This window comes from Phaseolus vulgaris, chromosome 7 (assembly GCF_051622355.1).
Source record: "Phaseolus vulgaris cultivar YP4 chromosome 7, ASM5162235v1, whole genome shotgun sequence".
Lineage (NCBI taxonomy): Eukaryota > Viridiplantae > Streptophyta > Magnoliopsida > Fabales > Fabaceae > Phaseolus > Phaseolus vulgaris.
Window position 1 is genome coordinate 14,931,281 of NC_143504.1, and position 72,089 is coordinate 15,003,369.

At 32.4% G+C, this 72,089-nt stretch overlaps 3 protein-coding genes and 2 pseudogenes across 3 annotated transcripts; 2 read left to right on the forward strand and 3 right to left on the reverse strand.

Moving 5' to 3' along the window:
* The first annotated feature begins 5,677 nt into the window (after positions 1-5,677).
* On the forward strand, positions 5,678-7,453 carry LOC137828837 (calmodulin-1). The gene is made up of 4 exons (XM_068635571.2): positions 5,678-5,875; positions 5,995-6,152; positions 6,323-6,403; positions 7,064-7,453. Exons 1-4 carry the CDS (start codon positions 5,794-5,796, stop codon positions 7,199-7,201), a joined length of 459 nt encoding a protein of 152 aa, XP_068491672.1. The 5' UTR covers positions 5,678-5,793; the 3' UTR covers positions 7,202-7,453.
* A 25,840-nt stretch (positions 7,454-33,293) lies between these two features.
* On the reverse strand, positions 33,294-33,953 carry LOC137829228 (uncharacterized). The gene has a single exon (XM_068636026.1). It carries the CDS (start codon positions 33,951-33,953, stop codon positions 33,294-33,296), a length of 660 nt encoding a protein of 219 aa, XP_068492127.1.
* Positions 33,954-34,989: 1,036 nt separating this feature from the next.
* On the forward strand, positions 34,990-35,095 carry LOC137830776 (small nucleolar RNA R71; annotated as a pseudogene).
* A 10,873-nt stretch (positions 35,096-45,968) lies between these two features.
* LOC137828748 (protein PSK SIMULATOR 1) lies at positions 45,969-48,384 on the reverse strand. Its single transcript, XM_068635437.2, has one exon. The coding sequence runs from the start codon at positions 47,701-47,703 to the stop codon at positions 46,264-46,266; it is 1,440 nt and encodes a 479-aa protein (XP_068491538.1). The 5' UTR covers positions 47,704-48,384; the 3' UTR covers positions 45,969-46,263.
* Positions 48,385-58,257: 9,873 nt separating this feature from the next.
* On the reverse strand, positions 58,258-59,566 carry LOC137829227 (U-box domain-containing protein 1 pseudogene; annotated as a pseudogene).
* Positions 59,567-72,089: the final 12,523 nt, after the last annotated feature.

Here is a 72,089-nt window from a genome sequence, read left to right on the forward strand (position 1 = left end):
CTATATGGATATGCCACATATCACATGAGTCATTGAGATGATAACATTAACATTATAGCAATAAAATGGCACCATGGCACAATAAAATAAGAATGCATCACCAGTATACCATATTGCATATGATAGTCTTAATGTGTTTATGAGATAGAAAATCCAAAATTCAGTGAGCGATTTGGTATAGATAAAACATATCATTGGACTAGAGATATGGAGAAAATGATCGATTTTATATAGTTCTCATAGGAGAAAAAAAAATACCATATATGGTATATATGTTAATTAATGATACTGAGTTTTGGTGGATGAACATGAGACAAATGTTAGGTGTTAAGGGTGATGTCCTACCACGATACACCATTAGATAGATATTCCTAAAGGAGTACCTTCCATATAACACTTGATATACTATAGAGTTGGATTTCAAGTATTTGACACATGACAATCTTTATGTACTATAGTATAATGCTACATTTAAACATCTAGCCAGATTTTATACCCAAGTCATTTATGAGACTTGGAGATGCGGGAAGTTTGAAAGGGATTGAGATAGAAGATAAAGTAGGTTATTATTCCTTTATTTAACATAGTTTGTACTTTAATTACAAAAAGCCAAGGTGGTTGGGGGACTATAAGCCAACAAATAGAGTGGTTTAGGGTTTAGGGTTTAACAATAAGAAAATTAGACCAATAGTTCTTTTAACAACAATAAGAAAATTAAAAAAAAAAGAAACAATATTATCGACCCCAATCATCTAGAGGGACTAGGTCGAGATATCAACACAAATTCTAAATGTTTCAGAAGTAGATGACCATATATGATTAGGGATTTCAGACAATCCACTTCCTAGTGGATATGATTTTAATGTCAAAAGTCAGTTCATTTGGATAAACATTGCAGATCATGATATGAATATACTTTTTTTTGGGTTCATTCAACATAAACCTTAAAGCATTGAGGAACGACCTAAAGTAATAGGTTGAGTTTTTACTATCAATGAAACTAAGGTTTTATAGTGTGACAATTTGGTATAAGTTATGTGCTTTATTGAAGTTTTGTCCTTACGAGTTTTATATGATTATAAATGTCAATTATTTTGTGTCCAATTTCAGTGTTGAGAAGTTGAGACTCCCTTTGAGAGCTACAATGGTGATTTATTGATATCTACACCCATATCAGATATGATGATTATGTCTTATCTGTATGCCTCTAAAGGGCTTGCATGTTTATCTTAAGGATTTTTTGGTTATCTACAATCACATTCTAATAGATTTTGGCTATATGCAATTGACATTTCCTACTTTTGAAAGGAAGATTATAGTTTCAACTCATAAGTTTTTGTAAGTACAAAATGTTATATGTTGCTAACTCAATTAGAGATAAAAGAGGATAGTTCGGTGAAAAATATGTAGGTTGTGCACGAGTATATGAATTATTTTCTAGATGATATTCCTAAGTTGCCACTTTAGAGGGAGATACATTTGTCGATTGATATGATTTTGGGTGTTCAATTAGTATTGATTGTCTCATACATGATGACATCAACTCAACTGGTAAAGTTGAAGAAATAGGTTGAAGATTTGTTAAAAAAGGATTCATTAGATCGAATATTTCTTCATGTGGAGCTCTAGTTTTATTAGTAAAGAAGAAATATCAATAATCAAGATTGTTCATTGATTATAAATAGTTGAATATTTATTATAAAAAATAAATATATTTTGTTCATGATTAATGATTTTCTTAGACCAACTTCATGGTGCAATGGTGTTCTCCAAGATTAACTTGAGTTTTGGATATCATCATGTCATAATGAAGGCTAAATACGTATAAAAGGAAACTTTAAAGACTAGGTATGGCCACTATGAATATGTAGTACTAGTCATACCTTTTGAAGTGACTAATGCTCCAACAGTATTTGTGGATTATATGAATAAGATTTTCAAACTATATTTAGATAAATTTATGATGGTGTAAAATGATAATATATCAATCTAATCTCATACTTAGGAGAAACATTAATCACATCTAAGGATAATGTTAGTTGTATGTCAAATTGTTAGAAGTGCGAATTCTAAATGCTAAATGAGCATGATGATTATCACCATATAATTTACAATAAGACACTAGGTGGTGTCGAGCTTGAGAGACTTTCATTATTTTTATAGGTTGGAAGTTGAGAAGTCTCCTTCATGGTATTTCAAATTGTTGAGTTATGATCTTACTTTGAGCTAACCTAACATCTTGAGATTGAAGTTCTAACATGTCTCTCTTTTTAGTAGGAGCTTTTTCATTTTGGATTTCATAATCATTAGATGTCTTGTTTTCTATCAACTCACAAGCTTCATTAGGTGTCTTTCATTCCATTTAATCATTCTACTAGGCAAAGCATCAAGCATCAATTTTTTATGGCTTCAATCAACCCCACTGAGAATCATCAAAACCATGGATAGAAATCATCCTAAGAAATCCCTTGTACCAATCCCAAACATGACTAAATGATTCATCAACATCTTGTCGAAAAAGAAAATATTTTTTGCTTCCTTTGATTGACCTTAGAATGAAGAAAGTACTTTTTCAAAACCTGGATACTAAATTATCCTAAACAATAAGGTTGTTTTCTAAAAATAAGTGCAATCATGTCTTCGAATTCCCTACTAATAAAAATGGGAAGAGACTTAGGCAAATGACATTATTTGGCACTTGGAGACTTTTCATAGTAAGACATAACTCCAAAATAGTAGTCAAAGAGGTGTAAGGATTTTCATGAGAAAGCCCATGAAACTGGTTGTTCAATATTAAGTGAATTAAAAGATCATTCATCTTCATATTTGTAGTATTTATCACCTGGATAAGAATACTATTGAAGTATAAAATACTAGAGTATTGAGATTAAAGATTGAAGCAAGCTTGATTGAAGTTGTTTTGATCCTCCCAATCACTTAGATTTGATGATGCATGTTTTAAAGATTTGATCTTGTGTTTGAGTTGTAATTTTGATGTTTATATATTGCAAATAAGTTTTCATCCTTTGATCTCGATTAGTTTTGATTAAATGTCTTTATGAAGTGTTTGAAACATTCCTTTAAATGAAAAGTTAATTTTAGTTTATTAAAAATATTTTTAATTAATTAATTATATTATTATGAATCTTGCTAGGTTTTTCTTCGTTTTAATTTATTAAAATCACTTGAACATTTTTAATAATAAATTGTGCATAATTTTAATAAATTAAAATCATTGAAAAGACACTTTCTGTTTTTCTTCGTTTTAATTTATTAAAATCACTTGAACATTTTTAATAATGAATTGTGCATTATTTTAATAAATTAAAATCATTGAGTAGACACTTTAAGTGACTTTAACTAGTTAAAATTTTATTTTAACTTACTAAAATGTGACAAAACTTCACAAAGTTTATTTTAATTGGTTAAAATATTTTTTAAATCACTAGAACTTATATATCTGCAAAATTATGTTTCATACTCTTTTTAAATAGACTCAACTCAAAGTTTAACAATGATGAACAAAATACTTTGAGTGAGCACTTTGCTTTTTAAAAATATTTTTTGGAGTTTTTTCTACAATAATCATGCAATCCAGATCATAAATTGACCGACTTACATTTGAAACATTCTGACTTTTTTTTATGGTTTGATCTTAAATTTGTCCAGGTGTTCTTCTTCCATATTTTTTTTCATTTGTAAGTTGTATTGTTCTCGAATAAGGTTGTTAAGAAATTTTTCTTGTTGTAGGTTTCACGAAGATTGTAAGAGATAATGTACAACATTTTGTAATTTGCTGTATTTCTTGTTTTTCTTGTAAAGTACTTGTAAAAATTGAAATTAGTGGATTGATTAAATAATTGGATGTATTTTTTTTTATGTTAACCAATATAATTCTATGTATTATTCTCTTTTCCTTATCTTTTACAGCTCATATCAACTATGTTGACATTGCATTATTATAGTTGTAAAAGATTAAATAATATCGAAAACAACATTTCTTGCCCTGAAAGTGATTTTGTTTAAAGTATTAATTGATTTAAAGTTAATATTTCATTATTTTTCATAAATTTTCTATACTTTTGGAAAGTTCAATTTGCCCTCTTATAAACCCAGTCTGTTTTTTTCTTAAAACAAAAGAGGAAGAGTGCATCAGTATTAATATTGCGAAGGCATGATGAAGAAGGGTCTCAAAATTTTAAAGTGAAAACAAGGCTTGAAGAATGAGGTGAGGTGTAGGATGATTTAATGCTTTATTATAATAGTTAGGTGAGTGGCCTTTTGCTGCTAAAATTTGGATGTGAAATACTAAATGTGAAAATTGTGATCTGTGGAACTAGTAAGGGTATACAAGTGATGTATCACGTAACATATATTGGCACATAAAGATATTAGTAAGAGTTAGAATGTAACAATAATGGTGTGAATGAGAAAGCAACATGATTGAAAATTGAGACAACCATTCCAAGCAAATAATTATATATGTATACACTTTTAAGATAAATTGGAAAGAACTTACATATGTTTTTTCATAAGGTATATGTCTTTTTGTCAATAAAAAAAGTAAATCTACATTTTTAATTAATATATATATATATATTTATTGTGAAAATTGATAAAAAATATCAATTAAAAAATAAGTCATTGAACAAAATGTAGAACTTATTAAAATTTATAATTTTTAATGATTTTTCAATCAACAAAATAATTTTTGAAAGAGTCTCACTATATCATATTCTTTCTCAACTTTATTTCATTGACCCAAATGAATATATATTGTTATATATAAACTGAATTTGTGATGCCGCGTTAAGTTGACCAAAAGGTGGAAACACCTCCTCCTCTGGTAAAGGAAATAAATAATGAAAAGATTGTTTTTTTAAACCAGCTAGCAAAAGTAATCTTTAACAAAATGTAAAACATAAAATGCACCAATGAATCATTGTTCTTCAAAAACCCGTGTTAATGAACAGTGAATCTTGGAGTGAAAGATTAAGAAAACAATTTCTCCCATCTCCAAAGTTTAGAAATGATATAATTTGAACAAAAAACAGACCAACACATTCTTCACACGTAGAACTCCTTTTTTTTTTTTTTCTCTTTTGAAAATAGTACATAAGAACGCGTATGTGTGTTTGTTTTCATTCTTAAACCGTGTTGACAGTGTCATCTCGACGCATTACCCATATTACAAGGATCACAGAAAAATAAAATGTGCATTAATGTCTATTTCATTTCTCTCTTATGGTGCAAGCAAACGAAGAAGCTTGGTCTTTGGGTGGGTGGTGAGAAATTGGAAATTGGAAATTGATGAGGAGGCAGAGTCTACACACCTCCCCATACTCCATACTCCATACCCTTTGAACTTTGAATTAAACCCTTTTATTTTGTCCCCTAAACACCAAACCCTTCCAGCTGTCAATATTTTCACTGCAATATATTAATCAAATAAATATCATTACTTATTATAAAATCATTCACTGCATTTAAATCATCCTGGCCCACCACCACCCCCACCCCCACCCCATTTATGCACTTACAATTACTCTCTGATTCTTATTTCCACCATAAAGCCACAAGTATAACAACAAAATGCACCCATTAAAACTTCATTTGACTAGGTAAATTAAACTTTTAAAACAAATCCTCCTAGACTAGCTAGCATCACTCAACTTCTACATATAGCCCAGCTAAGATTGAGCTATACTCAACAACACAACCCTCTCTCTCTTTCTCTCTTTACCTCTCTCTCTCTTTCTCTTTTCTGGTTGAAGTTCGAAAAACAAATACACCATGACTATGACAGATGTCTTGAGTGAAGAACAAATTGTTGATTTTAAGGAGGCCTTTGGGTTGTTTGACAAAGATGGAGATGGTAAGCAAAAGAATATCTTTTTTGTAGTCTATAATTTTCATAAAATGGTATCTGTTATTCAGTTGAATTCTTCTTTAGATTGATAGAATTTTCATATGAATTGTGTGCATCTTCTTTAGGCTGCATTACTGTGGAAGAACTGGCCACTGTCATTCGGTCATTGGATCAGAACCCTACAGAAGAAGAGCTTCAAGATATGATAAGCGAAGTCGATGCAGATGGGAATGGAACCATTGAATTTGACGAGTTCTTGAGCTTGATGGCCAAGAAAGTGAAAGTAAGTTAAGCTACTTTTGTTCCATTCATTCTTATCATACGTGTGCATACATAACATTTCAACAACTTCTAGTCTGTTGATGTTTGGTTTTGTGTCGCTAAAGCTTCATCTGCATTTAAACTTTACAATAACCGAAGACTAAGTTTGGTGTTGTGTTCTTTCTCTCTTAGGACACTGATGCAGAAGAGGAGCTCAAAGAGGCTTTCAAGGTTTTTGATAAAGATCAAAATGGCTATATATCAGCTAGTGAGGTATGCATTTATTTATTTATCTTTCTGTTTTATTAGTTTTCTTTCTTTGATGACAAGGACATTACAAATCTTCATTATAATTCACATAATAGATTTCTGAAAATTTTGATAAAGTGAAGGTTTCTGCTGAGCTGAACAATGTAGGTGGGCCAAGATCAGTTGCAAATTTAGTTTACAGCTCTTTTTCTTGAAAAGCGTTAAAGCTTTTGCCTTTCTTCTTTTTACCTTAATAATATAGAGAAAGTTTTCTAACTTTTTTTTCCCATCTTTTAAATATACAAGTTTAAGTTTTAATAATGAAAAAAAATGCAATTATATTCAGGAGTTAAAGCTCATGGCATGCTTTTACCCAACCCAATGACATCTTTTATCTCCCACATGTAAAATAATATAATTTTTAGTATTATCTAAACTTAGATATGCAAAATTTTGTAATTTATATATATGTAAAAACTAACAAGTAGGACAGTAGACCGTACTTCTGCATGCAATGAATATTAGTTGTTTGATTAGAAAATGCATCGGGGTCTGACATTTGAGTGTTGTAGAGAATCTTATTTCTTTGTCTCTCCCTCTAAGTATATAAGTATGTTATACACACATGTAGCTAGCTACTATGATAGTAGTAAAAACATTTACATTTGTTTCTGGGGTGTGCAGTTGAGACACGTAATGATCAACCTAGGAGAAAAACTAACTGATGAGGAAGTGGAGCAGATGATTAAAGAAGCAGATTTGGACGGTGATGGCCAAGTTAACTATGATGAATTTGTCAAGATGATGATGACCGTTCGATGAAGCACTCACCTAGTTGAATTGGACAAATTTATTATTCAAATTTCATTGGCTTCCAATCTTCCCTCTCAAGAAATAATGTGTTGTTATTATTGTTTGTTGTACTGTATTCTACTTGTACTTAGCAATGACCAAGTAGTAGAGTGCCCCCCCCCCCCCCCCCATTGGATTGGATCCATTCCAACTCAAAATTAAATTACTATTCTTGTAATTTTTGTTCAATATTTTCTATTAGATATGTATGACTTTTACCAAGTGACAGCTCTCAGAATTGGTAGTGTGTTGCATCATGGAGTTTGAGATTTCCTTACTCCTGTAGCATGATAGAAATTTTCTGAAACATAAGACTTGGAAAATGGACCTGCACATGTATTCAATGCTACATTAAAGATTGATTATCCTTTTGAATCAAGCTATATATGATTTTAGACAGAAAACATCATTCCTTGGATTTGACCACGAGTTCAAGACTTGTTAGAAATTCATTTTCAGTTTGTCATTTTTTTTATAGGCAAAAACAAAATCTGAGTTAGTATTTTATTGACTTCAAGGAATTGCAGACCTATTCTTCTTCATCTTTAAGTTGTTAGTCACAAACAAACAAAGCCAATTGGACCCTTAGTGGGTGACACAAAGTCAGGTTCTTACATATCCTTATTGATAGGACTAAGTAATAGGCTTACGACATCATATTTCAACAACCAGATAATGATGTATGGAGTCTACGAATAAGGAAATCTGATGCACTTACAAAATCAAAAACAAGCACTTCATTGACATGTTTAAGATTTCTAAACCAATACTTTAGGGGATATGGACTGTAATTTTTAATTGATTTTTCGTTAACGAAATCAAACATTATATAGTTAAGCAGGAACTGAGTTCATTATTCCAGAAAAACGAGTTTCACATATTTGGCTATGTATATGCCCTTGAAACGCCTCAAGGTCTTGTTTGAACGCATTTTATCACTTTGGCTACTTAATGTTAATTATCTGCCCGAATTGAAAATAAAAAATCTTGATTCTAAACTTGAATTATGTTTTAGAGACTCTTTATTGCAGCATGCTAGATAGTTGCCTGACTGAATCACAAATATTTTTTAGTAAGCCAAGTTCAATTCAATGTTCTTGGTCTTGGATCTGACGTGTTGTACAAACTTCCATTTCACAGTGGATAAACAATTGTGCCTTACTATTGAAACTTTGGAGTCCTTTATTGGCATACATAGAGGCATTTGAATATTTGAACATAGACAGGTCCAAAGTAAAAGCCTTCAAATGATCTAACTTCATGAGACACTGACACTGTTAGAACTTTGAATAATCTAGTTTGTCAACTGTGGAGCCAAAGAAAAATGAGTGATGTTGTTTGATTTTTTGCACAATGTAGTTTTGTGTCGGTGACAGGAAGATTTTGGCCTTGTTTGCACAGTTCTGTTGTGATTATAATGGTTAACAAAGAACCATAACATATGTACTAATAAACGGGGAATTACAATGTTCTAACATGTTTTTCTCCTTTCAAAGCCTTTCTTTTTTTAATTCGATAGTATTTATCCCTTTTCAACACTAAAATTAGTAGAGGGGGTATCTGTAATTAATAAGATAAATAAGAGGGTTACCTGTTTTTTCTTTGGTGTTCTTCATTTAGGATGTATTCAGTTGTAATAATACAAATTTTAAATTTAATAAAAAAAATAATCACATCACAATTTTTATGATAACTATGTAACTTCAAGTTTTGCATTCTATTACAAGATTCCTCGAGTGAGACCAAAAGTATTTTTTTTCTTAATCTTAGATTAAAATTTAAATAGTGAATAATTAAAATCATTTTAGATTTTTAATTATTTTAAAGCGAGATGAATGTTTTAAACGCCATTATAATCTTGTTAGTTAATTAAAGATAATTTGTTTAGTTTACAGTATAGAAGCTAAACCTTCACATCCAAAATTAAATTTGAATACATTTTTAATGATTTTTTAATATTCTTTTAAAAAATAACTTTGATACCAACCATGTCTTACATTTAAATAAAAAGAATTAAAAAAAATCAGTATATATATATATATGTGTGTGTAACATTTTAATCAATGAAAGGTTAATTTGTTTAATAAAAATACGTGAAGGAAAATGCTATTGAAGGTTCAAATATCACTTTTAATATTCACTCTACAGCCAAAACATGTCATGAATCATAGTTTGTATAATGTATAATTATGAAAGTAAATTAGTTAGAAACCCTTTTGCTTTTGTTTTAACTTGCATATTGTATTTTAAGCATGATTTCTTTGCTGTTGTAAAACAAAACATGATCTAAGATTAGGACACAGGTTTACGCCATAAAAATTTGGTAAATTTACAGTCCAAAGAAAGTTCGAAAACAAAATTGAAATTGTCATAGATTTTTGTTTTAACATTTCCTTGTACAACATAATGTATGTTTTATAAAAACAATTTCATTTTCAAAAGATGAACCCATAAAATTGTATCATGTATACGACATCTAAATCTAATTGTTATATTTGGGTTGGAGGTTTGGACAAACTAGTATTTGGTGTCTTTGTTTATGTCAAACCTTATGATAATTCTTCAGTTTCTACATTAAAAAAAATCGAAAGTTGAAAATTTTTTTTCTCAGCAAAAAATTAATATATGTAAATGGGACACTTTAAGAGTGTTCCAACTCTTGTACACAAAATTCTCCTAGCTTAAGAATCACCAGATGAGAGCGTACTATGTAAAACAACACATAGCTCACAATTCTCAAACTAACTCTACCTGTACAAAATCAAAACCAAAACATGACCCTGCAACCAACCCCTTGAAAAAACTAGGCTACAAAAAAATATCAACAGATGAAGAACACACATAGCTAAACATAGTTGGGGTAGTCATACCATGACAACATTGCTTTATGCATCCGAATGTGGTATCAAGAGTTTAGGTGTGTTCTTGTTTAATTGTTGAGTTATGTAGCACTTTAATTTCAAGAGCTCTTTAATTTCTTGCAATTTTTGGTTCTGTTTTTAGGCTTATTTGAGTATTGCTTGCTGTTTTAATTTTTGTGCCTATCATATGTTTGAGTATTTTCCTTTTGAATCCATACAAGTTTTGTCTTAGTCTTGTTTTTCCATAATTGTCATTACTTCTAGTAGTACTTCTATTGCTTTTGTTGTTTCTTGCTTTAGTGTCATATAATTTTCTGAATTTGATGTTGATCCTTTATGTATTTTCTGTTTTAGATTGAGTTCATACTTGTATTCTAGACCTATACAAGTTCCTATACATCATTTTCCATTATGTCTTTGCTAGTTCATAATTCTGTTTTTCATTCCTATTAGGATTCCTCTGTTTCTGAAAAAAAATGCTTACTGTTTTTCCTTATTGCAATTGATTTACTCACTGGAAAATTCTGAAATTCTGGATTTGTGATATTCAAAGTGTTAGAAAAGAGTAGAAAAAAGAATTACTCAAAAATTCAAAGTACACAAAAAATTATAAATAAAATAAAAAAAAGTGAACAATTCTGCCGAAAAGAATACGGTAATCTGGCAGCGATTTTGAAAAATTTATCTCAATTAATTGGCTTACTGTTTTTAATTGATTCCAGTGCCATTATTGAGTTAACATCTTGAAGTTTCTGTGGTTTAAATTTCATTATCCAGTTCGCTCTACATCATTCCAGTTAAATCAGTGAATATCAAGCACAGTTTGCATTAAAAAATATTTTCCAGTAGCTAAATTTTTGTTTTCTTCATCTACTCTAGTGTTTTTCCTTAAGTATTCTTTTGTGTGTCTACTTTCTCATTGAGTTCTTTATTTTCTTGATTGTCTTTCATTCCTTACTCTTTGAGTTTGTCTTACATATAGTTTTCCTTTTGCAATTACCTTTCTTTGCTTATACCTTTTCTTGTTTGTCTTTATTGTTTCATTGGTTTTGTGGTGGTTGCCTTTGAGATTGGTGTGCTTGCTTTGACATCTTTCATTTGATGATTCCAAGGCCTCAAGATCAGATTGGTGCAAGGACATTATTTCTTTGAGAGTGACCTATTTTTCTGCCTCAATTCACTTCGGCATTTTTTGCTTAAAACACTCACTGTTTTTGCTAATTTTGTTTCTTGACTTGTTTGCTGTTTTGTGTGTTTGCTGTTTTTAATTTCAAATGGCTGGATTTTCAAGTGATGCATCCTACAAGCAGAATTCTCCTTCCAAAGCTTCAATCCTTGGTAAATTACATGAAGCACAAAGAACTATTAGACGCTTGGAAGAGAAAATGCAAAAGATGGAGGTCCAACAAGCTAGACCATTTCCTTCTATCCATGATGGGCATCATTCTCATAGACCATCTTCAAGAGCCTCTTCAAATGATTTTGGCCGTGAAGAAGAGCATAGGAGAAGGAGGAATCCACCACAGTTTCATGGACAAAGACCTCATCATCAAGGAGAAAGACATCACTACGGCAATGGCTTCTATCAAGATGCAAAGTCTAGGCTTCCTTCGGTCAAGCTTCCTTGTTTTAATGGCTCTAGTGATCCTAATGTATATTTAGATTGGGAGGCTAAGTGTGAACAAATATTTGAGATCCATGAGATCCAAGATGAGCATAAGCTTAAGCTAGCCACCCTAGAGTTTAGTGATTATGCCATGAAATGGTGGCATGGAATTGTAAAGGACATTATCTATCACAAGGGTCCTCCCGTGGACTCTTGGAACTCTTTAAAGGATCATATGCGTGCTAGGTTTGTGCCCCCACATTTTAGGAAAGACCTCATGTTGAGACTCTAACGGTTTCAACAAGACACGCTAAATGTGGATGAATATTACAAAGAGCTAGAGACGCTTGTGCTTAAAATTGAATTAGAAGAAAGTGAGGAAGCTATGATTGCTAGATTTGTGAGTGGTCTTAGGAAGGATATTCAAGACATTGTTGAGTTACAAGAGTATTCATCATTGGGCTCTTTAGTTCATCTTGCAATGAAGGTGGAAGCCCAACTTGCTAAGAAAAACTCTTTCAAAAATGCTTCCAATGATGGATACTACTCCAAGTCTTGGAGAAACAAAAATTCTTTTTCTAAACATCCTTCCAAATATTCTTCTTTCAAACCCAAGGAAACTAAGCCATCTACTTCTAGACCTAAATCTCCCACTAGAACGTCTAATACTAAATGCTTTAAATGTATGGGTTATGGTCATATAGCTGCAAATTGTCCTTCAAAACGAAGTATGTACATGCATGAGGGCATTGTAGTTAGTGAGCATGATTCGGATTCTCCTAAGCATTCATTACATTCTCATGCATCTAGTGAGGAAGAGAGCGAATGTCCACTTGAAGGGGACTTGTTAGTTGTGAGAAGACTTCTTGGACAAGTTTCACAACCTTTTGATGAAAGTCAAAGGGAAAATATTTTCCATACAAGATGTCTTATTCAAAACAACATTTGTTCTTTGATAGTGGATGGGGGTAGTTGTGCAAATGTGGCTAGTACAAGAGTAGTAGATAAGCTTGGATTGCCTACTATCTCTCATACAAAGCCCTACAAATTACAATGGCTTAGTGAGGTAGGAGAAATATTTGTCAATAAACAAGTCCTCATCCATTTCTCCATTGGAAAATACAAAGATGAGGTATTATGTGATGTTGTGCCCATGGAAGCCACTCATGTTCTTTTGGGAAGGCCTTGACAATTTGATAGAAAAGTTTTACATGATGGCTTTACCAACAAACTATCTTTTGAATTCCATGGTCACAAGGTTACTTTAAAATCTCTCTCTCCAAGAGAAGTCCATGAGGACCAAGTTATCATGAAGAAAAAGAGGGAGAGTGAAAAAGATAAAAAAGATAAAAAAGATAAGAGTTCTAAGCCTACACTCCTTGTGTCTAGGCGTGAAATTGAAAGGGAAATAGTGGCTCATCATCCTCTTTTCTTAGCCATCCCTAGAACTCTTAGAGTAGAATCACTTGTTGATAGTCCTCATTGCTTGGAAAATTTGGTAGAAGAGTTCCAAGATGTGTTTCACGATCCTCCAAATGGACTTCCACCTTTGAGAGGGATTGAGCACCAAATTGATTTGATACCGGGCTCTTCTTTACCAAACTGTCCAGCATATAGGACCAATCCAAGTGAAACCAAGGAAATTCGCCAACAAGTTGAGGCTTTGATTGAGAAAGGGTGGGTGCAAGATAGCATGAGTCCTTGTGCTATGCCTATCATCTTAGTGCCAAAAAAGGATGGCACATGGCGAATGTGTTCGGATTGTAGGGCCATCAATAACATAACAATTAAGTATAGGCATCCCATACCTAGACTAGATGATTTGTTGGATGAATTACATGGTTCAAAAATCTTTTCAAAGATTGATCTTAAAAGCGGCTACAATCAAATCCGTATCAAACCGGGTGATGAATGGAAGACGGCTTTTAAGACCAACTTTGGTTTATATGAGTGGTTAGTTATGCCTTTTGGTCTAACTAATGCACCAAGTACTTTCATGCGCCTCATGCATCATGTTCTTAGACCATTCATTGGTAAGTTTGTTGTTGTTTACTTTGATGACATTCTCATTTATAGCTTATCTTTGAATGACCATAGGTTGCATGTTAGGCAAGTTTTAGAAACCCTTAGGAAGGAATATTTGTATGCTAATCTTGCTAAATGTATGTTTGCTCTTGATCATATAGAATTCCTAGGGTTTGTTGTGAGTTGCAAAGGGGTCCATGTGGACAAAACAAAGGTGATGGCCATTCAAAATTGGCCTACACCGAAATCTTTGAATGAGGTCTGAAGTTTTCATGGACTTGCTTCTTTCTATAGAAGATTTGTCCCAAACTTTGGTACCATTGCCGCACCACTCAATGACATAGTGAAAAAGGACGTGGTCTTTCAATGGGGAGAAGCACAACAAAATGCTTTTGACACTTTGAAAGAAAAATTGACTAATACTCCCATCTTGGCCCTTCCTAATTTCACTAAGACATTTGAGATTGAGTGTGATGCTTCAAGCATAGGTATTGGGGCTGTTCTCCTTCAAGAGGGCCCCCCCCATAGCCTATTTTAGTGAGAAATTGAAGGGAAGTCATCTCAATTATTCCACCTATGATAAGGAATTATATGCACTTGTTAGGGCTTTGTTTACTTGGCAACACTATCTTTTTCCCAAAGAGTTTGTGATACATAGTGATCATGAATCTCTTAAATATTTGAAAAGCCAAAACAAACTTAACAAGAGGCATGCTAAGTGGGTGGAATTCATTGAGCAATTTCCTTATGTGATCAAACACAAGCAAGGCAAAGTAAATATTATGGCGGATGCTCTTTCTAGAAGATACACTTTGCTAAATCTTTTAAGCTCTCAATATCTTGGTTTTGATCACATTAAGGAACTTTATCATGATGACCTTGATTTTTCCCTCATCTATCAAGAGTGTCTTAAGGGAGGACACAAAGACTTTTTTATACAAGATGGTTTTCTTTTTAAAGGAAAACGTCTTTGTGTTCCTCATTGCTCTATTAGATTATCTCTTGTTAGAGAAGCTCATGAGGGGGGTTTAGTGGGACATTTTGGGGTTGCTAAAACTTTGGATGTGTTGCATGAACATTTCTTTTGGCCTCATATGCATAAACATGTTCATAGTTTGTGTGATAAATGCATATCTTGCCGCAAAGCTAAGTCTAAGATGCATCCCCATGGTCTATATACTCCTCTTCCTATCCCTTCAATGCCTTGGGTAGATATATCTATGGGACATCAAAGGGAAAGGACTCCATTTTTGTGGTAGTGGATCATTTTTCAAAGATGGCTCACTTTATTCCTTGCCACAAAGTGGATGATGCATGCCACATTGCAAACCTCTTCTTCCAAGAAGTGGTTCGCTTGCATGGGATTCCTAGGTCTATAGTGTCCGATAGAGATCCCAAGTTCTTGAGTCACTTTTGGAAGACCTTGTGGGGCAAGCTTGGGACTAAGCTTTTATTTTCTACCACTTGCCACCCACAAACTGATGGTCAAACCGAGGTGGTGAATAGAACTTTGGGACAACTATTGAGATGTTTTATTTCGGAGAATCCTAGAGTGTGGGAGAATTTACTACCCGATGTTGAGTTTGCATATAATCGTGTAGTAAATTCTACCACCTCACATTCTCCTTTTGAGGTTGTCTATGGGTTTAACCCCTTAACACCTCTTGATCTTCTTCCTATTCCCCTTCTTGGAGATGTCTTGTGCAAAGATGGGGATGAAAAGGCTTCTTTTGTGAAAACTTTGCATAAAGACATCAAGAGGAGAATTGAGAAGAAGGTTGGCAAGTATGCTGAACTTGCCAATAAAAGGAGAAAAGCATTGTTGTTTGATGAGGGCGATTGGGTTTGGCTTCACTTGAGGAAGGATCACTTTCCTACTCAAAGGAAGTCCAAACTAATGCCTCGAAGGGATGGACCTTTCCAAATCCTCAAGAGGATTAATGACAATGCTTATGAGTTAGATATGCCTGATACATTCTTAGGTAGTCATACTTTTAATGTCAGTGATCTAACTCCTTTTTCTGTAGGTCTCCAGAATTCGTGGTTGAATTCTCTCCAACTCGGGGAGTATGATGGAGATCAAGCTCAAGTGGACATGGAGGCCAATCAACAAGATCAAGAAGAGGTAGAGGCACAAATGGAGGACGCCCATGGAGGTCAAAGTCCACCTCAAAGGCTTACAAGAAGCATGTTCAAAGCTTTAGGAGCTAAGGGACAATTATTTTCTCTTTTTGTAATTTCTTTGGTTGAAGGTGCTTAGAGGAAAACATTAGAAACCTCTTTTGTTATAGCATCTTGTAGGTTTTAGTTAGGAGCTTTAGGAGGAGGGGGGGGGGGGGGGGGGGTGCGCTAGTAGATAGGTGTAGGAGTAGAATAGGAGGTGCCAAAGTGAAGGAAGAGGTCACACCTTCCTCATGCCTTGTAATTGGCGCCGGTTCTAGAACTTTTTTAGGAGGGAATTTTGAATTTGTGTAGCTTGCATTTCAGCACCTTAGGCTATAAATAGAGGTGCTCCCTTTGTAAAATTCATATTTGAATTGAGAGTAAAGAAACTATACTCAAATTTTGAGTGAGCATTGGAGAGCTTTTGAGCCTTCTTCTCTAGTCTTATCTTGAAGGATCCATGGTGTCCTCAAGTGGCGGCAGCACACTCATCTAGGAGCAACCATCCTTCTAGTGGCGTGATCATCCAACCTTGCATCCATCTTCATGAGCATTCTTTTCTTCTTCCTTTCTTCTCTTTCAATTGTTCATGTTGTCTTGTCTTCTTGAGTTTATGGTTCGGTTGTTCTTAATTTCCAGCAAACATTTTCAGTTCTTTGCCTTTTAATTTCATTTTGTTCGATTCAGTTTGTTCCTTATCCAATTCTGTTCGGTGATTTAAGTTTTACCTCTTTTTGTTGGTTCAATTTGACAATATGAGGAACTTTCATGTGAGTTTGGATTTGGTGCTAGTTTTGGTGAGTTCTTGACTTAGAACATTGATCCAATTCTAAGAAAAAGTGCCTAACATTTGTCCAACTCAAGTTGATTCCTAAGAATGTCAAGAATCATTCTCTTCTATGCTATTGGAATCACATCACATCACACCTAGAATACCCAAAAAAACCAAAGCAGAAGATGCAAAACTTCATGCTCCCATAAAGCGTTGCCTCCACCATGTAACCAAGTTCTTCTGCTACACCAATAAGCAATCTTTAACAATTGAACTACCTTGTTATATACGACATAGGCCCTACTTCTCTATTGAATAAATCAACCACCACAATGTCAGGCTATTCAGCAGCTAAAACCTGCAAAAAAAACTTACTAGACTGAATTCAAACCTTCATTAAACCCATAACAGCATTTCCAAACACTACTACTTAAGAATATGCATCCAACATCTTCCTTTCTCCAGAGTATCCTTCTTAATACATTCCCCAAACTGCATGGAAATATTGGTGCCTTGATAGCACCACCAACAAACATGACAGCATTGGCAGAGTTAGCCATGATTTTGCCTAAGTTGCACAAACCATAAGAAAAGCTACATAATCTAGCGAGTCTCCATAAAAAACACTGAACATCAGAGGGATCATTAGCTACATCCTCCCTTCCTATGGTGGTCTGCCTACTTAATAACTTGTAGATTCTTGTGGACATGCTCACTTATGTTGCATAGAGATTTTTGCTTCAATTGTTGGTTCCAAAACCACTGTTTGGTTCCTTTCCACTCTTCTTCATTTAGACTTCCAAGAGAGTCATTTAATTTGCCAAATACCTGCATAGTTCTTTATTTAAACTTGCCTTAAACCAACATCCTTCCCCTCGGCTAACAGAGTGAAGCTACTCCACATGAACAGAGAAGTGACCCTTACTACTCCCTTACACATCCAAACCTCATATCAAAACAACACTCTAAAAGTTTGATTCTTTATCTAACCAAAAAAACTAGCAAGTACTGCATAAGGCCTTCCCTAGCTCCACACATTGGGCTACACTTTCACTCTGCTCACAATTGCACTGAACAAGATCTTAATGAGGAAGACAATTTGTTGCATGAGCTTATAAATCTAATCCTCTCAAAGCTTCTAACAGACTTGCCACATGTTAAACACAATTCTGCTAAACCACAATTCTGCAGGCCCTCATCATGATTTCGCCTCTACTTGCTACTCCAAGAATTGTTGCACCCGTTGACAATATCAAAGCTTTACGCAAAGAATATGACATCCTGGACCTTTTACACATTTTAACTTGGTCGAGAATCCTAACCACCCCTTTCATAATGTTACCTAAGGCTTCTAATGCAAGGGAGAGGATTCAAAACCCAGTCCGCAAAGGAATGATTAAAAGAGGGTACCTTGTGTTTTAGCCACAACCATGATTTGAGTTGGGTCTTCTGAAGGATCTCTTCGACATCAACTATACCTTGCTTAAAAGTAACATTGTTCCTTTGTTCCCAGATACTCCATACTATCGCTGCCCAGGTACCTTTCTAGACTAGGTTTTGATAGTTGATGACCTGAACTAGATTGAAACTCTCAAAATGATGTTTCAGATCATTATGTTGGACACAGAGGATGCCTATCCATTTGAAGCACAAGGACGAAGCGGTTTGAGCATGTTTGCACTCTAGAAACAAATGCTGACTAGATTCATCCTTAGGTTGGCAGGTACCACACAAAGTATAGTCAACCAAAACCCCTATCCTACTTAGACACATTCTAGTAGGGATTCTATCTAGCAGGACCCTCCAAGGAATAGTTAACACATTGGGTAGAGCTTTGACCTTCCACAGACATGTGAATAAGTCATTGTGCTGCCCACTGATGTGATTTGCAAGTAAGTCATACGCAGCCTTCATGGAGAACGACCCGGGATCCTCACTTTCCCACTCCTGAATATCCTTCACCTCCCTATTAATAGAGGCACTAGATATATATGAATACAAATCAACCTCCAACAAAGATTCCCATTCGAACCTTTCACGTCTCCACCTAAGACATCAATGCCATACTGCCTTTTCCCACCCTCTACCTCTCCCACTTTTAGACCCTGGTTCAAAGATAAGGAGAACACCATTGGAAAAAGTGTTTTGAGATTACAGTTGTCAATCCAACCATCCTCCCAAAATCTGTCTTTACCTCCTGATCCTATTTTCCATCTTAAAGCCTCTTGGAACCATCCTACTCCTCCTCTCTCACAATAGACCTTTGATAAGTCCCTCCACCACCAGGATTGGTATTTAACATGTACCCTAAAGTTGCCTGCTACCATGTCATATTTTGATACCAACAGATCTTTCCATTTTCCTTCCTTTTCACTCACGATACGCCATTTCCACTTAGCTAACAGGGCAACATTAAACTTTCAAATATCTTTGAACCCCAAATTGTCCTCCTATTTAGGTCTACACAAATTCTCCCAGCTCACCCACGAAATAAGTCTATTCTCCTTCCCTCAACCCCATAGAAACCTCCTTTGTATACTGATAATGCTTTTGCAAACTGATTCCAGAACCTTGAAGAAGGATAGGTAAAAAAGGGAAGCGCTGGAAAAACTGAATTAATTAAACATATTCTACCTGCCAGAAACATAAATCTCTCCATCCATGCACTAAGCTTCACTTTTAATTTTTCTAGGATTGGCTCCCAGAACTGCCTCTTCCTTGGATTACCTCCCACTTCCAGCCCAGATACATAAAGGGAGCCCTTATCAGGTTATAATTTAAAGTCTTAGCATAGCACGCAAAGGTCCAGCTCTCCAAATTTATGCCAACTAGATTTGACTTATGGAAGTTGATCTTCAACCCTGAGGCAAGCTCGTATCCCCTTATGATAGCCTTGGTGGTGATCACATTGTAAAGAGAATCTTCGCACATGAATAAGGTGTCATCCGCAAACTGTAGCAAACACACCTCTACCTTGTTCCTCCCAATCTTCAAACCTGGGAGAAATTTAACCTTTAAAGTTTGTCTTACTAACCCCGCTAAGCCTTCAGCTACCACGGTGAAGAGGAAAGGCGCTAGCAGGTCACCCTGCCTCAGTCCTCTCGATGGTCTAAATTCCTCCGTAGGACTACCATTGACCAACACAGATACTGAAGTAGATTTCAAACATCCTTTAACCCAATTAATCCATTTATTATGGAAGCCCAACCTATGCAACATATAATATAGGAATTCCCACCTTATCGAGTCATACACCTTCTCGTAATCCACCTTCACGCAGGCACAACCCACGTCTCCCATACCTCCTAATATCCTCCACCATTTCATTTGCCATAAGAATATTGTATAACATCCCTCTGTCCTTCAAAAAAGTTGATTGACTTTCATCAATAACAGAGGGTAAGACGCACTTGACTCTACTTGATAGAACCTTTGAAATGATTTTGTAAAGTGCCCCCACTAGGGATATTGGCCTATATTGCTCAAGCTTTAAAAGGTCCCTCACTTTAAGGACTAAGGCTATAAATGATGCATTGCACCCTTTTGGTATATTACCCGAGTTCTAAAAGTGCCTCACCGCTTCTATAATCTCTCCTTTCATAACATCCCAACTTTCCTTGATAAAGTTAAAATTAAAACCATCTGGTCCAGGGCTCTTATTCCCTTCGCATTGCCAAACAACTTCTCGTATTTCATCCTCAAAAAAGTTAACAATAAGGATAATATTATCTTCCACATAAAGGGATTTAAACTCCACCTCACCAAGTCGAACCCCAAAGTCTTTTGCTGCCACGAATCTTTCTTCAAATGGCTTTTTTGCCTCTCTTCGAACAACCTCTGGTTCCCCGCTCCAAAGGCCCCCGACCAAAACACCTTTAACTTCATTTCTAAGTCTTCTCCATCTAAGCATAGAGTGGAAGTACCTTGAACAATAGTCCCCATGCTTAATTCATTTTGCTCTAGTCTTTTGACTTATAAGAGAATCTATCTTTTTGTCTGTCATCTCCAACATACCAATTAGTTCCATCCTTTTCGACCTAGCAATTCCCTCTAAATCTCCATTTGTGCCTTGACAATCGAGATCCTCATGTTCCTTCAAAATCCTTTCCTTGCTCGAGTTTAAATACCCAAACACTTCAAAGTTCCAAACTTTCAAGTCTGCTTTGAGCATTTTAAGCTTATCTTTAAGTTTAGAGATTCCATTCCCTTGAACAATATATGACATCCATTTATCTTTCACAAGGTCTTTAAAACCCCTCTCCAAAAGCCACACATTAATAGTTCTAAAAGGCTTAGGTCCCCAATCCTTTACCAAGGCGTTTTCACAACTATAGCAAAGTAATCTGAGACCTCCCTCGGTTGCACATATTGTTTGCTTATAGGCCACTTTTGTAGCCACTCCTCATAAACCAACACCCTACCTAGCCTGCTTTTAGCAACCATTTGACTTGAACCATGTGTACTTCTTACCCACCACTGACAATTCCATCCAGAGATTTTTATCAATGAAGCCATTAAAACCACTAATGTCCTTTAACTGATCTCCCTTTTCTCTTGCATCTGTCCTTTCATTTACACTTCTAACCACATTAAAATCGCCATAGAAGCACCAAGTCAGGTCTTGATGTACTAGTTTTAGATTAGAAAGTGTCTCCCATAAGATAGTCTTGACATTAAGATTGTATTCAGCATACACATTAACCACACCGCATTTTATCTTGGTAGACATATGCTGGCCAAAAGTAGCTATATAACCATTCCCCATCACATGACTCTCATAGCTAAAAGCTTCTTTATTCCACATAGTTAAAAGAATCTTCGTACCATTTACCCCATCATTATGAATCAAGCCAACTTTATTGTCCCCCACATAGAAAAACATCTAGCATCTGAAAAAGATTTTGCTTTCGTTTATAGCAATTTCACAAAATTTGCACATTCGCGAACAATATTATATCTAAGTATCTTGCTTTAATACTCCGCTAGAACTCTTATATTTAGAGTTACTACAATCATAGGTAACCCTTTTTAATTTCCTTCTCGTACTTCCTCATCATCATATGAAAAAGGGGTCTTAAGTTAGGGTGGATACTACAACTAAGGTCTTACTTCCATTTCAGTCAATTTTTTTTTTATGTGAAATGAAAAAAATGTCTTTTTATTTTAAATAATTGGATAAAATATATTCTAAAATTTCTTTTCGGTATAAGTTTACAAATTTTGATTGTTGAAACATTTGTTTGGATTCTGTAATTTCTTTTCCAAAAGAATACATTTTCATATTTTATTTTCCAGAATTTCTTTTACATAATGTATTTTTTATACTCTAACATTTTAAAAAAAATATTTTTGATTTTTTTAATTTTAAAATTTAAAATTTTTATTTTTGAAACACAAAAAATTATTCTAAATTTATTTTTTTTAAATATATATAGAAGTAATTTATGATGTGTGAAGATAAGTTTTTCCAAACTTTTCTTTTTTGAATATATATATTAAGAGTTTGAATTTAAAACTAGCAATACAAGAAAATCATGAAATAAAAATCAATTTTAAAGACAAAAAATAATTAATTGTTATAGTGACTAAATTAGAGAACATTTTAGAAATTAAAAAAAATTAGTAATTAAAACTTTGGTAGCAAATTAAATACCAATTTAAAAATTATTTAACGATAATAAAAACTAATTTAGAAATCAAATTTTTTTTAATTTCTAATTTAATCACAGTAACTAATTTTTTTTTAAAATTTAAATTTTATTTCATAATTTTGTGTTGTAGTGTAATTATTATACACAAACAACTCTCCCATCAATTAATTCACAAGTTCAATAACTATTTCACACAAATGGATTCACAAATTGGGCCCATGAACTTTTAGTCCACTTGAATTAATCCATCCCAGTGCATGGACCAACATAATCAATCAAGGTCAAATTCCTTCTGAAAGTTGTTTGGCACATCTCAAGAGTTTCTTGTTCCTTTTTTTTATATTTTTTTACGTTCTTTTTAATTCATCTTCTTATAGTCTTAATCCATCTTCTTATACAAGTTGGTAAGAAAACTGGAGGGGGAAAGAGACACACAAGAGAGGGGAGACATTAGGTTAACGTAAGAGTTAATCTCAATGATTCATTACATTAAAATTATTTTAATTCATTTAACTTTAATTATCTACTTAAATTATATGACTGAGATCTGATTGTGTCACATCCTCATAATTTCAGTTGATGTGGTTCATGTTATATGAATTTTTTTACTGAGCAGTAAATTTTAATCTTATAATCATATATTAATATTAATTAAACTATTGAATGCTTAGTAGTAACTTATCTCGTAATCCTAATGATTTATATTTAAATTTAAAGGTTAAGTGATGTAGTGAAGTGGTTTAGAAACTCCTTGGTTTTAAATTATGAATAAAAAGTTTAATGTATTTTTTTAATTGTCCCTTATGTGCAGGAGTGAAAAGAAAAAGGTGCAGTTATCTTCTTGAAACAAAAACTAGACAGGTACAATTATTGTCAATATTACCAAAATGAAAAAATATTTTTTTTAATTACGTATGAGAGTAAGTTGTGCTAAGCTGATACGATTTTATTATGCTGAAATTGTTCCAAACTTAGACAATTTTAATAAGATGAAGGTGAAGTCGTGTATAAATTACACGACTTTAGTGTCCATAATGAAGTCGTGCTAACTCTAAACTTTGTAAAGAAATTTCTTTTAACATGTTATAATTGAAGTCATGTTTATCATTAACGACTTTGGTTGTTGAGGTTTGAACTAAAATTGTACATACATTAAATTACTTCATAAGCTTTATACAACTTCAAATGTATTTGAATTACACTAAAGTCATGGTTCTTTGACATGATCTTTGTGTTGAAGATGGTTGCTGCCCCTTCAAGATTGTGTTTGATGAAGACTTATATGTAGTGTTTGATGAAGACTTGTATGTGCTTTTCATGTAATTTTGCTTTGCTTTAAGTATGTCTTAGTTAGTGCTTAGAGGTTGTCTAAAAGTAGCTTTTTGCTGAGTAACTCACCTCATAACCACTGACCATGTGATAAGAACAAGCATAAGTTTTCTTAAACTGTTTTTCACATGTTTTACACAAAAAACGTTTACTGCATAAAAATAAATCTGTTCTTTTCTAAATAAACAGATTCATTTTCTTCACTGATGCCTTGGCTAAAGTCTTGTAAAAATTTGATTTTGTGCATCAGGTATTTTGACTAAGTCTTCTTCTTTTCAAAACGACTGAGTTTCAAATAGTTAAACTTTCTCTGTTTTCGTTTTGAAAAATAAATCTGTTCATCTGTAAATGAATAGATTCTTTTTGCCTCTGGTGCCATGTCAAGCTTAAACGTTTTTCAGTTTTATCTCAGCACCAGAATGGTTGACTAAGTCTCCTCACTTAACAGATTCTCTAACTGCTTTTGAAAATAAATCAGTTTATTTTATTTTCAATCTGTTCATTTTATAACAGCTTTAACTGTTTTTCAAAATTCTGTTATAAGCTGGCTTTCTATAAAATGCAAACTTGTTTTCTGAGTTTAACAACAATTAAAACAGTTCATACATTTGCAAAAAACAAGTTTTGACAGCAGAGAGTTAAGTGTTTTCAAGGATTAGCATTTGTTCTTCAAAGATTTCAAAAATCACAAAGTGCTTGTTCTTGGTTTGGTTCCAAAAGCTTGGTGTGAGGTGCAGCTACTGTTCTAGCAATCTTGCCTACTGGTTTATGGCAGATCTGTGTACCCTCAATCAGGTGTAGTCGTTTCACATCTCTTTCTTGTAATAGTTTGGTTGAACCCTCTTCTTGATAGGTGTTCTTGAAGAGTGGGTGTGTGTGTATGCTGAAATAGGTTTTTTTCAGCAAGAGTACCTAAGTTCTTGTAGGTTTCAAGAACAGTGGGAAGTGTACTTGATTGTACTGTGTGTTAATGAATTCCACCTGTTGTTGGTGAAGACTGGATGTAGCTCAGGTTGAGTGAACCAGTATAATTGTTTGTGTTCATTCTCTCTCTCTCTCTGCAATTTCGTTTCTGCATAATTGATAAAACAGCAAAGAAATGAATCTGTTCAATTGAAAATAAATCTGTTCTTTCTGGGCACTGTGCATACTGTTCTTGATTTCTGAAAAAGGCGTTTGAATCTGATAAGAACATACATAATCTGCTAAAACCATTGGAACAGATTGACTGTGATAGGCTGTTCAAGAAACTGTCAATGCTATTAATTGAACCTTAAACAAATTGCTTAAAGTTGAAGCTTGCTGTTTTGTGATTCATTGTTCTTAATTTCTGGAAAATTTCTTGACATCAAGAAGAACACTCATAGTCTGTTAAAAGTCACTGGAACAGCTTGTTTGCAAAGGTCACTCAATTAACTAGCATGTTATCAATTGAACCTTAATCACTTGCTTGAAATTGAAGCTTGCTGTTTTTGTGTTTCACTGTTTTTCAAATCTGATATCTGTGTGTGTGCTGCTGGAAATCCTCACTGCATAGTCTTGTGATTAGCTTTGCTGTATTAAAAGCGTTTCAAACAGAAAAACAGTGCTGAAATAAATCTGTTCATTTTCACATAAATCGATTTATTTTCTCTAAAACTGGGTTAAACATTGTTTCTGCGAAGAAGTTTTAAAAGGTCAATTCACCCCCCCCCCCCCCCCCCCCCCCCCCCCTCTTGAACCTTGGCACTATTAAACCCAACACTTTGGTCCATATAAAAAAAATTGTTAATATGTTAATTGATTTTTTATGAGAAAACTATAATTTTTTATTAATATGGAATTGAATTTTATTATTAACAGTTAATTGAATTGAATAGAATTATTGTGTGTGTTAAAAGAAAGATGAAGGATAGTATTTATGTACTTTTTTTATTGTATGTGTTTAAAATGAGTAAAAAATTGATTGTAAAAAATGATGATCATAAGGGGAGGGAAAAATAAATGGATTTAGTAATAATATATTAGGTGAAGTTAATTTTTAAGAAATTGAAAATTATTAAATGTATGGAAATTAATTGAATTTGTTTTGGTTCCTTTATTTTGTATAATGGTACAAAAATATGGAATTTATAATTTTGATGCAAAATAAGAGAAAGTTATGAATTAAAATTGGAATGGAAGTTGAACTTCAATATTATTATAAGAGGAGAATGATTTATTTATGAGATGAAGTCCCACAAGAAGTTCTTCTTCTTTCTTTTCTCAGTCTTCTTTCCTCATTATGCATTGTCGATGAGGGAGGAGGTGATGGAATTGTATCTTTGTTGTCGTCATCATCATTTTGACCTTGACCATTCTGGCCTTGTGAGAGCATTATCAGACGATAATAATGCATGGATGAGGAAAAATGGAAAATGGAGGGGTGAATGTGGAAGTTTTGAACATATTTGGTTGATCGAAAATAGCATGTAAATGACTTGGAAAGATGTTATATGTGTTGGGTTTATTAGTGTCTAAGTTCAAGAGGGGGGTGAACTGAGCTTATAAAATTTTCGCAAAGAATACTGTTTTTCAGAAATCCTGACAAAAAGAACAGATTGATTCAAAGAAAAAGAGATTTAATTTTTTTTATTACACAGGCACTTCTAGAAACTTAAATAGATTGATTTTAGAATCAATGGATTTAATCAAACAACAAGCAGATTAATCAACTGCACCAACAAGATTAGTTGAGAAAGATTCTAAATCAAGATTCAACTTCAAATATTTTGAAACCAGTTTTGGAAAGAAAAAGAATCCTGAACAAAATTATTTAGAAGCCCTTATAACTTGTTTCATCTAGCCAATACATGCAGATTCAGTTATATACAAGTAAACAAGAATCCTTCCAGAATCTTGAAGAACAAAGTATGAGTCAACCCAAAAACAATAGATTCAATTTTAATTCAACAGATTTATTTTATTGCAATATATCAGATTTTCCAGAATTGCTTGCAGAGATTAAAGAGAGAGAAGCACACACATTTTTTTTACTGGTTCACTCAACAAGAGCTACATCCAATTTCACCTTACCCCAAGGTGAATTCCACTAAAACAAATCAATTTTTTACACAACCTTCTTGGTTCTTGAACCCTCCAAGAACAAAGAACACAATGCTGAAAAAATACTATTCTAGTAGCACCCACACTCCTAGAAACCCTATCAAGAAGTGCAATTACAAACACCCTTACAAAATAAAGTTATAGGAATGAAAACACCTGATTTGCAGATGTAAGAAACCAAAACAAAACTGACTTTCTGCAGCACCACTGTGACAGAACCTGGAATCTCAAACCAAGAGTTGCTAGCACAAGTACACTTGAGGTTTTTGAGAAAAGTTTCAAAAAACAAAAAAAATTCCAAACTTTCACTGAAAGCACTTTAAACTGTGTTTGAAAATGTGATTTCTAAGTCCCTTATGAAATGAAATACACTTCTCCTTTTATAGCTTTCAGATTAAAAAGGTTTTTCAAAAAATAGTTAAAAGTTGTTATAAAAATAACATATTGAAGTCTAAATAAACATTTTTTTTAAATATAGTTGGTGGTTACATAAACACTTTCAGATCAGTTTATAACGATAACAAAGAGCTCAACTGATTTTGGTCCCAAAACATAATTTTGAAAAAGGTTTATCATATTTGCACCAATACAAAAAGAATCTATTGTTTTATAAAACAACAGATTTATTTTTTTTGTAGTAAACTAGTTTTGAAAAAAATAAAACAGCTTTTGATAAAACTTTGTAAACAATCCTTGTGCTTGAACTCATCGTCTTGATTATGAAATAAGAGATAGATCACAATGTAAAAGGAAGATTTAAACAACCTCTAACCTAACATAGACCATGAATAACATAACCACAAGCTTCAAAGCGATTTTCTAAAGCAAACACACTCTTTGACATGTTGTGAAAAATCTTCATCTATCTTCAACAGTATGTTGACAGAACCCCCTGCAATGGGGACTGGAAAGACATAGGGTGTTGATAGTCTATGAATGTCTTGGGTGAATGTTCAATTGGCTCAAGAAAGGGGGATTAAATAGAGTCCAAACTCAATTCGTGGAGTATCAACAATTAAAACAGCATTTAAATAAGAGTAAAGAGAAATGAACATAGATTTACACTAGTTCACCCACCAACAAGGGCCACATTCAGTCCCCTCAAGCAATCTTCTGAAAATCCTTTCACTAATTGTTCTCCACATTTCCAAGTACACAAGTATTCTTACACCTCTTCAGGTCACCAAGTATTATCTACCTATTTAGGTACACCAAGTATTATCTACCTATTTAGGTACACCAAGTATTTTCTACCTTTCCAGACGATTAGTCCTAATCTCCCACTATGATCAATACCTCTTAACAATATAAGAAACCTCTCTACTGAAAGAACAATAAAAGCTATAAGGGTATACTTCATAGTGTGAATAATTTACAGAGGTTAAGCACATAATCCAATCTCGCTAGCAGATGTAAATATATAACACTATTATGATCACACAACTGAATATCACTTCACAATTGACGTTTTTCTTTTCAATTTATGTACATTTGTCGATTATTCTCTTCATCTTCAAGGTTTTTATATAGTGTTTAGAATATGATCGTTTTAACTTTGAGTTCTTCATTCTTCAATATAGTCGTTAGACACTCAATATAGAAACTTTTGCTCTATTTTATCTTTGCACGCCTTTGACGTGTGAGATATTTCAAATTATTTCTTTATATTCCTCATATATAGACATTGTAGCTTTTTGTTCATCAATTTCTCGTTAGGTGTTTGATATAAAAACTTTGGCTATCAGTTTCATATGCGTCTTTATGATCCTTTGATAATTTCTGGGAATAATATCAATATTAGTGAACATTATAATCAACATAATAAATCATGGGTATCACTGAAATAATATCCTATAATATCTTTGAATCGAGACCTTTTATTCTTAGTTATTTTATTGTAAATGTATTTTCAAATTATTTCGAAGTTAATATAAAATTTGAATGTTGAAATATAACCACATTTTAATTAGGATATTTTTCCACAAAATATATTTTGAAAAAAATCTTTAATAAGAAAAATGTAGGTGCTCTCTTTTTCAAAAACTTTCTAGTTAAAGAATTGTTCATTTGAAAACTTTCCAATATAACTTTAAATTTAATCGTAAATACACAATTGTATTTGAAATTATTTATAATCGATATGGAAAGTGTTTTCATTCACAAATCACTGAAGCATATAATATTTGAGTTATTCCGTATGCACTATGTTACATTCTCAAATATGAAAACTTTCCAAAATCATTTAATCATTTATCTTATTTGAAAAAAAATTGTTTTATATGATTTAATAATGTCATATAAGATTAAAAAATATATATGAGGAGTGTCATAAAACATTTCAAGAATGTAATATTTAAATACAGACATTCCCTGATATAGCAGACTGTTTGGTGAGTAGAAGACGAAATCATCGTCTATCTTGAACATGCTTTAGTGACTGTCTGATGAGATTATGAAGCATTAAGCATTCACTACTTTGATTTCATCTAAGCCTGTTATGCCTTTTGAGACTATCTGACGAGATCTTATGAGGTATGAGTAATAAGATTGTTTGATGTTGATTTTTCTCGGCAATTGTACCGAATCAACTGTAATATAATACTCTTTAAAGTACGAATGTCGAACCCACACGGAACAATTCTAATTAAAATGTTCTGTTATAAAACTCGTTAAGTATAGAAAATAATTTTGAAAACATGTTCATAACCAAATTAAAGATTTCACAAGTAACTAAGAAATTTAGGGTTTGATACAACCAAAACCAAAACTAACTTATCAAATATAGAGAAAGATACTTGGGATTGAATTGTGTCTATCTCAATCATCTGTATTTTTTAATAATACAATATATAATACTCAAAACTACTTATTCTTTATGCTTAATTTAAAGTCATTCACCTTGATTCCTCATAGATGAATTCATAAGATAATTTCTCAAGCACTGATTCCTCAGATATTTAACAAATCATCCAGCTTTAGGAACATAATTTTGATGCAATCAATAACCTGAAATCTATTCCTAGCATTACTAGTTATCAAGTATTTTCGTCTATTTCAAATCCTTAAAAGTACTTTCCAGTTAAATTTAAGGATCAAAATCAGGACTCATTGATTAGATAGAATCAAGCAATACATTTGAACATAGTAGATTACATTCAATCCCAAGTTAGAAAGCACTTAGCCACTCATGACAACTCCTCCAATCTTCACTCTTGATCTGGACTGCATAAGAAGAGCTGATCTGGGCAAATTCTCTTCTTCTCCTAGAATAGAGGTCTCTTCTTCTTCTCTCACTAATCTCTCTCTATAAAAATCCAATCTTTCTCCACCGCCTCCTTTTGAGTTGTGTTTCAAAATTTATATAATGAACTTTAGCTCAAGCTAGCCAATTTAGCTTAAGCTAGATCTTTTAGTCCATTTTTTGCTTGAGCTAGCAATTCTAGGTTGGGCTAGATCAGTACTGCACCTTTAATCAACTTTGGACAGTTTTAGCTTGAGCTAAATCCTCTAGCTTGAGCAAAATCTTTTGGCTTTAGCTCAATTTTCTAGCTTGAGCTAAATCTTCTTGTGATCCAATTAAGTTTTTGCTTTCTTTCTTGCAATGCTTCATATTCATTTGCAATTTACACAAAAATTGAGATTAAATTTCTTCATTTGTTTCTTGGTTCAAAATATATAATCGGATTCAATAATTCTCAGATTAGGGTAATTTTCTTACATTAAGCAACAATTAAGTTCCAAAGTGTTCAATTTTCTCAATCATAAAAACTACACATTGACACTTATCAATTTCCCCCTAACCTAGAATCTTGCGTGTCCTCAAGCAAAGTAATTGAATCCCAAAAGATATGAGTTCATTCTTCTCCAAAATCCTTAGAAATCAAATCTATAGTTCAATATCAGAACAACTTCATGAAAAGAGCACAAGATAATTAAACAAAAAATTATGGTGTTTCCAATTAATTCAAACCAAGACAGGATAAGAATGTACTCAATTTCCAAGGTAAACAATTGTTACTCTTCACTGAGAATCAAACTAAGGAATTTCTCTCTTCATTCCTCACTGGTGAGTGTTTTCCCTCTCTTTTCACTAATTTCCAAGCTAATTTAAGGTTGCCCTTCATTTCAAGTTGATTACAAACGATTTCACAAACATAGATCTTGAGGTCTTTTTCAGGTTGTAATGAGGTTGGGTTACAAAGAAAATTTGGTTTTTCCAGGATAAAAAATGCACACTTAACAAAAGATTAGCATATTTGCAATTCAATTTCTAATTGTGTTATTCATTATCCCTTCCACAAGATTCATCCACATTACTTCCCTTTTTATTCTTGTAATCCCCTTTTCTTTTATTTTTTCTTCTTCTTTTTTTTTAGAAAAGAGAATGAGAATGTGGATTATTTTGTAATCCCCCTTTTTTTTCATTCTCAATATCCCAGCAGCCACACCAAACCCAATTCTTTTAATTATAGAAATTTGAATTGCACCTATGCTCTCCTTTTGTTAGCATACCACAAGGTAGGACAATATATGTATATCATAAGCTAGGGTGCAATAAAACAAATTTCAGCTCAAAAAGGGTTATTTTTCTACACATTTCATCATATATTGCAAAGGTTAGCTGTTTGGATCTCAGTTTTCTCACCTCCAACTCTATTAAACATGCCTCAATCATCTCCATGTTTGGTTTTGTGATGCAATTGACTAGAAAATTAGGCAACCTCAATTAACTCTTCACTAGTGAAAGTCTCTCAAACTGTTTAAAGGTTTCACACTCTCACTTGGTTGGCTAATTTTAATTCCTCATTTGTTCTCAGTCATTGCTTTCAACCGTTTACCTTGTTCCAACTTTTACACATTACTATCCTTTCTCAATTTGAGTGATGGTTTCAGCCACAAATTATTTTTCAAATTAAGTCCTTGATCAATCCATTTGGTTGTTCTAATTTAGAACTATGGTTTGATTTCTTTTTCCAAAAAATTATACCATCATCTATCTATATACAAGATTTCACAAAATATGCAAACATCAGCCACTATACTAACTTAAGTTTGCCATCAATAAAAGCTAAAGTAAGAAATATTAAACTAAACTGCTAAAGTCAACTTACTAAACTAAACTACTTAAACTAAATTAATACTGAAATTAAAGTTAAACAAAAAGATAAAACCAGTTTTCTGTTCATTGTGCATGAGAAGTATCAATCTCCTCTTATGACTTTGTTCCGCTCTGTGCCAACATCATCATTTTGAACTTGGTTTGAATCTTCATCTCCTGTTGCTGCTCCAGATGGTCCAGCTCCCATTTCTTGTGCCTCTTTAACTCTACTCCCAATTCCAAACGCTTATGCCTCCCCTAAAAAATTGTGTCGGTCCCCAGGCCAATATAGATAAACATCAAATTCACTGGGTGTCAACACCAGTTGTGGATTTGGTGCGACTCATTTTTCTGCACATGTAAGAATAGACATTTCTTAAACCAACGTGTTCTATTTGATTGACATTTTAACAAACACTTGGTATGCATGATATAGAATGGCATTCAATGAGTAATTTTTGGTTGGAAGACAATGTTTAACTTTGGATAAAGTCAAACTAACAATCATATTCAACATCAAAACATTCAAATATCAACAAGATTGAATCTTTGAGTTTATAGTACTTTAGCAATCAAATCTTAAAATGAATGGAGAAGGCAACATGCTTGAATGGAAATGGCAACAATGATGGCTATGGAGATGATAAATTTATACATAAAGCATTTACCTTGATAATGGAAATGTAGATGAAATGTTTGAATGAGTATGAAAGCTTTGGGATGGAATTTTTAAAACTGGGAACGCTTGATTGAAAATGAGTTAGGGTGCAGGGTTTTCAAATGTGATTTTAAAATGCTGGAATTTTTTTATTTTTTTTAGAAAAATCTCACTAGCTTAGGCTAGATCTTTTTAGCTCAGGCTAAAGTTTGGCATAGAGCAACAAATTTTGGCCGAGAGCAACTGGTTAGCTCAAGCTAGATCAGTTTAGCTCAGGCTAAAACTTGGCCGAGAGCAACAAATTTGTTTAGCTCAAGTAAGGCCTTTTTAGCTCAAGCTAAATTTTGGCTGAGAGCAACAGAGTTTTTTAGCTCAGGCTAGCTCATTTTAGCTCAGGCTAGAATTTGGCAGAGAGCAACAGAGTTGTTTAGCTCAGGCTAGTTCAATTTAGCTCAAGCTAAAGTTACAGAACAAAATTTCTTTCTTTTTCTACATATCTAGCTTAGGCTAAAAGTTCTAGCTTAAGCTAAAATTACCCTGCAATGAAATTTTCTTGAAAATTTTCATTTTGTCTTTGCCAAAAGTTTCAAACTTTTTAAAGCTTTCTTCCATCCATTCATTTCACCTAACATTTCAAACCTACATGACCATTTCACATATCAAACTGGTTTTAAAGACATCAAATATTAAAACAAAAAAAAAACACTTAAAAAAAAAACCTCCATTACTACTAAATCAAAACAAAAATTAAAGACACACTTCAAAACAAAACACTGGGTTGTCTCCTAGCAAGCGCTCGTTTAACGTCATATAGCTTAACGCCTGATTAACGTCATTAAAGGTTCAGCAGCAATCACATCCATTCTGAAACACTCTTTCTGATCACTTGAATATTTCATTGCTTCAAAAACATTAAAGCTTACTTCTTCATCTTGAACACAAACTTTCAATCTTCCTTTGTCTACATTAATTATAACTTTGGTAGTTTTCATAAATGGTCTTCCCAATATCAAAGGTACTTCAACATCTTCTTCAATATCCATAACAACAAAATCTACTGGGAAGAGAAATTTATCCACCTTTACCAACAAATCTTCAACTATTCCATGTGGATATTTGATTGATCTATCCGCCAACTGCAAAGTCATTCTTGTTGGTCTCACTTCTACATCTACAATTTTCTTCAACATTGATAAAGACATCAAATTAATACTAGCTCCAAGATCCAATAATGCCTTTCCAACAGTGAGATTTCCTATGGTAACTAGCAAAGTGAAACTCCCAAATCTCTGGATTTCTGTGGTAATGATTTTTTGAATTATAGCATTGCATCCAGCTTCCAATTCAACTATTTCTTGTTCATTGAACTTTCTTTTCTTTGTCAATAATTCCTTCATGAATTTAGCATATGTAGGCATATGCTCTAAAGCTTCAGTAAACGGAATGTTAATTTGCAATCTTTTGAAAATATCCATAAATCTTGCAAATTGTTTTTCCTTGCATTTCTTTGTAAGAGCATGTGGATAAGGTACATCTTTTATAGGAACACTCCTCTCTTATTTTTCAACTTTTTTCTTTTTTTCTTTTTTTCTCTCCAATATCTACAATATCTTCCTTATTCCTTCTTTCTCCTCCCTCACACTTAATCTGTTCTTTTTCATTCTCTTTCTCACTTAAAACCTCCTCCTCCACAACTAAATTATCTCCAATTCCTTTCCCTATAACTTTCCCACTTCTGGTGGTGATAGATTTGCAATGCTCCTTGGGATTCGTTTGTGTATTCGCTGAAAAGTGACTTCCTTGATTATCAGCTAACTATTTAGCCAATTGCCCCACCTGTGTCTCTAAATTTCTTATTGATGCTTCAGTATTTTTCTGATTGGATAGAGAGGCTTGCATGAACTTCTCAAAAGTATCATCCAATTTGGATGTTCTCTCATGAACGGAAGGATAATGTGGTTGCTACTGATAAGGAGCTTGTCTGTTAGATGATCCAGCCTCTTGCTTCCACCCAAATCCTTGATTTGGATTATTCCTCCATCCTTGAGCCATGTTATTTGGATAGTTAGATGAAAAGCCACATTGCCTTCCTTGATTATTCATATACTGAACTTCTTCCTCTGATGGATTTTGGTAAGAGCATTGACCATTAAGATGATCTCCCCCACAAAAATCACACTTCAAAGCTTGATTCTAAATTGAAGGAGAATTTACTACATTAATTGTTGAGGCAGTTTTGACATTTGTTTGGTTAATGCCTCAATTTGCTGAGTCAAAATTTTATTCTGTGCTAAAATTGCATCTGAAGTACTAAGATCCAACATCCCTTTCTTTTGCAGTGTATATATGTCGTGTTGAACTTGGTAATCTGTTGAGGTTAAGGCATCAATGATTCTTGTAGCTTGATTTGCATCAACAGTCATCATTGTACCTCATGCTCAAGCATCCAAGATCATTTTAGTATCAGGCCTCAAACCATTGTGGAATATGTTGAACTGAGAAATATCCTCAAAGCCATGATTTGGACATCTTCTTAACATCACTTTAAAATGTTCCCAAGCTTCACAAAAAGGTTCATCTGGCCCTTGTCTGAATGTGGAGATATCAGACTTGGCCTTGATATATCGAGAGAGTGGGAAAAATCTATTTAGGAATTTCTCTTCTACATCATTCCTGCTACTTAGACTCTGGATTGGATGTGACTTTAATCATTCTTTTGCTTTTCCTGCAAGTGAAAAAGGAAATAGACGCAAATAAAAAGATTCAATATCATTTTCCTCGAAGCCCATGGTCCCAACCCAACTCATAGAATGTGGATAGATGAGTATAAGGGTCTTCGTGATCCATTCCAGTGAATTGATGAGTGTTGATTAAGCTAAGAAAAGTTGGCTTCATTTCTAATGATTTGGTGGTAGGAGGTATGGTTATGCTGGAGAAATGCCTCGGTCCTTATTGCATAGCATAGTCTCCCAATGTCCTTCTAGGTGGATTTTGCCTATTTTCATCCATTTGTAACTCTTTTTGATTGTGTGAGTTGAGAGTGTTGGACGATTCTCCTTTTGTTTGTCCTTGCTTCTTCTTTTCTTCTCTCTTCTTGCTCTGATTTTTTTTAGCTGTCTTCTCAATTTTTGGATCAAATTCCAATTGATCTTCAGGAACCTGTCCTCTAAATAGCATGTGTCTATGACAACTCAAGCAAGGATTAGCACAAGATAAAAGAATAATATCTAAACAATTGTCTATTCACAAAGGAAACAAACTATTCACAATACTTAATAAGTTATACTTCAGAAATTCTTAACAGAAATTGTTCCCTGGCAACGACGCCAAAAACTTGTTGATTTTTCTCGGCAAGTGTACCGAATCAAATGTAATATAGTACTCTTTAAAGTATGAATGTCGAACCCACAGGGAAAATTTCTAATTAAGATGTTCTGTTATAAAACTCATTAAGTATAGAAAATAATTTTAAGAACATGTTCATAACCAAATTAAAGATTTCACAAGTAACTAAGAGATTTAGGGTTTGATACAACAAAAACCAAAACTAACTTATCAAATATAGAGAAAGATACTTGGGATTGAATTGTGTCTATCTCAATCATCTGTATTTTTTAACAATACAATATATAATACTCAAAACTACTTATTCTTGATCTCACCTTGATTCCTCACAGATGAAATTCATAAGATAATTTCTCAAACACTGATTCCTCATATATTTAACAAATCATCCAGCTTTAGGAACAGAATTTTGATGCAATCAATAACCTGAAATCTATTCCTAGCATTACAAGTTATCAAGTATTTTCGTCTATTTCAAATCCTTAAAAGTACTTTCCAGTTAAATTTAAGGATCAAAAGCAGGACTTCATTGATCAGATAGAATCAAGCAATAAGCATGAAACGAAAATACCAAGAACAAGTAGAAAAGAAAACATTATATATATATATATATATATATATATCACCAAGAATACATTTGAACAGAGTAGATTACATTCAATCCCAAGTTAGAAAGCACTTAGCCACTCATGACAGCTCTTCCAATCTTCACTCTATGGCAAATTCTTCTCCTAGAATAGAGGTATCTTGATGGAAGAGGCCCAAGCACAAGCCCACATGCAAGCCCACCAAAGGGTAGATTTGGGCCAACCATAGAGTTATGGCCAAGAGGATCCAAGAAGACGTTCTTTTACATGTTCAAATGCCATAAACTCTAGTGTAGAGTAGACTTTAATTTCTTGTCAAAATTAGCATAGGAACTTTATTTGTAATTTTCTTAGAATTAATTTTGGCACCTAAAACACCAACCTAGGTAAACTTAGAGTTTCTAATAAAACCTCTAAATTTACCAAGGTCGGTCTAGAAAGCCCATGGTGGGGTGAGCATAAAAACTAGACACACCCCTCCCCATGTGCTCATTTGTGCACCCATGTGCCATGTGCACCCATGTGCCATGTGCACCCATGTGCTTCACATTTACATTTCATTTGGCTAGCATTAGGGTTGCATTATGGTCCTCCTTAGCCTATAAAAGGAGGAGCCTACACCTTGTATTTTCAAGTTTATTGTGAGTAAAGTTATGCTGCCATTTTGTGCCAAGCTTTGCTTCTCCTAGAATTTTAGGCTCTAAACTTCATTTCCTTCACATCTCCTTGGGCTGGCCGAACCTCCCTATAATCATACCTATCATGCACCTTCAAGATCAACATCACTCTAAGGAGGATCTTGCACACACTCATACATAGCTTCCGCACCATATCTTACATGATTCAAGAAGACCTTCATGAAATTTGCCATCATATCTTCTTCTTCTCTCACTAATCTCTCTCTATAAAAATCGAATCATTTTCCACCGCCTCCTTTTGAGTTGTGTTTCAAAATTCATATAATGAACTTTAACTCAAGCTAGCCAATTTAGCTTAAGCTAGATCTTTTAGTGCACTTTTAGCTTGAGCTAGCAATTCTAGCCTAGGATAGATCAGTACTGCGCCTTTAATCAACTCTGGACATTTTTAGCTTGAGCTAAATCTTCTGGCTTTAGCTAAATCTTCTAGCTTGAGCTAAATCTTCTTGTGATCCAATTAATTTTTTTCTTTCTTTCTTTCAATGCTTCATATTCATCTGGAATTTACACAAAAATTGAGATTAAATTTCTTCATTTGTTTCATAGTTCAAAATATATAATCGGATTCAATAATTCTCAGATTAGGGTAATTTTCTTCCATTAAGCAACAATTAAGTTCCAAAGTGTTCAATTTTCTCAATCATAAAAACTACACATTGGCACTTATCATTTGACGAGACCTTCTTGCAAGATCGTCTGATCAGTTTTGTCAAACCATCACTTATCTTTTCTCATTCGAACTAACTTTTTGCCTATATGTTCCTTGTTTTAAATGTTTTATTTCAAGTGCATGGTCATTTTAGTGATTTCTAATACTGAAACCAAGATATGATCATCTGATGGTGTGAACTATACTGTCTATCAGATCTTTTCATTATAAGATTGTCTAGTGAGTCTTTACTCATCTTTTATTATGAAAATCATATGATACTGCACATGAGTAAGCTTTATTACAAAACATAACACACCTTATATCATATTTATAACCTAACCACCTGTAGTAAGCAATATCATGTTTAAGGGTTTAGTAGAGAAGTTAGAAATGTAGGCATGTACATGGGTTTTGGGGAAAGTAAATGTGTTGTAGTGTTTATACCTTTTTACAAATGGAAAACCAAGTCCAACGACAATCTCGTCTACGGTTAGGGAAGGAAAAGAAGGAGACAGATACTTAATGAGTTCTCATACCCAACACTAAAGGAGTAACATGTAATCACCAATGTTGTCCCGGTTGAAGCCTGTGTTGTGATCTAATGCACGATATAGACAAACAAGCACATCCAAACTCCAACTATAATTGGAAAAATTATTCAAAACACCCAATAATAATAAATACATCAAATGCACTCAATCTTCTAATTTTTCCAACATGAGTAAACTCTCAATGAGGGTAAGATATGCACTTGTGCATATTGAGCGACAACATCTTCGAATGCATCACGGGAAGTTGTTGGAAGTTATTGTTTAGGCTAAACAATCTTATTGTATTTCTTTTGACAATATTTTCTAGGGGTATGACCCAAACAAGTTTTCGTCCATCAATGGGAAGACCCAATAACACCAACACATCTTCTAACGTCATGGTTGTTTCTCTATGTGGAAGATGAAACATATGTCTCTATTCTCCACTTCCTCACTAAAGCAATGATCAAATGATGGTTGATGCCTATATATGCACTGGTCAACAGGTATCCAAATCTAGCAACATTCATCGTGTCTTTAATACGTGGATCAACAAAATTCACATGATTGTTACCATATCACATGTCGTCATAGACAAAGAAAACTCTTTCATTCCATTTCCAAACTTCCTTAATGACATGTTTGTTTTGGATACGTAAGAGAGACATATCTGAAGGAAGTCTCTAATGAGTAGTCATTGGAATGGATAACCTACAAATAACACAATCAGTCATCCAATTGATAAACATTATTGTAACTAACTTAATATTTCAGAAAAATGGAATAAATAATTAACACAATTTACAAAATAAGAATGGAAGCTTAATATTTCAGAAAAATGGAATAAATAATTAACACAATTTACAAAATAAGAATGGAAGCTTATAATCATAAAATATCACTGAAATACTTCAAATTTGTATAAAAAAAATTAACATATTACATAATATAGATAATAACATATTAATAAAATAGTTGAAATTAGTACAAACAAAATTAATGAATTACTCATATATTATAAGATATTGATAAAAGACTTTAAATTATTGGAAGCAAAATTAGCATATTACAAGTATATAATATGACACTACAAGAAAATCATAGAATATAAATCAATTTTAGAAACCAAAAAATAATTAGTTGCTATAGTGACTAAATTAGAGATCATTTTAGAAACTAAAAAAAAATAGTTTCTAAATTAGTTTCTATTATTGTTAAATAGTTTCTAAACTGGTATCTAATTAGCTACCAAGGTTTTAACTACCAATTATTTAGATTCTAAATTTGGTAGCAAAACCCTTGGTTGCTAATTAGATAACAATTTAAAAACCATTTAACAATAATAGAAACTAATTTAAAAACCAAAATTTTGTTGGTCTCTAAAATAGTCTCTAATTTAGTCACTATAGCAATTAATTATTTTTTGTCTCTAAAATTGGTTTATATTTCATGATTTTCTTGTAGTGTAACACTTAATAAAATAGTTCAAATTAGTAGAATTCTTTATACTAAACTACATATATATATATATATATATAATAAAATATTTATAAAATTCTTGAAATTAGTATAAAAAATTACTGAATATAATAACATGTTAATGAAATAGTTCAAATTAGTAGAAAAAATTACTCAATTACCTATATATAATAACATATTAATAAAATACTTGATATTAGTAATATAAAAATTACAGAATTACATATATATATATATATAAATAATAAACATATATATATATAAATAATAAACATATATATATATATAAATAATAAACACATATATATATATAATAAACATATATATAAGTAATAAACATATATATATATATTACGTAAAATTAGTATATTAAAGTTTCTAAATTACATACATACAATTGAATATTAATAAAAGACTTGAAATTGGTATAAAAATGACCTAATTATATATAATAAAATAGTAAAATAATACTGAAAATTAGTAGAAAAAACATTACATAACCTCAAACAAAAATGTAATATAAATTAGTCGGTAATATTTTTTAAATGATTTATAGTCTCAATTCCTATTGAAGAAACTTTTACAAAAGTCTTATCTTAAAATTTTGTTTGAATATACTTGCTTAAAAGCAATTCTATAGAGAAAAATATAAGCAGACAAACATTGTTTCATGCACTAAAATTAATTTATACATAAGTTTACTTTTAAAAACATACTTTTATTAGTTTTTTTTTTAAATGAAGGATTTATTGTCATACATAAATTAAATTAGCAGATGATATTTTAGACATATAATTACAAAATTGAAAATAAAATATTACCATGCAACATGTACCAATACTAAAATAATAATCTCTCATAAAAATATCTCGTATTCAAAGCTGAAAATGATTTATTTATAAGTCGTGTTAACCTAAAACCTGTTCAAATAAAGAGAAGTTGTGGCAACCAAGAACAACTTTGTTAATTGATTTTTGAATTGTACATTTTTATGGGTTGCACTTTGTATATAGTTTTTTATTTAAGTAGAATATGATGAAAAATCCAAAGAAGATTCTCACTGGACACAAACATAACCAAGTGGTTAAGTAAAGTGTGACAGTTCACTTCTAGAGGGCAAAAAGAAAACCCAATTAATGATGAAGGGGTAGGGGTTTCATTTGTGAGAAACCTTCTAGAAGGTAGGTCAAAGTGGAGTACCTCCCAAGCTAGCCTACATCTTCTAGAAACTAGGTTAAGGGACAATTTTGGAAAAGGATTTTTAGAAGCTAGGTTTTTGGTGGGTTTGGCACAAGCCCAATATTATACTAAGTACACCATATTCTAGCTTTATTCTTCTAATTGCACCCCCAAAGTGAGTCAATTTATCTGCATAAACTTGTCTTGTGAAAAGACTAGAAGGAAGAACCTCTGATATTCTGGTTTATGTCAGGTTCTTCTGTTGAAGCTCACTTAAGGTTTGGTGGGGCCTGGTCTTGTATGCTAAGATGACTGACCTAATTGTGAAGTGTCTGTTGTGTTCTTAGTCATCTTCTTGTGGAGATGATTTGTATCAAACTTCTTTTTTTTTAGAATGAAGAAGTCGTCATATTTATATAGGACTTCAGTTTATTTGAATTTCTTTTTGGATTCATTTAATTTTGGTTTTGAACTTGGTACAAATTACTCATTACACAATATTTAGGATTCATTTACACAACTTAATTTTAACATATTGGACAATTCAATTAATTTTTTTAACTTATAATTAAGAACGAGCTTTAGTTACTAAAACATATTGTTATATTTTTATTTTTATTTTCAAAACTTGAATTAGAAGTTAATTGGATGAACAAATTGAATTCCTACACATTTGTGATTTGTATTTGTGAGAAGAAATAAATCTCTTATTCAATAACACCAAGTGAGTCAGATATTAAAACATGTGGTATAAGAATTCAACCAATTCATTAGGTTTAAGTTTGAACATTGTGCTAGGTTATTATAGGGACTTGTCACAACAATTAATCAAAGCATTATTGTGAATGTCAATTCAACTAAATTTTTAATGTCCCCAATATATCTCAAACTTTACCAAACTTTGTTATTATATTGTCAAGGCACGAACATTGTTAACTCAAATTCCCCACTCAGGAATTCCATTAACAAATTTGATCAATCTTGGATCAAATTTCATCAATCTAGCAACACCCATTGCAACAAGAACTTTAACATGGCTTCATGGTACGTCGGTGCAAGTTCTAGGATTACTAATGATGAAACTATAATCAAACATATGGTTCATGATTTCAATGAAGATGAAAAGTAATACAAATTTAAGGAAGAAGTAATGTGACATCATCAAGAACACAAGCTCAATCGTTTAGTAAATCAATACAAAAGTATTCAATTAGAGTTATTTTAATAGATGTGTTTCATTACAAAAGAAGTTACTACGACTACAATGAAGCAATTTCTCATTTACCAGGGTTACAAACTTGTGGTCTTGGAATCAAAGATGGACCAATATGTCACCTAGTGCATTCATTATGACAATGGGTTCCAATGGCACATTCGAGCATCTTTCTGCAAAATTCGTCAACAATGGAAAAAAAATAAAAAAAAATGAAGCATCACATACGTGCTTTTCAACTATTCTTAGTTAAGATCACATAAATTTGGACTCCAACCACATTGGCTCATTTTTTGGTGAATTCGGTTAAGGCAAATTTGTCCATTATGATAAAATGCTTAATTGCAAAAATCCAAAATCATCATGGTTATTTTATGTCTTACTGAAAAAGCATAGATGGCAAAACAAAAGGCTTTAGCCATGGAATTCGGTGACTAGGATGAATCTTATAATCATCTTTCAAGATGGTTGCAATTTTTCTAACAAAGTCTTCTGAGAACAAGTGGTTTTATCTCTCAAGTCATGCATTGATGGGTTCAACTATTGCAAAGTTATAGTGCAAGTAGATGTCACATTCTTGACCGAAAAATATCATGGCACTTTATTGACTGCAATTGGGCAAGATGGAAACAAGAAAATATTTCCTCTCGCTTTTTCCATTGTTTAAGATGAAACAAAGGAAACCATGATATTGTTCTTCCAATTGCTCCGAGTGTATGTCATGTCTTAGCCAAATGTTAACCTCATAATTGACTGAAGATTAACCATTTTGTCTGCATTACAATATCCCAAAGTTGCTTTGGAAGGACATGGATTGGCCTCAATGTATTGAATCTGACCTATTGCATCAAACTTTAACAAATATTTCAAAAACTATGAGTTGAAGAGACAACTAATAAACATGAGTATGTTTTAAACTATATGTTTATCGATCGTCAATAAAAATAACTAAAGTCATGTTAACTCATTTCATTTATTACATTGCCACAGCTTATGAAATGAAACAACCAACTTTTTAAACGAAAATATCAGCAATGCGATTAGAAATCTAACAAGTATTGTCTTTGATGGATTAAATATCCTTGGAAAAGTCGACTTAGGCATATAACGGGGGCAAGAATTTCAACCATATGACTACAAATCTAGTCGAATGCATGAACATTGTTTTGAAGGGAGTACGATCACTACTCATTTGTGCTCTTGTGAAGACAACATTTGAAAGAACAAACTCATGGTTCGTTGAACGAGAAACCAAGACAGAGTCTATGTTGCGAGAAGGTCATGTTATCCTGAAGAAATTACTCCATTGTGAGAAAAAGTGAGCAACAATCATCAATGTGTCATGTCAAAAGACATAATAGACGAAACTCAAATTTGATGTTCAAGAGATATCCACTCCCCAACTTCAACGTCGACATATGTCATACACTATCAAACTGAATAAGTGGTGGTGTGATTATGGTGAGTTTCAAGCTTAAACTATATTATTCGCATATCATCGTTGTTTACCCCTTTGTCATTTACAACTAACCATATTTGTTGCCTCAATCTACAACCTCCACAACATTTTAAGGCTTGTGAGGTCTAATTCCATTCAGTCCAAAATGAATATTATTGGTCTCCATACATGGGTCCAAATTTGATATTTGACCCATGCGAGAAAAAGAATCCGAAAGACCAACCACTACTTATATCCATGAAATGGATGAAGCAGTTCCAAATAAGCCCAAAAAAATGTTCATTTGTTGGAACAAAGGTCACAGTAGAGGAAATTGTTTGTATAAAGTACATGTCCACAAATGTACTATCTTTCTCTTAATTAAATGTCTTTACATAACATGTTGAACTATTTTTTCCCATTTAACTATTTAATTCTTTAAAAAAAATCTCATCAAATATCACACAAATATTATCCTTTTTCTTTCTTTTAACACACAATAATTTCGTTCAATTCAATTAAGTATTATAAAAAATCAATTCCATATTAATAAAAAAGAATAAACAAATACATTATAATTCCCTCGGGAAAAAATGAATTCATGTATTAATACACATAATTTTTTATATTGAGCAAAAGTTGTGTGTGCAAAAAAATCACAATTTCAGTGTAATTCAAATACAACTTTGCACGACTTTAATGTTAATTTCGTTCATCTGAAATCGTGTAAATGCATGCACGACTTTAATTCAAACCTCAACAACAAAAGTCGTTAATGGAAAGCACAACTTTAATTAATATGTTAAAAAAATTCTTTAGCAAAACAAAGTTGTTTAGGGTTAACATGACCTCATTATGAAGTCTAGGATTAACACAACTTCATTATGAAGTCGTGTGACTCACACGAATTCATCGTCGTCTAAACAGAGTCATTTGAGGTTAGAAAGACTTTAACACAATAAAATTGTGTCACTTTGATACAACTTGACTACATACATAATTAATATTTATCCATTTAGATAATATATGACAAGAATTTTTCCAAAAAAGTAATAATAGAAAAAAAAAACAAAAAAAAAATCCTAGTAATAATAGTAAAAATAATGCATGCTCCCTTGTCTTCATCCTAGGTCAATAATTTAATCAAATCAAAAGATGCATATTATAATTGTTTTCATCAATGAAACTATCACTATAAGAAAACCATGAAATAGAAACCAATTTTAAAAACAAAAAATAATTAGTTGCTATAGTGACTAGATTAAAGAACATTTTAGGGACTAAATAAATTTTTGGTTTCTAAATTAGTTTATATTATTGTTAAATGATTTCTAAATTGGTATCTAATTAGAAACCACGATTTTTGCTACCAAATTTAGAATCTAAATAATTGATAGTTAAAACATTGGTTGCTAATTAGATATCAATTTAGAAACTATTTAACAGTAATAGAAACTAATTTAGAAACCAATTTATTTATTTTTTAAATGGTGTCTAATTTAGTTACTATTGCAACTAATTATTTTGGTATGTAAATATTGATTTTTATTTGGTGATTTTCTTGTAGTGTATATCTGCAATAAATAAATTATATATGTGTGTTATATAAATTGAAAGAGATGTAGTAATCAGACTATAAAAAATGTGAAATTATAATGATCTAATAATATACGATAAATTTATTAATTTTTATGATAATTGTTTTAACAAAATACATATAATAAGTTTATATGTATAGAAAATTCATTAATTTTTTTAATAACTATTTTAAACACACATTTAGTTATCATGGATAGTGTTTATTGATTTTCATAATCATTAAAATCATACCTACCACAACTTTTATTATATAGTTGAAAGTGAGAAAAAAAAAGAAGATAGAGTGACCATGCAATGTTTTTTATAAAAAAATGACAAATAAAATTTATTTTACTCTTAAAACGCATTATTTAATTAAAAGAGATACAGCCCGACATAGAAAATGAGCTCTGTCAACGCTTATAAATATTTTAATTTTATGATAAATATAGATATCATATATCTTTAAAATAATTGTAAGCTACTACTCTCTCTTTTTATATAAAAACAGCTTTTTGAGTCTTTTGTTTGAAGTATCAAAACCTTTTCTTAAAATATATGTATATTATTTATTTAGTACATACTCAAGTATATGAATTATAGCCGGGTCCATTCTTGGTAGTTTTTTTATATGATATTAATGCTTCCCAAGATATGAAAAGATTGAGTATAATTAGTAGTTTATCACTTCCCCACATGAAGCACCCAAACTGAATCAGGAATTGGTGGTGCAGCCACAAAAAGCAGCAATAAATTAATTCTGCCAGTGCCAATATAAAATCAATAACACATTTTTATGGTCAAATTATAATTGAACAGATAGGAATTTGTATTGATGATGAAGAAGGACAATTCATTTGTTGAAGTAGATGTCACTAAAAAAATGATATATCATTTACAGACACAGATAACTCCATTTACAGACCTGGTGGGTTAATGAGAAGCAAAACAAACTAACCTGAAGGACCTGATATTCATCGATCAACCGGTTCCGTTCATCTAAAATCTGCAACCCCCATTTATAAAATTAAATTTCCAGAGACAAAATTGGAGTCTCTATGAAGGAAGATTAAGAAAAGGAACTCATCATATCTCATTAGCTGGTTTATTCAAGTTGAACAGTAGCCCATTAGAATTGGCGCATTCAAACAAAGCCTTAGCAGTCATTTCCCTCTCAAACCTCCAAATATAGTTCAACCCCACCAGAAGTTCAGTTATGGCAGCCTCAGTCTTATCTTTATTGGCGAAGAACAAAGTCTGTAACAGCAATACATTGGTCTTGGCCACCAAATTGTGTTGTTCAAAGCTTCTTTCATTTTGCCATTTGATCATGTTGTGTGCCAAAGGTGATAACCATCCCAATATCCTTCCCAAAGCGTCCCTCCATTCTCCAGCAAGAACAGGGTCACTAGCACAAAACCCCACCCCTCTTAGTCTACCTCTCAACCCCCATCTTATACTCCTCGGCAACATACCATATAAATCATCTCTTGCATCTACCCCAACCAAGTGTGGTGACTTTATCATCTTCTCCATCACTATTATCAAATTTGCATAGTGCAAAGCCAGACCTGAAGCTCCTAACGTGCTCTCCGGTGGTTTAAGAAGCTTCGAGTTGGCCTCAAAAAACCCACTTTCCATATCTTCGTTCACCTCTTCATCAAACTTTGAGTTTTCCTCCAATAACCCAGAAACAACAAAATCATTAGGGTTTTGATCGGATGGATAAACAGTGGCCGAAGTAGACAAGGTACGTGACAGACAAGGCATACGGTGACCGATTCCGAAGACAACCTTAATCCTTGCTAAAACAGTGAAACTAAACCTTACGAGGAGCACGACAACGTTGTCGAAACTCCGGCTCCACAGGGATCTTTCTTTGAGATCCTTCACCTCTTGCTTCTGCCAGAAAATCTTCTGCTGAAGTTCGTAGAGTTTTTGCTGGTCTTTACTCCCAACGTTGTTGGCGTCAGCGTGGTTCAGAGCTTTTCTGAAGCCGCTTTCCAGAACCGTGAGCTCCTCCATTTCGCGGTAGAGGGCTGCCGTGAGCGTCACGTAACGCTCCATTTTCTTGAGCTTTGATTCGGTTTCTTTTGGGCCCTGGAGGGCCCACCCTTTTGGGTCGCAGCCCGAGTCCGCGAACTCGAGGAAGGCCTGCTGGAAGGAGCGCAGGTTGTGGTCCTCGCAGCGCGCGCTGAGTCGGGTCACCGAGTTCGCCACGACACGGAGCGACTCGGCAAACTCGGCGCAGGCGAGTCCGAGGAGGAAGGACTCATCGTTGGAGATTATCTTCCTCACGCCCTCTAGGTTGACAGCGTCGTTTCGGATGCGGACGATGGTGGCGTCGGAGAGCGAGTGCCAGAGGTGGAGGAGTTTGGACATGACGCCGGCGATCTCGAACGCCAAAACGCCGACGTTTGGTTTGGACTTGAACGAGGGTTTCTTCTTGAGAAGCTTGGGCGGAACTGAGTCGAAGCTATTTGATATGGCGGTTTTGACCTTGACGAGGAGCGTTTCGAGGGCCATGGTTGAGTTTGAGGTGAGGTTCCCCTCTGGGTGATTTGCGGGTGGAGTGTTGTGCTATAGTAAAGTAACGTGCACCATGTGTTTGAGAAAATGTGTATGAAAAAGTGGGAGAGATAAATGAATAATTGAGGAGTGGGGAGGTATTGGTGCAGAGCGATAAGGATAAAGGAGAAGAGGATTTAAAATGGTGGAGAGGCTCGTGGGGTGTTTGATCAAGAGTGGGTGCTACAAAGAGACTCACTGTGTTTATTAACGATATAGACAGAGAGAGTGAGTGAGTGTGGTTAAAGTATTTAAAACCACATGCAGTGGCAGGGCGTGATGGGTTGTTGCATCAGAGGGTGTGTTTCTGGTTTAAGATTCAATCGCTCCAGAAGCGCGTGGAAGAGCCTTAACTTGTGACTATGATTTATGAAGCTTGAAGCTCCTCCAATGTGTTCTTTTCTGTGTGTTTAAATTGGGGGTTGGGATTTTATGCTTTGGTTTTTACTCTGTGTGTTCTTTAGTCTCTCTTTTGGTTGTTGAATTATTGATATATACTACTACTGCTACTATGTAGTTGTTAGTAAATGAAACTTTTCTGTTATGTTTGGATGCAAAGAAACACTTTTGTTTCAATGCTGTTGTATGCTTTTAGGATTGAGGGCCATGTCATTATTGGTGCCTCGCTCCTCCCTTTTTTTTCGTGGTTGTAAAAGCAATTCATTTCGTCTATCAGATTATTACCCTAAAATTACGAACTTCGATTCACATCATGCACCCTACATCGCCAATTAAAAAAAAAGCAATAAAACCAAATTTCAGAGGGTAGTAGTGAGTGATAACTAATGAGCTCTCAAAATGCTCTAGTGTCAAAATAAAAGCCTGTATTCATTGCTCCTTCATCAATTCCATTGACTAATACTATTTCTTAAATGGTCCAAGCTTCACTTATGGCAATTTCAATTATTTAAGATTGCCATATCATCATTGAGAACAAAACCAGGTAGATATATATATATATATAGTGATCTCTGACGATAATTTTGGTGCCATTACACATCATATTTACAAAGAATGAAAATCAAAAATCACAAATTCATTAAGCAAATCATTTCTACATAACATGAAACGCAACATAATCATTTATGTGTTTATCATTATTCTACACATTAAATGGGCATAGAATATTCTATAGCTAGCTAGCATGCATGTGCCTTATATTACTTCCACTTGGACAGTTTGACCAGTTAAATTTTCCTTCTCTTTATAGTTTAACTTCCTGTAATATATTTTCCTTGAGTCATTATTGAGACCAAAATAACAGGATAAATCTTACAACTATACAAAAATATATATATATATATATTCATTTTGAATTTGCATATATAAGGATGATGTAAATCTGGATTGTCCAATGAATCCAATATTCAAGATGTATATGAGTGAATGATGAGTTAGTTTGGAACACAATTCGTTTGTATGAAACAATTATGTGCATTGGAAGCAAGTAATGCCAATTGCTAAAAACAGAAAGCGTGGTGTGAGTGGTGGGCTTTGTGTGAATAATTAATGGATGAAGTTTGACTAGGAATAGTTATGCGAGAGCGAGATAGATATATATGGAGGAAGGTGGTAGAAACATGTACATATAAACTTAATGGAATTTTAAATTTTTTGTAATTATAATCTGGTGCAGGTGCAGGGTCTTAGGGAACTAGGTCACTCATTGACATCACATGGTTAGTGAGGAGGGTGTGTTGGTCGGATATGTTATTGGAGGCCATCAAATGATCTTGGGATATATATTTTTGAATACCCAGTTGGGAGTCTCATTGGTTGTGACAATATTCTGTAATTAAGTTTGATGAAGTGGGAGAAGAAGGAATTAGGAGATAGTATATACATGCTAAAAGTAAATGGAGTCGTAATTAAAGGCTCATTTTTTCAACCTTTGTCTTACCTTTAGCCAACCAATGGAAGGGCAATGAAGGATTTGTATGTTGCGTTGTCGGAAAATGAATGAGCAGCCATGAGCCCATCCTGCATTGATATTGATGCCTTTAAAAAGCATATTCATGTATTCCTTCACCCTTCCTTCCTCTCAGTTATTCTAACTTTGTAATAATTTTTCTCTTCTGCTCACACCCTGCTACTTCTATTATTATATTCTTTCATTCACTTTTGCACATGGGGCAAAATTTCCAACATAAAACTTAACTAAAACAACCTTACATTACACTATTGGGATACTCCACATGGATTTTTTTTTCTTTTGGAGACAATTAGCTTGTGCCTTTGTGCTCATCTCCATCAGATTTATTTCCTCCTCACCATCTTATTCTATATCTCCCTCAATTCAATGAGATCCATTAATTGCATGAAACCAAGGTGGACACACCGCAGGGATAGGGATATGCAGTTAAGGAACACAAAATTATTGACCTTGTTAAATCCTAGAGAAATATTAATATATACAGTTCCTATTAAAGAGAATTTTGGGGAAGGAAACCTCAAATTGTTCTTGCATCCAATGACTACAAGCTTGAATGTGACGCGTGTCATGTGAAAGAAGGCTAATAAATAAGGTCAATCCTGTTTTGTAATCCTAAACTGATTTAGTGTCGCCTTCATAAATCTGACTCAATCAGTGACGATAAAGAGAAATGGGAAGATAAGTTTGAGAGTGTTGAGAAAACGAAGAATGTGGATTTTACTTTGTCTTTTTGTAAGTATGCAACGAACCCATTTGCACAATCTAAGATATTAGATTCTCAACTGATTAAGCCAAGTACCCAAGTACATCTTTGCCTTAATAATTTATGCCAAACATTGTGCAACACTTATAATTAATCACAGGTTAACAATATAATGAGCATCAAATCCCTGCAAAAAGTGAAAAGGATGCATAAAAAAAGTAAGCTTCTTAAATGGTAGGTTAACGAAAGAGGTAGCATTACAGACCCATCTTTATCATTATTTTTCATGAAACGGATTACGATTTATGTATAGTAATGTACAATTGAGGAGGTTTCCTAAATATTGGGAGAGAACCTTCTTGAATTGGAGACGAAAAAGTTTCACGATAGTATATATATCACTTGCATATATTTAGTGAAAATAACTTCAAATATACTTGTTCCTTTGCAACTGCAATTTGATATATACATAGAAATATGAAATCAATTGATAGATGTTCTATGAAGACTAATTCCATATGTAGATATTCAGATCACCTAAGCCATTAATGGAGGTTTCTGTGTTTTCATTATGCTTGTCTTTTACACGTTGCAGTCTAGAAGTAACCACACATCAACATTATTCAATGCACCAAGAAAGTTCGAAAAGGAGGTGTAGTGTGTGCTAGGGGTACAAATTTCATGCGAACATGCTACCATAGTTCCATGCGTGGGGCTATATAGCAAGCATATTCGTTGCAAATTCATAATCAATCACACAAAAGGGTGCATATTCGTTGCACCATGCGTGGGGTTATATAGCAAGCATGCATGCTGTCTCGCTTGCTTGCACGCTGGCATGTCACGAATACCACCAATTCCTCAAACAAAAAATTATGGGGCAAAATGTCTTTCTTTTGGAGGGTGGTCAAAAACAGCTACTATGTGAATTCATTACATCTACATATATATATATATATATATATATATATATATATATATATATATATATACATGCAGTGCAAAGCATGTATACTATAATTGGCGAAGAAGAACTGTGAAGTTTGGTATGATCATGTGTGCAACCTCACTGATTACTGGAACTAATTTTGAAGAAGTGGGACAGGGAAAGCTTTGGTTTAGAAAGTTGCACGCAATGAAAGCTCGTATCAGTGTGAAAGCTATGGAAACATTAGGATTAATTTGGGGCATGAGGTGGGTTTCCATGGATGGAAAGTCAATGCCAGGACATGTTTTAAGCATGTCTTCTATACTTTCGGCTCCAGCAAATCTCATTCATCACTGTGTATATCTTCCACCTGCAAATCAAAATTAGTTTATTCATTTTCCACTATCATCATACACTTTGTTGGACCCTTTAAATATATAATTCTAATTTATAACTATTCTTAACCTTATCAACCAAAATCATTCACAATTTTTTCTATATACAATCATTTTTCAGTCCTCAATAGACTATAGGTTTATTTTTTATACTTATTGAAAAATGTGATATGTCCCTGTATATTAATTAAACACACCAAGTTTGTTATAATCCAAAATTGAAGTTAACGAGTTGTTTAGCCTTAATATTATGGTTCACTTGCTATTGCTAATTAATTATGTCTCAAATACATTCTTGCCAATATTATATACATATTAGTCTTAGGATTGAATAAACTGCTGTTTTTATGTTTTTTTATTATTGTTTTCAGTCTTTTCTGTTGATGTTGATTAATTGTCAAATAAATAAATATTTTGGGTATATTTTCATTGAATTTTTAGAATTTATTTTAGTGATTGGCACTTTCATAATTCTTGAAAAATTGGTTTCATCATTTGTGTTGTTTAGATTCTCTATGAATTGTTAAATAAGTTGTTTTTGAGAATTTTTGAGTTGATTTTTATGATAGAATAGTCCTTGAATAAACTTTTCAAACAATAACAAAAAGGGTGAGAGTAACCTGAAAAAAGCTCCTAATTTGGGAACAATATCCTAGGTGGTAAACACAATTCCTTTATAATAAGATCCTATAACCAGTTTAAAAAATTAATATCATTACACTTCATTGTACTATTCCATGTTGAATTTGAACAGTTTCCCCATTTGAGCTTTTACTTATCACTTTTTTTTGTCTGTGGAGTTGATTGATGAAAAACTAATTATAGTTAGAAAAGGGGAAGATTTGAATGCAAAAGTGAGAGAAGAGGTATGTAATGGTGAAATTAAAACCCTAGGCTTAATTGAAATGAAAATGGAATCCAGTGGTGAGGATGGTTGAAAAGAGGACCCAGAAGGCAAATGATAAAAGTATTTGAAAGACATTTTGAAAAAAATGAAAGGGTCTCTTTTGATGTCAAACAAAACACTCATTTTGCTCTCTCTTTTCTCTCTCTACCCCAATATTTGATAGGGACATAACTGTGCCTTACTAAGAAGGCACCAAGAGTGGTTTTGGAAATTAAGAGCACGTAATGTAATAATAGTGGTAGAATTAAAATAATATTCTTTAATTTAAGGTTTATGTATCTCAGAATTGAAGGGGTTGTGTCCCACTTTGAGTGGACATTCCTTTAATAAAAAAAGGGTGAATAAGCAAAGACTGAAGAAGAAAGGGGTAGATGATGTTCTTCCCTTTCTCTCTCTTTTGCCTTTCCTCTTTTGCCCCCCACTCATCAACTATAATGTGCACGTGTGTCATCATCATTGTAGGCACGTGGTAGACCAAATTATTCATTCTCACAACTCACAACCACGTGCAATACAATGCAAATTACCTTAGCTTAGTTAGTTACTTACCCATTTCAATAACTACTTTCATTTATTTTTAAATTAAACGAGTTGGGCTTCTTCGGCTGTCCCTTACTGGTAGGCTTCTTCTTCCTGCACCCCGAGGTTTTTCTTCCTGCACCCCTACAATTTTAAATATCTCAAAATTAACCTTGACCTATAATTTGAAAAGGGGCACCGTGCTAGACTTTCTTTGTCACTGTTCATCTTCATCATTGAATATCAATTGTTTGTGGAGGGTCTTTGTAATTGTTGCAAGGTGGAGGAGTTAGCAACTTTGCCAAAATGTTGTTTGGGTTGTAGAGGTAGGAGTTAATTTTTTTTTTTAAGAAGATGGTGGTTATGGAGATTTCAAAGTTACCGAATATCATATCCAATAATGTATTACGGGAATTTATGAATTCGGAATTTATTAAATTGTGTTTTCCAGAATTATAAATCTGGAATACTCTTGAATAAACTTTACTTATTTTTGTCAACAACACTCTAAATCACAAGATAAATATGTGTGATATTTGGAAGGAGAATGAGCTTTTGATTGAAAGTGTCATGCCGCTGCTGCCAAGAACCAAACGAAGACGCTGCCTGCACGAACGAAAGACACTCATCTACACTTTTCAGAATTTTATTAGGTTAAAGATAATTTTGGGATTCTAAAAATTAATAAGGGTATTTTTGTCTTTGCATAAGAGTGTGGTACAGGAAGAAACTGCCTTACTGGTAAGACCTCGGTGACGATAAGAAGATAAAAGGCTACTGTTGAACCAAAAAGCCCTATAGTTAAGAATGTTTCTTTATGCACCCATGTTTTTCACCTCAATTGCACCTTCATAGCCTTTGATGGCACTGTAACTCTTTAAATACCAAAAATATCATTTATTTATTGAATTTTTTTATTTTTCAATGAGTGATCTGAAAATTTTGGATTTTAAAATTCAAAAAAATATTTTTGAATTATAGAATTCAGAAGGTATTTTCATATTCGAAAATATCTCTTAGATTCTATAATTTAAAATGTATTTTTTTAAAAAACAAAAATAATCTTTTCACCTGAAATATGGAGGGACAAGAGAAACCATGGAGGTGAAAAAAGAAACAGCCAAAATCTGATATACATTTAACACGGCAAATTCCAATATAACTCTTCTTTTGGATTACTAAATAAAATTTTAATGTATTTTAGATATAATTGTTGTTTCATATTACCGAATTCATTAAAACATTCATTGTTTAAAGATTCTGTATCATAACCTAAAGGGTTATTTCGTAATGTACTTGTTATATTTTTCAGTAATTATTTTGAAAATATATATTTTACGGTCCAACCACTAATGCCAGAATATCAATTTCTAGAATATCTAGAAGTAGTGTAAATATGTTTTGGTTTGAAATATATTATGATGAATAAAACTTTATTTTAAATATCATTAAAAAATTAGTAATTATTATTATTTTTTAATTATTATATTAAATAAATTATTTTTTAGTAGTTATCACTCATTTTTAAGTAGTTATCATTGACTTCTATATAACTCGAGTTTTAGTTGTTACTCAGTAGTTTAGTAGTTTTCATTTATTATTGATTGGTTTATTATGTAATCACTACAATAAAAAAAAATTATGAAATAGAAACTAATTTTTAGAAATTAAAATAATTACTTGCAATAATAATTAAATTAGAGATCATTTTAGAAATTAAAAAAAATTGGTTTTTAAATTAGTTTCTATTATTGTTAAATAGTTTTTAAATTGGTATCCAATTAGCAACCAAGTTTTAAATATCAATTATTTAGTTTCTAAATTTGGTAGCAAAAATCTTGGTTGCTAATTAGATACCAATTTAGAAACTATTTAATAGTAATAAAAACTAATTTAAAAACTAAATTTTTATTTAGTTTTTAAAATGGTCTCTAATTTAGTTACTATTGCAACTAATTATTTTGATCTTTAAAAATTGGTTTCTATTTCATAATTTTCTTGTAGTGAATATTTTTTAATATTTATCAATAAGTTTAGTGTTAGTGTATCATATATATATATATATATATATATATATATATATATATATAACTCATTTTTAGTAATTTGAATTCACTGTCGAGTGAATGTATCTTGAAACTCATTTTCTAGTTAAGTTAGATGTGCTCAAAATGTGAAGTTAAACTAAAACACTCTAAGTGTGTAGTTGAGCCAAAGATTTATATGCATGGAGTTAAGCGAAGCAGGCTTTAGGTATAGAGTGAATCCAAAAATGTTAAAGGTATAAAGATTTAAGGATGTTCAAGATGTGAAATCTAGTGAGAAATACTCTATGGAGTTTAACTAAAGATGTTTTAGGCATGAAACCGAGATATAGATGTTCTAGGCCTAGAACCAACCCAAAGATATTTGACAAAGTTGTTAAACACAAGTCAACTTTGATAAAGGGGTGTACCAACTTTCTTTCTTTTTCTTTCTTTTAAATAAAGAAAATAAAAACACAAGGAAAATAAAATTTGTAATGTAGCGAAATAAATTAGATCAATCATTTTTATATTCAATATAATTAACCTTCACAATGTAAAATTAATTAGTCACGTTTAATCATGTATATGTGATGATTATAATTTGATTCACACTTTAAAGATTTAATCATAGATTATTGGTCTGTAATTGTGAAGAAATTCATTGTTTTAATTTAGATTTCTCTAATTGAGTTTATTTTGTCCTTAATTGTTATTTCTGTTGATCTTGTATTTTAGTCACAATAGACGGTCTAATATTTCTCAAAGCAGATGGTCTGATAGAAGCTTATGACCAAAAGATCTTATAGAATTGTGAGTGTGTCGGCTCATGTTAAAGTCTAAGTTTATTTTTTGAATCAAAATGGGAAACGAGATATGAGATAAAAAAAATTACATAATTAAATCTACAAATATCTCAAAAAAACATTGGAATCAAATCTTTTGCAAAAATATTCGCTCGAATTTTTTAAATTGAAAAATCTCGATTAAACACTTAAAAAAAACAAATATCATTAGAATATATCGTTAAAAAATCTTCTTCAAATATTTCTTGCAACAGCATTTATTTGAATTATAATGAATACGCAAATCTAAACGAAATTTGAAAAAAAAAAATTGGAAGAAAAATACTATATCATAATACTAAAAGTTTGGCTTGTGGCATGATGATAGGCTTCTCGAAGACCAATTTGGGATTGAAAGTCATGTTATCAATATTTTTTTTGATATATTTGTTATTGGTAATAATTATATTGATAATGATAATATTTTGGTGATTCCTTCTTCTGTGACTACTAAGAAATATAGTTCTTTTATTCAAGAAGTAGGGAATGATGTTTTCGATATAAATATGAATAGTCCTTTAAACTAATGAATTTTCTATTATTTTCTTTTAAAGTTATTAGGATTAATTAAAAAATATGCATATAATATTTACATGTGGGTTTTTACCTAAATGACTAGTTATAATTTCAATTTAGTCATTCTTATCTCCAATAAGCCTAGAGCAAATAAAAAATTGAGATTGTTATGACAAATTTTGAGTTTAAAATCATCTTTAAGAATCTTATTCGTAGATTGCTCGTTTTATCTGATAAAATGATTTTTGTACAATAACATGACTTTTACTTATGAAGATATAAATGTGGTTGATAAAAAGTGTTTTGGAGGTAAACTATAGCTTTTGATATTTTAAATTAGATTATTTTATTGAAGGTTATTAGGTAATTAAGTATAGGTGAGAAATTTTCTCATTGTATTGAGCCTAGTTTGCATTATGGCCGATTAATTTGTTGGCTGCTTTAGCTATTCATAGTTGTAAAGCAAGGAGATATCATTTCTCCTTTGTCTTTTGTGTTACTAAGAATTTCTTAGAAGTCTTATTAAGCTGCATAAGGATGTCATGTTGATTCCTTTCGCTAGTCCTAGTGGCTATAATTTCCCCACACAGCAAACAATTTCATGATATATATAGAGGTACTATAGAAAAATTAAAGAATAATATAATGTTTCATACTGTTCACTATAACAAAATATATTTTTAACGAAATTATATTTATCGTTATCGTGATTTTAACCCCTATTAAGTGATTTGTTATTCTCTAAGATCATTAACGGATTATATGCGGTTTTGAGTAGTTCCTGTAAAATCAATTATTTTTCAAAATTTTATAAACTCTCATTACTTATAGGGAATTTCAAAATCCCGTTAATTTCCTTTTTTGTGTTTTTTTTAAATGGATTATAATTTTTTAATAGGTTATTTTTTTAACGCAGACAAATCTTAAAATAACAGAAAAATGATAAAAAATAAATATTTTAAAAATTTAGAAATTCAATTAGCTCTAACTTTTGTATTTTTTAAAACAATAGAGTATATGGAATATTTATGTATGACTCGCAAAAAAGGTTATGTGAGATGTAAATGTGTTAGAATGTGGACTCCTTCAATTGGTTCTTCCAAGGTCAACTTAAATGGATAATCAAAACGATTTCATTTTGTTCTTTTTTTTCTTCTTCGGTATTTTCACAAATAATAAAAAATAAAATATGTTTTCGATAAAAATAAAAATGCTTACATATTAATAATAATCTATACTAATATAAATTCTTTACATGCTTTTAAAAATTAAGATTAAGAGTACCTTCATTTATTTAAGCATCGTTTTAAAGATAAATTTATAATGAAGTAATCAGATATCAAAATAAAACTAAGGAGTTAGTATAAGATGTCAGTGAATAATATATTGAAGTTAAATTATTGGAATATTATTTGAGTTTGATTATTAAGGTGAAAATTCAAGTTAAAACATCTAAAGAACGTCACTCTAAATTTTATCCATTAGAATTTGAGAATTTTACGTTGTTGTTGAGGAAGTACAAGGAGTATTTTAACTTAGTCATAAAATATGGGTTTTCTACTATTTTGATTTTAACTTGTAATGCTGGAGAAATTGAAAAACTTGAAGAAACAGGATCATAGAAACTAATTGAAAGTAATAATTACTACAAAAAGTTTACAAGTCATTAGAATAACATAAGTATTTTAAACAACATGGAATATGAAAATATCACAGTATGCTGAACCATAACTAAGTTAATATCAACCTTTATTTGGTTTCGACTTTCGTTCCTCATGGGGAGGACAAGCCATTGCATGTTTCACTCTAATTTTACGACCTTCAACAAATACACCATTCTTCAGCTTAATAGCACGGTTGGTGTCTTCCTCAACAACACTGAAGATGGAAACAAATAATTATAAACTACAAAAAGCTAAGTCACATATTCTAATTCTAATAAAGTTGAGAGAGAAGAACCATACATCTCAAACTAAAAAAAACAATGAACATCATGATTATGTATTAATTTACCAATAACCACAACACTATTATACAACACAGTTACCATCAAAAGAAGACATGTTTCATATTATTGAAGCACTATGCAACTTGAATATCCACAAGAATTTGTTTATTGATATCTTCTTGAGTTATTTTCGTAAATCATGGTCTTTAAGTTTACTTAGCAACTTTGTGGCAGGATCATGGAGGTTTACTGAGATATAATAGTTGAAGAGCATATTCCAGTCCATATTTGAAGAACATCTCCTAACTCTCAAAGATCCATCAGCAGCAAAGTTTTGAAGAGAAGGAATGCTTCTTAGATTTGCGAAAAGCCTCCTTGCCACCACTTCCCCATCTTCTTTGCACAGTCTTAGCAAAAGGGATATTGAATTTTCCTTCCTTTTCACTGAACCAAACCTCATAAGATCAATAATAAGTGGCACTAATACTCTACTATCTTATTTGTTCTAACCCCTCAGAGAAACCAAGGAGCAAAGCAAGCATTGCAAGTGCATCATCTGTTATGCCATCCTTGTCATCCATCAACAACTCAACCAGCACGGGAACTACCCCAACCTTTACAATATTAACCTTGTTAGGATTGTAAACTGCAATATTGAACAGTGCATATGCAACATCTTTTTTCCCTATTAAAGTTCCTTTTTTCAAGAGTCTAACTAAGGTAGGTATTGCCATTGGTCTTCCTCCAATTTGCACTTTGAGCTCTTCCACCATAGACAAGCTATATATTGATGATGCTACATTCTCCCTTGCCTCAGTGGTCTTCCCTGATTCAAGTACTTCTATTATGCTATCAACTGCACCTATCACCATGATCAAAATCTTGTTGTCAAATATCGATAGTTTGAATGTCACTGCATGCTCTTGAATCCTTGAATCTTGAAATCCTATAAGTGTTACAAGAAAGGGAATAGCTCCTACCTCAGTTATGACACTTTGATTAACCGTGTCGGTTTTTGCAAGTAACTGAAGTTCATATGCAGCTTGCCTTTGGATATCAACGAAACCAGTTGCCAATTTTCCAACAAGAACTTTTGTTACCATAGTTCATCACGTAACGAGTAATCAAGTGAAGACTGCCATAGGGAATTGTCGTCTTATCCGGATCCTGACGAATCAAATTCTCCAACTCCATAAAATTGCCCCTAATCGATTCCCTGAGCCTCTTCCAAATCGTAATCACTTTGTTCCTAAGCGAGACACTGAACGAATTAGAAAACATAGCCTCATCTTTGCCAACAATCAGAAACTCTTTCATTCCCCTCCACAACCATATAAAATTAATGAACGAAAACTAAAGAGAAAAAGCTAAAAACTAAAGAGCAAAACAAGAAACAAGATGAACTGGAGATAGTTCCAAGAAATTTTTGAACCTGTGGAAGACCCTGCTAAAAAGAAAATGGAACTAAGAGATTAAGACAGGAAGAGTAATGTTAAGGATTAGTATGCCTATAAAATTGTTAAAGAGAGAAATAATAAAAATTTGTTTTGGTTCTTTAAAAACACCCAAAAACTTGTCAGGGGTTTAAAAAACCTCAATAAAAATGTATGTTAAGAGAGCTTATTGTAACCTCCGGTAACAAAACCCTGTTAAAACTAAATATTTTTTTAGTGAGTGTAGCATAAACAAGTGTCATATCCTAAGGATTTAAAATATATTTGGCAATATATATGATCTTAATTAAACTTGTTATCAAAATATTTAAATGCAATGCTAATCTGCCTTTTTCTTTCTATAATAACTTCCTAAAAGAATGCAACATTGTTTCTAAGTATTGAATGATTAATTGTTTCTAAGTATTGAATGATTAAAGTTAGTAGGAAAGATTTTTTTTAATGAGAATAAAGACGATGTTATTCAAACTTTTAGGAGACTTGGCGTCCTAAAAAGATACTAAGAAATTTCAAGTTAAGATAATTGATTATCCAAGATTTTTTGGATTTTCATTATTTTATTTGTTTCATAGGTTTTTACCTCCTTATCTAGTTTGTTGTTTTTCCTTATGTATGAGTTTTGATCTAGTCTTCCCTTACGTGTTTGTAATCTTTTTTTTTTAATAATACTTTTTTATGTAATGATAAATGATTGTTGGATCCTGGGGTGTCAACCTATTTGAGATGTCAAGTTTCATAATGATGCTTAACATGAAGTTTTATAAATAAATAAAAAGATGTAAATGCAAAGTTGTTGATACGTGTCATATTTTAGTAATATTTCATATTAAAAGACGGACACTTATGCATATTTATTGATAAAATAATTATAATTTAACCTCTAATTTATGAATTTAAACCTCTTTACATATTTTGTGATTATAATATGAATAAGAACGATTGATTCCTAAATTTGTGTTAATTTCAGGATTCTAAGGTAAATTGAAGATGAAAGGACTAAAAGAGAATAAAAAAGATGAAAAGGGAAATTTAGAACGCTCAAAACTCACCTAAACTTCCCCAAGCAAGCTCACTCCAAAGGAACTTGCCCAAGACTCGCCCAGGCGAGTTCAGTCCAGGGAAGTTGGGTTTTTTCTCATCAAACTCACTCAAGCAAGTTATAACTCCCCAAGGCGAGAAGTCACTTAGCCCAAGAACAATTAGGTTAAATATGAGGCGTGAGGCATAACCCTAGACATCATTGGGAGAATATAAGGAGATAGAAAACCCTAGAGGAGGCAACCGTCAAGGAGAAACATCTTGGATCTTCTTTTCTTGCTTTCCATATTTGTAGTGGTCAACATGAGTGACTATTTCTACCCTTTGAGATTATGAGTAATATGTTCAGGCTTTTATGTATTGAGGTGATATTTAAACATAATATTTTGTTTTTGACTAATGATTGGTATTGTCATTTTATTCTTAACGCTTGTTTTATCAGGATTTTAATCCTTAGATTTGACTAAAAAGTACTTCTAAGCATCTAACCTAAGTGATAATGCTTAACATATTTGAATACTAGGAATAAATTTGAAATGTTAATTGTTATCAATATTTATTCGTAATGGTAAGGAGTTTTCATAAATATGCAAGGAATCGATATTTAGGATACTATCTTAATAGTTTTATATGCAAGAAATTGATATAAATGAATTTTATATGGGCATCAATATCAATCAAAGATAAAATATTACATGATTTTAGAAACACAAAAGAGTGAGAAGGATGAACCCCAATCTTAATTTTCCGAATTGAATCAAACAACTTTTTACTTTGCATTACTTTTACATTATTGCAAACTCATACACACAAAAATCCCAACAAACTTTGTGTTTCTATTTAGTGAATATTATACTTGAGAATTCAATTGTTCCTTGTGGATGCGATATTCGTCTTTAGGGACAAATTATTACTTCAAACACAATACACTTACCGTAAAAAAAGTCACCAGTTGTTCACTTACTATTTAGTCATAAAGGTTAAATTGAAATCAAATATGATTATCTATATATGAATTCCATCAAGTTCCCTTGCAGTAATTGATTTCTCAAGTTATTAAAACAAAACTTTTCCCTTAAGCTAAAAAATTAGTTCAATAACAAATTCAAATATATTTCTAACTTTCAAAGCCATAAGATGATTTGATTACACTACAAGAAAAAGTTGATTTAACTGCAAAAAAAAAAGGCGAAGGTCTTAGGTCGACACTAAATAGTGTCAAATAAGCCTTCGCTATTAACAAAATTCAAATAAAATGTGAGAAAGTGTGGGTTATACCCACGCAAACTTTAATAAAAAAATAGAAAAAGGCTTGCGTGGGTGAAACTGCCACTATTAAAAGCATAAAAATAATAAAAATTTAAAAGTTTGAAGGTTTAGCCCTCGCTAAACGTTTTAAATTAAATTTAAATAAATAATGAAACTCTGAAGGTGAAGCCCACACAAACAATTAATTTTTATTTATTTGAAAACTTCTTAATTGTTAAGGTTTCGAATATTTTAAGAAAATTTTAAACCCTTTTCAGAGCGAGCGCATTTCCACGAGTGAAATTAATGCGAGTCATCGTTCATACAGGGAGAAGTCACCGTTCATAGCGCTTGAGCTTGAGCAGCGTGCCACCGTCGTTCATACTGGGAGTAGTCACCGTTCATAGCGCTTGAGCTTGAGCAGCATGCCACCGTGATGGAGTAGTCGTGCCACCATGAGAACGCAAACGAAGTCTCCGCGGTTTTGCCCTAGGTTTTCATCTCGATTCCTTTCTTTCTGTGTTGTGTGTAATTTTATTTTTGATTCCAACTCTCGATTTTGCCCTAACATTGTATTATTGATTTTCATTGATTCTCGCCCTAACACCTTATTTCAGTGATTTAACATTAATTTAAATTTTGCGTGCATCTCCATGACAGTCCAACTCAACAAGGTCATTGTATAAGTTGTGGTGAAGGTAAACTTAATGTTGTTGCTAGAATCATAAAATCCACCAGTAAGATTAGTCTTAGCCGAATCCCCATCTTGTAATCCTGAATCTCCTCGAAATTTCACTGGACTGTTGGTGGGACATCTTCCAATACACATTTACAAAATCAGGTTCATTATTTATTACTTTTGATCATAATTTTTTATTTGAAAAACTTTTGATGCCATGCTCTGTTTGGATTATCTATTTGTATTGCCAAAGATGTCAACTAGCATTTATTTCTAGCAAATAAATCAATAAAGAAAGACTATCAGCAATAAACCACATCAGAAAATAGAACAATGATCACAATCAGTATACCATTATTTATAGAACAACCATCCACAGTTGTCTCCACATACTAATGCATCATTCTCTTTTAGCTGCCTTTTGTAGAATTCAATTAACTGAGTATTTCATGATTCATCCTTGTATGTATCAAAGGTTTTGTGTGATTACAGAATACCATGATTTTTTTTATAATTTCAAATAGCTTATGGGTTGTGTTTGGGCCTATAGATAAAATGAATGAGATGAGAAAGAAGAGAAGTGAAAGTAGCTAAGAAAAAGATTGTCACAAAAATTAGAGGTGTAAGGAAGTGTTCACATAAAAAGCATAATGAATAATAGAAAATACAAAAACATGAAATAGTATGGTATTCAAGCAAGCATTGGAGCCATTTATTACTGTCCTCTTTTGGCATATCTTGTTTTATGCAGCAAAGCATCTTCAACAACCTTAAATGGAGAATCAATAACCTTAATTAATATTCAATTAATAAATTAATCATCATGGATTTAAGATGTGAATGAAAAGGTGTTAGACACAAATTATACCCTTTACAAAACTCAAATGGAAGATATCATTTTGGTTAAAGGGTTATTTATTGGATTCTTGTTTGACCATTTATATCATAACATTGTAAGAGATAATAGTTATAATACAATGTATGAGTATAAAAAAGACTAACATTTAATCTTGAATATGTTAAATATTCTTCATATTATTTTAAAAGAAAACATACCATAAGGGTATGACAGTTAGTATGCAGAGTAAATTAGTCTAACGATATTAAATAAAGCAAATTGAATAGTAAGATGTTGCCATTGGTTTAACAATAAACATATTTGTTGGTGCCCAAAGAACTAAATGTTGTACATATTTTTTGCTCACCAACACGTCCATCTACAATTTAGGGGTCCCCCTGTTTTTATTACTTTAGGGATTCCTCAACTGACAAGCAATGCAACACTGGCCTTGTCTCTGCTTGATATAACTTCTTAGTTTTGTTTTTTTTGGACACTATTGGTGGCATTATTATGGAGAGAAGATTGCTATATTTGGATCTGTTGAAGAAAAAAATAAAATGAACAAAATAAATCATATATTCTCATAGAAGAATTTGGCTTCTAGTTTCTATCTAAACTAGCTAGTTTTGCCAATAAGTATATACACACATACAGCTGGTTCGGAAACAAGGCTGAGAAATTTGGAGAACATGATCTTATTTGTTGGTATATGGTTATGAATAATTCTTATTTGCAAAAATTTTAGGCTGACAACTAATCATATTAACTATATCGTTGCTTTTATTTGAGTTTATCTTTCACTCCCACAAGTATAAGCCTTCAAATATGCTGCAGAAAGTTAGAAAATAATCTTTGTATAATAATGTATATGGTGTGTAAACTAAGAGATACAAAAGTGCCATTATTGTGAGACTGTCTAGTTAATTACTAATGTAACAAAGATTTTCAGAAAAGAAAATAATAATCTCCAAAGGTTGATATATTAGTAAATCAATTTGTTTCATATAACTAAACTATGTTATTAGCTACACTACAGATTATTTGACAAAACAATTATTTTAATAAGAAAATTTCTTGTTATTGGTTGTGTTGGTGAGTTGGGTCACCATAGCTCATTGGAATTGATTTGGGTTGATATTCCACTTGATTGCTGCGAAATCTTTTTATGTGAGATTCTGTAAAGGATACATATGTTGCTTACTACAATGTTATTGTCATTGTTATGTGTTACTTTTCCTCAATACAATACCATTGTCTATATCACGCGTTTAGACTAATAAGCAAGGATACATAGATCCTATCATCTTATATGATTCCAAACTTTTATAAGCAAGCTAATTAATTTCTCTTTTTATGATAATAATCCTTGTGTGATTTTAAAAAGTCACTATTAAATCTAACTATTTGACTTACCTCTTCAAATGCATGCAATCTGTTATGAGCTTAAGTTTTACAAGAGTATTTTTTTAAAAAAATTATGACCCACTCCACTTTTCTTTGACGGTGTCATTTCAAGACTGTGTATCAAATCACGATTCCAAGTACAAAAGTAATGCTAACATATAAAAAGAAGTTTCAAGATGATGAAAGAAAACTAGAGAGAATTTTAAGTGAAACCATGTCTAGGTAGAAATGTAGAAGATACGGCTATTGGCTACACTTATAGGCATTCACTATAAAGCATTTATTCTACAAATAAAATGTTCATATTCTTTTTCTGTTTTCATTTTCTCAACAATTAGACAAAGAAAACATAAAATTTATGTGAAAAGTTTATATAATTGGATGTAGAATTTGGACCAAACTCATTCAGAATGTACTTATGTGACCATTTGACCAGATTCACTTATGTCATTTATCTCTGTCATAGCACTGCTATAGTTTCTTTCTAATAACTTGAAAATATGGTATAGAAGTTCTGGAGAACCCTCTTAAACTTTTCTTGAATGGAGCATTTGCTTGTTTGGAGAATGATCAAATGATCTTGTTTTGTGCTTCTTTATTGTAGGATGGACGCCGAGTACATGTGATTGAAAGGGATTTGAGTGTACCTGACAGGATCGTGGGTGAATTGCTACAACCTGGGAGATATTTGAAGTTAATTGAGATGGGTCTTCAGGGTAAGCAACCTGAAAATATGACAGGGTTTTAATTTTCATAATGTAACTGTAAAGATTGTTAGACCATCCATTAAATAGAAACCTAAACATACAAACACGCAATTATCCTAGGAAGAGAATTACAATAATAGGAATAGAAATGGGAATTATGGAAAGGGTTAATTACCAATGGGAGATTGCAAAAAAGGAATTAAATTTGGATAGACAATGAGAGTGATAAAAAGATGAAACAGAGTGTGGTTTCACATGAAGATCAATGATTTGTAGCCTGACCATTCAAAGGAGGAATTATAGAGATATAAGTTGGGGACCCACCCATAAGAAAAATAGTGTATGAGGCATGATATAGTATCCCTCTCACACCACCTGAGTCTGCATTTTCTGGTTATTAACCATCAATTACCATTATCATTATAATAATAAAAATGCTCAAATTAAGTTAATAATATATTATTACTATTAATTAGTATAAAGTTATGGCCATAAAAAATATCCAGGTTTTAATTATTATTTCTCATGTATGGTAAAAAGAACTACATGTATTATTATGTGATTTCTTTAGTAGATTTTAAAGGCGTGGTTAGTTTATGAATGAAAGTATGGTATGTGCACAGTGCATGGTTAGGATTCTCCATTGTCATCACGGTTGGTTCTTCAAACCACCAATTTTGTATTGGATATTGTGGAAATTTGGTTTATGCATTGTTTATAAAGTAATTTGCTTCAAGTTACTGTTTATAAAGTAGCTTTTTCTCTAAACAAAATTTATGGGGAAGAGGTTCTTGTAAATAGAATCTTAGGCTCGAAGGTTCTAGTAAAACGTCATAATAATAGTTAATAAAAAATAAAAATAGCCTACAAAACTAAACTCACCCAAACCTATTCATGGTTTAGGTATCTTAAAAGTGAAAGAATTCACGGTTTCTTTCATTTGTCTAGTGATCAATTCATTCTTGATCCAACATGTGTTTCATATTTTGGTAAAAATATCCTTACTATCAAGTTCATTACAAACTGAATTGTGATATGGCATGATAGTTTTGTTTGATAATTCTTATATATCACTACTCATAGAGCGGTGTAATATTGGTTAATAATTTATTCACTACTATATACATATATTCTATGCAGAAAAATGGATCGAAGTTGGATGTATGAATGACTTGATCCTTCAAGGAGACTTAGCAAACAATTCATTACTGGAGTGAGTGAATTTGTTTCAAAGGCAATAGATCAAACTTTTTATACTTTAGAAGGAGGGATAAGGTGTCCTTGCATAAAGTGTGTCTGTGAGAAAATTCTTCCATCATCACATGTGAGGGCTCATTTGCTACGATATGGTTTTAAACCTAACTACACAGTTTATGCAACGGCTATTTTTATCACATTGACCATTGGCAATTGACTATTGACCATTGACCAAATTGTTGTATACCAGGTAGAGAGAAACAAGTGGAGAAGACAGGTGGTTGTTCATACATTCTTTGTCATCAAAAAAATATTTTTTCTTACTCATAGAAAAAACAAAATTTTCAAGACAAGTAATAAGTATAAAGAAAAAGTTATAAATAAAACCTATTTTAGTAAGAAAAACATTTGTTCATCATCAAATTGCTCTCTAAAATAAATGTATCTTTAATAATTATATTAAAAAAAATAAATTGGTAAAAAATAGGATAAATGCAATAAGAAAGAGAGAAATAAAGTAATTTTAAAATTGATTTTACATTAGTTAATGTCATTTTAAAATTTCAATAAAAAAATATTTTTGTTTTTAATTATAATCAGATAATTTTAAAATATGTTTCAATAAAATAATTTCGCGCGCCTTCTTTGTGTGTCAAACTTGTAGGCTAAGCCTACACTTTCTCAAATAAATAATATAAAATAAATTTTGAAGGCTTAGCCCATGCTAATTTGTGGCCAAGACTAAGCCTACGCTTATTTGTGGCCAAGACTAAGCCTACGCTTATTTGTGGCCAACAACTCCCGCTCATTTAAAGATGGTGTGGCACTTTCGTGGATTAAACTCACGTTGCTTTAGAAATGTGTGGACTCCTAGAAGGCTAAGTCCATACTATTTTAATTGTAATATAATTTTGTGTGGATGAAACGTCCGTCAAACCCACGATTTTTTATAAATTTGTTAACTCCTTGTAGCCTAAGCCCACGCTTGACCTCCGCAAAAAACACCCGCCATGTGTCGTCCGCGCCTGCCAATATATTTACGTCGACTAGATTAGCTTCCAAATTTGCATTGACGTTATGCCCATGATAAATACGCTTTTGCGAAAGGTTTTTCATAGTTAGTGTCGATTTTTGGCCCATTCTAATCAATATTTTTTTGTAGTGTTAAAAATATATTTTGAATGTATTTTCCAACTTGAATCTAAATCAAAATCAAAAGAAGAATTATCAAGCCACCTTAGCATTAAAAATAAAATCAAACCATTAACATTGAATAATAGCATTTCATATATATAAATCAAGAGGAATGAAATGAAGTTTGATATATTACTTTCAATCTCAACAAATGCAAGAGCTCAATCATTCATGGTGATAAGGGTCAAGTCAAAATACAAGAAAGGATGGGGAACAAAAGAAATGAATCCTTAAATCTTTCATTCCCAATTGATCATTGATCTTATATTTTCTTTGCTCCATTATTTCGTTCCTTTCCTCTTCCTTATCAAAATTGTTCTTTGAAATCCTTATAGGTTGGTAAATTAAGGAATTCTCATTTAAGCAAGGAAGTTTCATTCAAGTGGACAAGTGCTTCATGTTGAAGAAAGTTCTTCTCAATCAAGAAAGGAATTTTTGTTTGAATGAAAATAATGTCAAGACCGACTTCTCTTTATGTGCTACTTTTAGCGAGATTTTCTCACTTGAGAGAAAGTTGATTTGATTACTTAAGGGAAATTAAGTCATTAGCTTTAGTTGGACCTTCTTCTTTGATCTCTGATGACTCTTTTTACGGAAAGTGTACCAAGTCAGGAGTAATAATTTGCTCTTAAGGGTGAATATCGAACTCACAAGGAACAGTTGTTTAAAATTCTAATAGTAACATTCACTAAGTATAAGAATATGCATAATAATTTGATTTAATTTGATATTGACAATAGTTTGCATGAAATTTAAATAAAAACAAAGTAAAAAGTTAGTTGACTCAATTGAGAAAATTGGGATTGAGGTTCATCCTTTTTACTCTTTTGTATTTTGAATAGCATGGTAATATTCTATCATTTGATTGATATTGATGCTCGTATAAAAATCATGTATATCGATTCCTCGCATGTAAAATTATTAAGAGAGTCTCCTAAATATCGATTTCTCACATATTTATAAAAAATTCTTATCATTATGATTAGACGTTGATAGCAATTAACATTTCAAATCCATTCCTAGCATTCAAATATGTTAAGCATTATCATTTGGGTCAGAAACTTAGAAGTACTTTACAGTTAAATCTAAGGATCTATATCATAAAAACAAGCATTACAAATAAAATGACAATACCAATCATCAATCAAGAATAAAATATTATATTTAAATTCACCTCAATATATAAGAGTTTGAATAGATTACTCCAAATCCCAAAGGGTAAAATTAGTCACTCATGTTGGCTATTACAAGCATGAAGAGCAAGAAAAGAAGATCCATGATGTTTCTCCTTGGCGACTGCCTCCTCTAGGGTTTCTAACACCTTCTATTCTCCCAACCGGAAGTCTAGGGTTGTGCCTCATGCCTCATATTTAACCTAGTTGGGCTTGAGTTAAGTGACTTCTTGCCTGGGCGAGTTGGAGGAAAACCTGCCCAACGTCACTGGAGTAATCTCACCTAGGCGAGTTTCGGGGAGTGCTAGTGTGTTTCAGCTTTCCATTTTTAGCTTTGTCTATTCTCCTTTTGCCCTTTCATCTCAATTTTTCCCTAGAATCCTGAAATTAACACATATTTAGGAATAAATTGTTCTAATTCAAATTATTATCACAAAATATGTAAAAATGTTTAAATTCATAAATTAGGAGTTATATTATAATTATTTTATCAATTAATATTCATAAGTGCTTGTATTTTAATATGAAATATTAGTGAAATCTGACACTTATCAATCTCCTTGTTTATGCTTAAAAAATTTCCTGTTTGATTTTGATTCACTCTTTATTCCTTATATTTAATCATGTAATAAGATTTACAAAAATATTATTCTAAATCATGGGGAATTTAAATGATTATAAATTAACTAGATACTAAGTGCCCCCATTAATTATTATTTTCCATGGAATTTTGACACTCGTCAATGTCTTTGAAGATGCATTTTGCTTAAAGATTAATAAAGCTAAATACAAATTTTATACAAGTTCCATTTTTGCTAATGGACGTAGAAGAATCATGGATATACTTGATTTTTTTATGGTATTCTCCCTTTTATATTTCTTATTGTCCTAGTTTTTAAGGACAATCATAATTTTATACCTAAATTCTTAAAGAAATTAACTAGATTGGGTTTATTTCCCTTTTTCATAAGTAAAATTATGCTTGTTAAATATGTTAAGCAAAGTAATTTTTTTATATAATTTTCAATATTACTTGTTGTTCCTACTGGAAATGAACTCGGGGAGTGCAACTCAATGAGGACTGCGTATTCCTCGGGAAACGAGCTTTTTTTTATTGTTCTTTGATAAGAGAGGGAGGTCCACCTGCAAAAGATTATTCGATGCTTAAGTCAGTAGGAGCACACAGATGATGATAGATTCTTAATAAAGAGCTAAGAGTAAGAGTATAGAATAGAGTTTTGTGTGTCCTCTTACTGAGAGAGTCATCACCTATTTATAGGTCTTATTGGACTCAGACCATTAAGAAAAACATTGAATGGTTATCATGAGATATAAATGGATTTTATAATAGTAACCTATAACCGCTTTATGATCTTTTTTATGTGTCTTAAATATAATATTAAATAGACAGTTATTGTGTGATTTATGTGCCTTAAATATTATATTAAATGAGCGGTTATTAGTTTGAATATACCCGGTCATAATTGGAGATATGTACATAAGTCCCCTTAGCTCGAAATCCGAAAAGATGTACAGGGGATCAATTTGAAGGATGAACGAGTTCAGCTTAGACCCGTTTGGATTTGGTTTTTAGCTATGCTCGTGGTTGAACATGCTTCGTTCTTGATTAAACTTGCATTATTTTTCTTTGCTCTTGGTTGAGCATGTTGTCGTGCTCTTGGTTAAGTGTTCCTAATTCTTGATTGAACTTGCATTATTTTTCTTCGCTCTTGGTTGAACAAGTTGTTTTTTCTTGGTTGAGCGTTTTAGTTCTTGATTAAACTTTCGTTATTTTTCTTTGTTCTTGGTTGACTGAGTTGTTGTGCTCTTGGTTTAGAGTTTTTATTGAACTTGCATTATTTTGCTTTGCTCTTGGTTGAGCGTGTTCTTGTGCTCTTGGTTGAGCATTATTAGTTATTGATTGAACTTGCATTATTTTGCTTTGCCGTTGGTTGAGCGTGTTGTCGTGCATTTGGTTGAGCATCTTTTCGTGCACTTGGTTAAGCGTTTCTAGTTCTTGATTGAACTTGTATTATTTTTGCTTCGCTCTCCCACAGGTTGTTAGAGGCTAGGGATGGTAAGCGTACCAACTCTAAGTTGTAGGCCTCTTGTAGCATAATCTCCCTTGAAGCGTTCAAAGGGTATAATTTTCAAATCTCCCCTGCTTTCTTTTTTTGTGGCCGAGAAAGTCGTCATGGTCGGCGTCTTCATTGACTTCCTCCGTGCATCGGTATTTTCTTCGATGTTCATGTAGTTTGCTGCTCTGGCCCGCCACTGATCCATATCCTCGGGAGGTTCTGCATATAAGGTGTCCAAGAATTTTCCTGGGCATAGCCCCACCAGCAGTGCATGCATGGATACCGCTAGGTGCAAGTTAGGAATGTTTAAAGTGGCCTGAGCAAATCGAGCCATGAAGTGTCTCAAGCTTTCTGCCTCCCTCTGCATGAAATTTTGAAAAGATGTCGAGGTTGCGGCCACGGTCTTGCAATTAGCAAATCTAACGAGGAACCTGTCACAAAACGTGTCAAAGGAATTTACTAAGTTCCTGGATAAAGAGTAATACCATTTCAAGGCCACCCCTACCAGGGTGGTGGAAAACAGTGTGCATTGCATGTCCATGTCCTCTGAGAACAGCTAAGCCAGGGTTAGGTAGGCTTTAACGTGTGCCTCAGGATCTAAGGTTCTCGAGTAC

What these genes read in the sequence shown, in the direction of transcription:
- LOC137828748 (XM_068635437.2), bottom strand. Translation starts at nt 47,703, where the DNA reads ATGGCCCTCGAAACGCTCCTCGTCAAGGTCAAAACCGCCATATCAAAT.
- LOC137829228 (XM_068636026.1), bottom strand. Translation starts at nt 33,953, where the DNA reads ATGGATATTTTCAAAAGATTGCAAATTAACATTCCGTTTACTGAAGCT.
- LOC137828837 (XM_068635571.2), top strand. Translation starts at nt 5,794, where the DNA reads ATGACTATGACAGATGTCTTGAGTGAAGAACAAATTGTTGATTTTAAG. An exon ending in GTTTGACAAAGATGGAGATG is followed by an intron (nt 5,876 to 5,994) that starts GTAAGCAAAAGA and finishes CATCTTCTTTAG; the next exon opens with GCTGCATTACTGTGGAAGAA. An exon ending in TGATGGCCAAGAAAGTGAAA is followed by an intron (nt 6,153 to 6,322) that starts GTAAGTTAAGCT and finishes TTTCTCTCTTAG; the next exon opens with GACACTGATGCAGAAGAGGA.